Source organism: Solea senegalensis, linkage group LG11, assembly GCF_019176455.1.
Source record: "Solea senegalensis isolate Sse05_10M linkage group LG11, IFAPA_SoseM_1, whole genome shotgun sequence".
Taxonomy (NCBI): domain Eukaryota; kingdom Metazoa; phylum Chordata; class Actinopteri; order Pleuronectiformes; family Soleidae; genus Solea; species Solea senegalensis.
Window position 1 is genome coordinate 513,688 of NC_058031.1, and position 71,934 is coordinate 585,621.

Genomic DNA, 71,934 nt, shown 5'->3' on the forward strand with positions numbered 1-71,934 from the left:
CCGAGAAAGTGTAGATCCTGTTTCCTGTATTCAAACCGAGTAGCTCGCCATCTACTGGAATCTGCCGGAAGTCGTTGGAATCGTCCACAGGCATCTTTTCACGCCAACTAAAACACCTGACCTGTATTTAAAAACAAGCTTTTAGTCTTTGTTGTTGTCATTTATCATATGACTTTCTCTCTTCTGTATTCATCTCAAGTTTCTCTTCTGTTATACAACATTTTACCAGATTATAACATCAATTAAAGTACTGCTAAATGCAGTTACTATGAAAATGACTCTCTAGTAGTTCAACTTCAAAATTCTCAAATGAAATGACTGTAGAATTATTTGATTCTAACAGAATATATTCCTAGCACATTCTAATGCAACACAAATAAACCAACAAAATCAGTATTAAACTGTTTCATCTTAACCAATATCAAGGAAGACAACATAAACATTTCATATTACACACTACACCAATAAACGTGAGTGGAAGCAACACGACCTTTAACAAACACATTTAGCAGCAACAGTAAACTTATCAAAATGGTATCAAAACACTGCTTAACAAATGATTTTGTAATGAAATAATAATATAATTCCACACATCAATACATTCAGAGTAAAACACAGCATGTTACTCTGAGGCTTGCTCTCTAAACACAGACAACATAGAACAAATAGCTGCAAAAACAAAACAAAACAAGCCTGCAGACACATTTAATGTGCTTATGGTGCTTCAGCGGTTTAAATAAACACTCAACATGTAACAAAGAAATGAACATCAAACACAACAGTGTTAATAATAACCAGAAATATCTCACCGAGTCTCGAGCCGCACTCGCAACAAAGCGTCCTAATTATGTTTGCTGTTAGCAAACACACACTAAGACCATGTACACACCTGCTTTAGTGAAATTAAATTCATGTTTCCATCTTTTCTGAGGAAAACTGGACTTCAATGTTTCACTCCTCGTGTACGAGACAAAAGAGGAAGTAAGATTTCCCGCGACTCGCCATCTAATTGGCTGTGGAATGACGTATTTTTACCTGTTTGGTCAGCTGCTGCAATACGGGAGATGCTGCCTTCAAGTGCACCTGGGAATTTTCAGCATTTGACTGAATGAAGTGAAATAATTATTAATAATTATTAACTTTCTTCATCAATGGACATGTTAGGTAACCTGGGGGTTACATGTAGCATAAAACACTTATAGAACTGATATAGAAAAGTTATATATGTCTATATATATATATATATATATATATATATATATATATATATATATATATATATATTTACTATATGAGAACAACTTGTCCTTTTTAAAAATGCAAATGAGGAAGTTTTTTTTTATTTTCAAGGCGGCTTTACTTTTCACTTCACTTTTTTAAACTCATGTTTGTTCTCCTGCACTTAAATTTCAGATTTTATTCTAAACACACATAAGTATCATACTGAATTGTTTTTGAGCAGGAGTAAGCATGAAATTGCATGGGCTAAGCGGCTGTTTGTTTGTTTGTTTTACTTTGCATAAGACAAAATAAAATGAGTCCGATAACAAGTGACCTTTAAAGCAGAGAGAGACAAATAATCTTTCACCATAAAGGAAAATAACACACCTATTGTATCTGAGTGAAAGTTAGAATCCTCATTTCATTCATGTTGAAGCTCTGAAGCTCCAGCATGTCAGTTATGAGTCGTTATTTCTGTTATTTCTGATGGTGTGTTGTTGTTACTGCTGCTGTGAGACCACCATCAAACATTCTTCCTGGTTTCTCCTGAAGCCAAACAGGGAATTAGAATATACTGGAGAGCCACTAGGGGGCGAATCCACTGCTTGCAGAAAGAACTCAACTGAACTATGGGAAAACAAGCTTCTACTCCTCACTTGATTCATAACGTCAGTGATCATGATCTCAGTTACTAGTTTGGGGTTTTCTTCAGTTGCACTTGATGTAAATTGGATACATTTTGTTTTGCATTTAGAGGAAAATAGGTGATAAAATACGAGTGTGGTGAACATCTGGCACTGATCGCAGGTGACATCTATCGTTATTTTCAGAAACTGTTGAACAGTGCAGCAAATAAAAGGTTTAAAAGTATCAGTATCAGTATGTGTGTGTGTGTGTTTTTGGTGTTTGGGAGTGAAGGAGCAAACATTTAAATGTCAGTTGTGCTGAGGATGGAAAATCAGGATCATTCAAAACATTTTCAGCAAATTCTTCTTTATTTTACAAGCAATATATTTAACATTGTATCTGATGACATCACTTTCAAAGACGTTTAAAACAGTTTTTATATCAAAGAAACTGGTTTAGGTTATTTTAATATTATAAGATAGTGTGAGGTGTGAAGGTTACAGACACACACGTGTGTATTACACGTCCACATTTGCAGCTCCATCAGTCAGTGAGTGTCAGTCGGTGCTGATGTGGCCTGAGGGCATCCGTGCGTTAAGTTACCTCTGCACGTGGTCAGTCATGGTGCCTGCTTTGTGGTCGGGCTCTGTTCGGTTTGTGTCTGTAACTTGACAGTGCTGTGTGTGTGTGTGTGTGTGTGTGTGTGTGTGTGTGTGTGTGTGTGTGTGTGTGTGTGTTGTTGTGTGCAGCAGACAGACGCAGAGGGCAACGCCGCATGGTTCAGTCCAGGAATGTGTGATGTGGTTAGGCTGTACAATAGAGCCGACTCCCTGACAGTGGTCAATGGGACGGGTGTCGTCCCCCCCTGCAACCCCCCATACCCTGACCACCCCCCACACAACACACACACACACACAACACCACAGGTGTCAGGTCATTTTAACCCCATCACCGCCGCACACACACACACACACACACGTATGATAACACTTTACAACCACATATTTAGATCAGTTCATTGTTAACTAATCATAGTTAATACCCAGTTCTTGGAACTGATGAGTAATCATCGATTGAGTAATCATTCACTAACGATGATCTATGTTTCATGTCATCTGGTTAGTGTGTACTCGATAACCAGCTGTTAACTAATAGTTAGTCATAGAGCTGCAACTAATGATTGTTTTCATAATTGATTCAGCTGTCAGTTGTTAATCGAGCAGCAGTTTGGTCCAAAAATGTCAGAAAATGGTCAAAAATGGTGAATTTAATGCTCTTAAATGTCTTATTTTGTTTTAAGGATTTATTTGTGATATGAAACCAGAAAATACCAGAAAATAAACACGTTTTCAAATCTGAAAACCTGTTTTAATAATGAAAAAAAAACAATGAATGGATGATCGAGTACTTGACAGTTGTCTAGTAATCGATTACTCGGTCATTATGTGATCGATTAGCAAATGATCAATGGTTTTCATCGGTGTAACAATAATCATTGATGAAGGACTACCTACTTTGTGGCTCTGTGGTAGAGCCTGGAAGGTTGTGGGTTTGATTCCTGGCTACATACTGACGTGTCCTTGGGCAGGACGCTTAACCCTCATCTTTCTCTTGGCGTGTGAAAGAAATGTGGTACTGTGTGAATGGGTGAATGTGTGGTGTAGTGAGGTGGTGAAGCGGCTCGAGTTGATCATCAAGACTAGAAAAGCTGAAGCGCTTTATAAACACAGGGTCAGGGTTAACACACACACACACACACACACTCATGTGTTCACACCTTCAGTAAACACAGTATCTCTGTGTAAACATAAGCAAAAATGAGACGCAGCTAATAAAAGTGAGCAAAGCAGATTCCAGCGTGTTTACTTAGCGTGTCTTAACTCACTGACCCACACACACACACACACACACACACACACACAGAGGATGTGGACCACTGTGTGTGTGTGTGTGTGTGTGTGTGTGACAGAATGCACACACACACACACACACACGCCCACATGTGTTTATGGTGTTCATGTCACGTGACTCGACGCTAGGAAACGCGGCTGACATCGCCGTCCGGCGTCGTGTCCGTTCAACCTTGGACTTTGCCGGTGTGTTAGCGAGCAGGGGTCGCAGGGGTCAGCGCGGGTAAATAAGTGAAAGCAGAGATGAAGGCGGTGTGGGTGTGGGTGGGGGTGTGGGTGTGGGTGGGGGGTGGAGTTCAGCCTGGTCTCTCTGTCAGAAACACAAGGTAAGAGCACAGGCTGTGGTTGATTTTGTCCAACAACTGCAGGTCAGAGTATGTGGTCCGGTGCAGTTTTCAGTTACACCACATGGTTTGATGTTGTGTTGTTGTTGTTGTCAGGAATTCTGGGTGACAGGTGGGGCTGTGTGTGTGTGTGTGTGTGTGTGTGTGTGTGTGTGTGTGTGTGTGTGTGTGTGTGTGTGTTTTGTGTGTGTGTGTGTGTGTTTTCTAAAGCAGCAGCCTCATCCAGTTTCATAACAAGTACATACATGTATATATACACACACACACACACACACACACACACACACACACAAAGCTGCATCTGTGCACGGCACTGTCATGTGAAGACACACACACACACACACATGATGATGGATGAGGCTGTGTAATTACACTCACCTTCACATGCGTTTGTACCGACAAAGGAACTGTGCTGTGAGAATCATCACTCACTCACTCACTCACTCACTCACTCACAGGGAAAACTCTTGTTCTGTTGCCGTCCCGTCCGTCAGACTTGTCGTCCGGCTCCCCCTAGTGAGCTCACAGGGAAATGTGTGTTAGAGGTTTGGATTTTGAAAATGACATATTTATGTTTGTGTTTGTTGAGTTCTGCTTGTACCTCTCTTAAAAACTCAGGTTCAGGTTTGGTTTATAGTCCTGATTGTGGGCTGTTTATGATTCTTCAAAACTGCCTTAAATCCTCTTTGAAACCTTTTTGAGTCCTGGGTTTGAAACCCAGATTCATGCATTCATCTCCCATTATGATATCTGACTCCAGATGTGAAAGAAATGCAGAATTTTATAGAATTATTATTAAACAGTGTATTTGTAACTCTTACTGATCTGAAGGGACCGTTGGCCCCCGGGAATCTTCACATTATCAAATCTGGCCCCGCTTTAAGCAGTGACCAGATGGAGCCACTGAAAATCTTGAAAACTACACAAGTTCTATTTTGCTACTTAAATCTATGGCACAGAGTTCAGGAGTCGCTCACCTTCCTGATGTTAAATTTAATGTTGATATTTATCTGATATGCAGTTATGTCTGTTTGAGCGTTGCTGCATAAATACAGTATGTACACAGAAACATGTTACATACAGTACAATATACAAATATACATGTCTTTATTGTCAAAACACATTATTATTTTCCTGATGAATTACAAAAACCACAGTGGATTGATGATTGACTTTTAACCCTTGTGCTGTTTTCCTCACAGAACAGTGAAGATGCAGAGCAGTATTTCCTACTCACCGCCAACCATAGCTGTTGGGACTGGGTGAGGAGGAGAGAACCGGAGAGAGAGAAGGAAAGGAGAGGCTGAAGAGAGAGAGAGACAGAAAGTGCAGACACAAAAGAAGGGAAGAGTTTTAAAAGGTAAAAAAAAGAAGCCTTTTCATCCTTTGTCTTGTTGCAACACGTTTGAAAACAGAGTTAAAGCACATGTGCTCTATGTCATTCCAGATTTCCTGCTGAACCATTGGATCGGCCTGTGAAAGTCCCCTGTTGTCAAACACCCTGAAACTGTCCACGTTGAGCAGGCGAGGCAAGTGAGGGGGGGGGCAACAAGTAAGATTTAATGGCAGCGGCACTCTAGGGCTGCCATGGCAGCTGCTGCCGCTGATGCCTCACACCGTTTTACCGCACTGACGCCGGAGGAAGAGGGACGACGGACTGCCGCCAAGCTGTTTGGGAGCGCTGTCCAGCTGCCACGGACGGAGAGAGAGCGAGACAGGGGGAAAGAGAGAGACAGGGAGCGGGACGGGCAGGGGGACGAGGTCGGGAGCGAGTGTTTGGTGTGCGGGGCTCTGTTCGCCTCGCAGGAGAAGCTGCAGGTCCACGCCCTGAGTCACACCGGAGAGAAACCCTTCCACTGCTCACATCCACACTGTCTCAAGGCCTTCAGCTCCAAATACAAACTGTTCAGGTAGAACGTCTTCATCTCATCACATCCTTAGAATCCGCCCTAGTGCCTCGTTCTTTCTGGTCAAAAACCCGTTCAATCCCAGGTTTAAATGGATTTCTCATTAGTGGGAATGTGTTTCATCAACATTCACTTCCCAGGTGAACACGTTCATGTCTTATTCATCTGAGATGCTTTAGTCTTCCAGCCGTTAGCATAGCCAGTAGAATATTGTTCTCAAACTGAGTCTTACAAGAAAGTCACTGCGCAGGTGCTAAAGTGAGAGTAAAAGTTACTCAGATTGACGAGTCGTACAAAGACAGTACACTGAACAACTTTTTTACGAAAGACCGAAGTAGAAGATGCAACATTTTACCTACATAAATATCGTCACTGAGACTTGATGCTTCGAGGACGTTCTTTCCTGATTCGGTGTGTAGATACAGTTACCTACAAGCTAGTGTGAGTCAGTCGTACTTGACTCATGTCCACATGTGATGTCACTGAGGACTGAGGTGTTAATACCAGGTCAGATTTGGGACTTCACCTTAAGCCCATCAACAAATACATTTGTTTAGAATCCAGTAGAGGAAGTAATCCCACATTTTTTTTATTCAGACTTAAGCCTAGGAAATAGCAGTTAGCCACCAGGGGGTGAGGTCTTTGAACTTCCAGTTTCAAAAAATGACAATGTTGTTCAAATCACAAAATCTCATGGGAGTTTGTTTAACAGAAGAGAACATTTCCATTTTTCTACACTGAGAGGAAGTCACGCCTCACACCGTATTGTCTTCTCAACAAAACCACAAAGAGACAGAGGGATGTCACTTCTCCTCAAACAATCCAATATTTCACTTTCTCTTTCCTGTGATTCTTTGCAGGCATATGGCCACGCATTCTCCACAGAAGACCCATCAGTGCTCATTCTGTGAGAAAATGTTCCACCGCAAAGACCACCTGAAAAACCACCTGCAGACCCATGACCCTAACAAGGAGGCCTTCAAGTGTGAGGAGTGTGGGAAGCACTACAACACCAAGCTGGGTTACAAGCGCCACATGGCCATGCACTCCGCTACGGCGGGGGATCTCACCTGTAAAGTCTGCATGCAGAGCTACGAGAGTACGCCGGTTCTCCTGGAGCACCTCAAGAGCCACTCTGGGAAATCTTCAGGAGGCACCAAGGAGAAGAAACACCCGTGTGACCACTGTGACCGTCGTTTCTACACCAGGAAGGATGTGAGACGGCACATGGTGGTCCACACGGGCCGGAAGGACTTCCTGTGCCAGTACTGTGCTCAGCGCTTTGGCCGGAAGGACCACCTGACACGCCACGTGAAGAAGAGCCACTCGCAAGAGCTGCTGAAGATCAAGACGGAGCCACCAGACATGTTAGGTCTTTTAGCTTCTGGGTCACCACCCTGCTCTGTGAAGGAGGAGCTCAGTCCCATGATGTGTGGCATGGGTCCCAACAAAGATCCCATGATTGGCAAACCGTTCCCAAGTGGAGCTCCCTTTCCAATGGGCATGTACAACCCCCACCATCTCCAGGCGATGTCCAACACTGGGGTAGGTCACCCACACCCGTCCCTGATGCCCAGCCCCTTGTCTGCAGCTATGGGCATGGGCTGTCACATGGAATCCCCTGGATCTCTTCATCCACACTCCCACCACCACCACCACCATCACCACCATCATCATCATCACCATTCCCCTCCACTTCCCCCCCACCACCAGTCTCCGGGTCCCCAGCAGCAGCACCAGCCCCAGCCAGCCCCCAAATACCAGCTGGGATCTACCTCATACCTGCTGGACAAGCCCTTGAAAATGGAGATGGAGAGCTTCCTCATGGATCTGCAGAGTGGCTTGCCAGGTCCAGTTCCCTCTATAGAGCCCCACGCTGCTGCCTCGCCCCCCAAGGACGGACTGGAGCCCACCTCGGGCCTGACAGACGAGCTTTGCGGGGATCCACTCCTGTCCAAGAGTCCCGCCGTGATCGCAGAGTCTCTGTGTGCTGCTAACATGGACTTCTCCCACTTGCTGGGGTTCCTGCCCCTCAACCTGCCCCCCTACAGTGCCCCCATGAGCACGGGAGGGCTGGTGATGGGCTACACCTCATCTGCGACCTCCTCCTCCTCGTCCTCTTCCTCCTCCTCATCTCTGCATGCTGTCGAGCCCCACGCCGCTGCAGTCGCTGCGGCAGCAGCTGCTGTACCTCTTACCTCTTTGCAACCGCAACCTCAGGAGCAGCAGAGCTCCGGCGGGGGTCTGGGCCTCGGATCCTTGCACCCACTTGCCCCAGTGTTCAGCTCCAGCCTTAGTACCACCACTCTGCCTCGCTTCCACCAGGCCTTCCAGTGAAAGAGAGCGCGGCGCTGCCCAGGCCAGGACGGTCTGCCACGACAGCCTCAGCTCCACTCAGACTCAGAGGCTTTTTCAGGCGTTGGCTCTTCACTGAGCCTCATTAAAAAGTAGGAGAATTCAAATAAAAATAAAAACACACTCACACACACACACACAAGCACAGAAGCCTTTAAAGAAAGTCCACAAAAGCTTTTGATTGAGGAAGTTAAACCCCTTAAAGCAAAAAAAGGAAAATGTAAGAAACCAAGATGATGCAGCTTTTATTTGGGCTCCTCCCCCCCCGCCCCCCATATCCCATAGTTATAACGATATATTAACCCTTCTTTAAAAAATATATCCCTCTTCAACCCCGTATTTAGTTGTATAGAGGGCAGCATCAGTAGGCCAAAAGGCGTGGTACTGCATACTTTATAATATAAGGAAAAAAAAAGTCAAAGACAATTTTTTTTTTAAGTAAAGATTGTCTGTCTTGTTGTGACCCAGAAAAAAATATAGTTTGAAGTGGATATTTTTGTTTTACTTTCCTTCTTCTTTTTTTTCCCCCAAATGTAAGAACATGGTAGAATGTGTCTCATCTTGAGTTTGGAACCAGCCACTCTAATCTAATAACTCTAACAACTGTCATACAGAAAATATGTGTGGAGAGAAGAGAGACACACAGAGCGAGAGATTACGGAAGGAAGGACCAGAGATTAGAGATTAAGTCAAGAATTGAGAAGCGTAGCTCTAAAAATAATCCTCCAGGCGAGAGCAACACAAGTGAGCCGTGCCTCTAAAGAAGAACCACAACTCAGTTCAGTGGAAATGCCAGTTATTTTCCTTTAGCTGTTGCTGCTATGCTCCTAGAGTCGGGTCAGTCTCAGTGGAAATAGAATAAACTAACATTTTGCCAAACGTAAAAACCAGTCACACACATTTTTAAAAGAAAAAGAAAGAAATGTGAAAGTGTGTGACGATGTATCTTTAGAAAGACTTTAAATACTTGTTTTCCTCAAAAGAAGCACTTTTTTCTTCGAGCAGAAGGCACTTCACCTTTAGGAATCTCATCGTGAAAAGTTTTCAACATCACCCACAATCCGCCCGCCTATCACCCGCCTATCGCCCGCCTATCACTTAATCTTCACTTACTTCCGCAGTGCAGCCGTCACTCAGCGGCCGCTCGTCTAAAAACAGGCTTTATTTTTGAAAATAAACACATTCATTAAGAGAAGAAAAAAAGAAAAGAAAAAAAAGATCACGGTAATGGTGAACCCTGACATATGTGAATGAGGCAAGAGCGAGAATTACAGTGACGGAAATGAGGAAAAAAAAGACAAAATGTGTTACAGAATGTTATTGCAGTGTACGAAAATATCTCAAAAATGAATATTATAATTGCTTTTATCTCAGTAAGGTGTATTTTAGGTAGACGTATTAAAACTAAGTGATGATGTGTGTTTTTTTCATGATGTCTGGCAGGTTTACATTTGTGTGTATCTTGCGATTTTTTTTTGTTTCTTTTGATCAAATGGATGAAGTATTAGCTTTTTCCCTTAAGCTTTCTCTGTCATATCCAACCCTTTTACCTTTACATGTACTTGAGTTAGTATAGTGGGATCAGAACTGTGGACGGGAAATATCTATAGACGGCTGTTAGTGGCTTAATAATCGAGTAGGATTTGAACTAGGAACCTTTTTATTTTGTTGGATTTTGTTGTAGGGGATTCTGACACAGACGACCGTCACATGGATTTACGACTGTTGGTCTTTATCCAGTTGAATATGTAGACCCGTGTGTGCTGTGATGATAATCCCAGCTGATTTTTGATCACAGTTTAGAGCCTTTGTAATAATAATGATAATAATAATAATAATAATAATAATGATAATAATGATAATAATGATAATAATGATAACAATTCACCACCAGCCTCTAAAAACCTGAGCCCAAAGTTAACCGAAGCCTTAAAGTGAATTCAATGATCCAATGTTCTGTCTGTGGCTCGACAATAGACCGGGTATAACAAGTGGACGCAGTCAGGTTTGCAGGCTGAGTCCAACCAGGAAGAAACAATTTATTGAATATCCATAAGGGGGCGACACTGCTGGTTGCAAAAAAGACTCAAGTCACAGTTAATGGCCTTAATCGTCACTTTCAGATCATTTTCAATAGAATATGATGTCAATTGTGTATATTATGTTTCTATTTATGGCAAATATGAGTGTGATTGACAGCTAGTAGTGTCCAATAGGAGCTTGGATGCCAGTGACGTTGTCTTCTGGTTAAAAATTTAAGCCCAAGAAGTATGACAAAAGTAGCAATTAGCCACCAGGGGGCGACACCGCTGGTTGCAAAAAGCCCTTTGTTTGCATAGACGTCTATGGGAAAATGAGCTTCTAATTCTTGTTTCATTTATCGAGCCAGTAAACCTTTTCGAGGGAAATTTGATCTGTCAAAGCTGTCAATCTCATATGATTGACAGCTGGTTGCCAGTGACGTCTGTGGACTTCGGCTTTAACAACCGCTCATGGCGTCAGTCAAATTACAAATCTTGGGTTTGTTTTGTAACCGGAAAACTCTGTCATCTTTTATCTAAAGTCTGACACATGTAGCTTATCCGTAGACGGAATATAAAAAAATGGACGTAGTCTTCTGGTTTAAGAAGTGAAACCCAAGAAATAGGACAGAAGTAGTATTTAGTCACCAGGGGGCGACTCCACTGGTGACTAAATACAAAAATAACTTTGTTTCCAAAGAGGTCTATGGGAAAAATGAGCTTCATTATCAATTTATAACATTTTCCAGAGAAGTTAATGGTCTCAGTCACTAGTTTCTTCTCTTCTTCAAACTATAATAGTGTAGATTTTGTAAATGATGTTCCCGTATAAAGAAAAACTAAATAGGAACACTTACGAGTGAACACTATACACAGTTGACTACCAATAGGAGCCTGGTTCCCACTGACGTCTGTGAACGTCCGTCAAATCTCAAGGCTTCATATTGGGAGTTTATTTTGCAACTGGCCCAAGACGTATTTTTTGACGTCATTTGATTTATAACGTCAGTAAACTGTTGTAGTTCATGGTCATCATCAGTTTCTGGTCTTCTTCAATGGAACATGATGTCAAATTTGTATTTATCTTCCCATTTAGAGGGAAAAAGACGACAGTTCCAAAACTGAACAAACCTGAAAGGTAGTTTCTTTATAACTCAAAGTTTACGTCCATTTTTCATACACGGTCTATGGGTATGACCATCAAACGTGGCGCGTCTATGACCTCACACTTTGCCGTCATCGTGCCACAGACACGCCCACTTGTACCATGAAATGTGGATTGAAAATGAACAAAGAAAAGAAATAAAAGAATAAAACAGGAAACACATAAAATAGTAATAATAAAACAAATAAAACGACGTATTGCTGCTTTTAGCCACGGTTGCTGATGGACGACGACTGTAGACCACTAGAACATTTCAAACTTTCTTTTTTCTTTTTGCAAGACGGACAGCGAGCTGAAAACATGCACACACAGAACCGACAAAGTGTTCATCAGCGCCGGCCTCAGCCTCACCTCACCTCACTCCCTGTACTCCCTCCTCGCCCCTCCTCCTCCTCCTCCTCCTCCTCCTCCTTTTCTCTCAGCTGCTTTGTAGAGTCAAAGGAAAAGGGTCTGAAAATACGGCGATACCTGGAAGAAGAAGAACGCAGTCACTGAAATCCCGGGCTTTGACATTCAAAGTGCAGCGGGGAAAACGCGCGACTGCAAGACTTGGGGGGTATCGCTCATAGTCATATATAATAGTTTTTTGTTTGTTGTCATATGATATATTATTTTCTGTTTGTTTAAAACAGGACCTCGAAAAACAACACAACACATCACCTCATTTTTATTTTTTTTTTCTTACCAAAACCTCGGGAGAAGAAACTCATAATTTTGCACAATTGCTTGTTACAGAAAGCTTGTATACTGTAGGACATATATATATATATATATATACAGTATATATACATATATATATACATATATATACATACACAAAAAGAAAAGAAAAAAACCCAATGATGAGAATTCAGATTCAGAATCAACTGATGATGAAAAAAAAAAAAGTTTCCCCAGCAGTTTGACTGTTAATCCACACATCCATCGCTGAAATCCTAGATTTTATTATCCCAAGTTTTGAACTAATTTGAAACGTCTTAGTCTCCCCCTCTGGAAGGTCATTATTTTGATAGTGACACTTAAATAAAACGATCAAATTTGCCATTGATCCTAAAAGAATGAGCTGTCAGCACCTTTTTCCTGATACTTTTTGCGATATATAAAAATAACGCAAAAAATCAAATTTGATCGTTTATTAAAGAGCTTAAAAAAAAGTGAGTTCATTTAAAAATAAATAAATAAATAAATAATCCTCCTGGCTTGAGCCAGATTTGTAGCAATCAAATTGAGCGTTATATATTTTTGTAACAAATACTCATTTAATAATGTTTAAAAAAATAGAGCGCGAGAGAAAGTAAAAGCGTAAAAAAAGGAAGAGTTGTTGGCATGTGTGAAGTTTGTCCTCCCTGGGTTTCTGTGAGCTAATCTGAATTCTAGCACTTTCAACCTTTAAAAAAAGAGAGTATTTTTTTTTCTTTTTGAAAATTTCAGCTTCTATGTTCATATGTTTTTTAATTTTTGTATTGATCCTGTACTTTTATGTGCCATTAGTTTGATGTGTAGACTTTATCAACCTTTGTTGTATTTCTCTTCTCTGAAAGAATAACAGTATTTTTGATAGACCTTTCACTAATATCCTCCTTCATAAGAACCCCCGACCCTTTTCTCCTTTGAAACCTTTTTCTTCTCTTTTGTTTTGCCTTCTTTCTCGTAACTCTGCAGCCGAGTGTGTGTGAAAGCAAACAGCGAGGGACGTCAGGTCAGCGTTAAAGACGCGACCTGTGTGACCCCTGTGTAACTGACAGAGAAAAAACTCAACATATACACTAATAAGTTAAGATTGACCCCCGAAATACAAGCACTTAACGCCAAACTGCGACACAGTCACTGGACTGGCGACTTCCTGCTGTCATGACTCAAACGATCACAGCTAGGGTTTGTCGTTGGAAAGAAATAAAATGTAAAAAGAATTTACGTTTTTACAACATGAATGTTGTAAAAACACAAGTTTCCACCACTGAGTCACCGACAGTTCATACACAATCTGTTAGCAAATATACATCTTTTATATACGTATATATATATATATATCTATACATATACGTATTTGTGTCACCAATGTTTCTACAGAAGCCTGGACAGACAAACGTAGAAAAAATGATATGTTTATGGTTTGCGAAGGCCACCGTAGTTCCTAGATGCAATCTGCAGTTTCACCATTAGATGTCACTAACTCTCAAACACTAAATTCAGTGGCTGAATTTATCTTATGAATTTGAGTTAGTATTAAAACTTTTAGATTGAAGTAAATTGACTTCCTGACAATTTCTGACTTCATGTGTCGCGACATCATCGTTTTCCTTTGACTGACGAAGGCGTTTAGGTTTAAAGTTTGCTTTTCTGGCAGTAATGGGCTTCCGTATGCTGAGCGAAACACAAACAAGCTGATACCAAATCAACGCGACACAGAAACAACCACCGCTCGCGCTGTTCTGGTCCACGACTCGGCTGCAGATCCATTACCTCGACCTGCACCTACTAGGGATGCACTTATCCTCACCTTCTCCTCTTTACTAGTAGGTGCAGAACATTAAAAAAAACATAATAATTAAGGGAATTTGTTCATCAGTTTAAGTTTAAGCTTATTTGATTTTAATATTGCTCTCCCGCCCTCTTTTTTCTTTTTTGTTTTGCTTTTAGTAAAAACTTGGGTACTGTCTGACGCAGGCAACATCCCACATGTAGTTTTATATCATTTCAGCATAATGTAAGTCTTGCATTCCAACCTCTTTGTGTATCTCGTTTTAGCGACATAGCCCTTTATTTTTTATCTGACTTGCGATTGCAGCCACGTCTGGAAGACGAACAAGGTGGTTCAAAAAAAAGAAAAAAAAAAGAAAGGTGAACGATAGAATATTTGCATTCACTTACACTATTTTATATAGCATGGAGTTTATCAACTACAGGGAGAATTCTATAAATACTGCAGAGGAAGAAAAGACAGAAAGTAAGTTACATATCTCACATGCAATCAGTTGCTGCAATGTAAAAGTGACAGATTTGTATATTGGTTGATCCAAAGAGATGATGAACACAACAACACAACTATTGACTTATTGTACAGTACAGTGTATCTTTGAGTTGTCATGTGTTATGTTGAGATGATTAAAAGTCAAACCAGCGGTTTCATATTCTCTTTGTATTTATTTCTCATTTATTTCACAAAATGTCTCCTTTCGTCATTATTCAATATTATTCAGAAATTTGTGAAGTTATGGGGAGAAATGCAGGTACATTTACATATTTTAGTTAGTTTAGTTATTTTTGTGGCCTGTTTGAAGTTCATCAAAGGCATAAGAGGTGGCGGGAAAAATTAATATACATTATACACATTTATTTTGTAATTATACACTCTCACTAAAGCTGTTGAGTGAGTATATCACAATATATGACTGATGAATACTGTGGAATATTGTGACATAAATATTGTGAAAATATCGTAATGTGACTTAAATATTATGAAAATATCGTATTGTGACTTAAATATTGTGAAAATATCGTATTGTGACTTAAATATTGTAATAATATTGTATTGTGACCTAAACATCGCAATAATATCGTATTGTGACTTAAATATTATGAAAATATCGTATTGTGACTTAAATATTGTAATAAAATTGTATTGTGACCTAAATATCGCGATAATATCGTATCGTGACTTAAATATTGTGAAAATATCGTATTGTGACTTAAGTATTGTGAAAATATCGTATTGTGACTTAAATATTATGATACATTTACATATTTTAGTTAGTTTAGTTATTTTTGTGGCCTGTTTGAAGTTCATCAAAGGCATAAGAGGTGGCGGGAAAAATTGATATACATTATACACATTTATTTTGTAATTATACACTCTCACTAAAGCTGTTGAGTGAGTATATCACAATATATGACTGATGAATACTGTGAAATATTGTGACATAAATATTGTGAAAATATCGTAATGTGACTTAAATATTATGAAAATATCGTAATGAGACTTAAATATTATGAAAATATAATATTGTGACTTAAATATTATGAAAATATCGTAATGAGACTTAAATATTATGAAAATATCGTAATGAGACTTAAATATTATGAAAATATCATATTGTGACTTAAATATTATGAAAATATAATGTGACTTAAATATTGGGAAAATATCATGACTTAAATATTATGTGAGACTTAAATATTATGAAAATATCATATTGTGACTTAAATATTATGAAAATATCATATTGTGACTTAAATATTATGAGAATATCGTATTGTGACTTAAATATTGGGAAAATATCATATTGTGACTTAAATATTATGAAAATATCGTAATGTGACTTAAATATTATGAAAATATCGTATTGTGACTTAAATATTGTAATGATATTGTATTGTGACCTCAATATCGCGATAATATCGTATCGTGACTTAAATATTGTGAAAATATCGTATTGTGACTTAAATATTGTGAAAATATCGTATTGTGACTTAAATATTATGAAAATATCGTATTGTGACTTAAACATTGTGAAAATATCGTATTGTGTATTAAATATTGTAATAATATTGTATTGGGGCCGAAATATCACGATGATATCGCATTGTGACTTAAATACTGTGAAAATATCGTATTGTGACTTAATCGTGATAATATTGTGTCGTGACTTAAATATGATGATATAGTTTCGTCTCTGGCGATTCCCATCGCTCCTCGGCGCCCCCTTTATTAGGTACAGTAGATGTCACAAATTCGTACGGACTGGACGTTTACATTTTTGTAATTAAGACTTTCTGAATGAAAACTATCCTGAATTTGAGATTATATTTTAAACACCAAATCATCATGAATACAAGATCATACAAATGAGGTGAACGCATAAGAATGTATATGGCCTTTTGTCATATCTGGTCCAAGGCTGTTTAATAATCATGCTCTTTAATCAACATCTTGATTTGTCTCACCTACCAAGTGATTTAAATATTCTCTAGTAAAGGTGCAGTTCACACTTATTTCAGAGAGAAACCTTTAGTTTACGAAACCACTTCAATTCATGAAATCAGAGCAAAAAAAGAAAGAAATCAGTTCAACACATTTCCCATGTTCCCCGGTGTACACCCACTCTCCAACTGAGGCTCACATGCTCACATGGTGGGAGTTTATAAATGTTAAGCTCCTCCCACGATGCTATTCATTATCTCATTCAATCTTCATTTATGACACAATCTAACAATAAACACATATATACGTCATGATAGAAGCAACACTTGCAAAAGTACTGTAAATAATCTTTAAACAATACACATTAATGAGTCATCACCCCCGTGACACACGCAGACTTGGTATCTTCCACCGTCATCACACCTGTGTGTAATTGTTGACGCTTCCATATAAGGAGGCTCTCATGGTTTCCTCTGTTTCCACGGACAAGCTGGTGCTTTTTGTCATTTACGATACTAAAGTTGTGACTGGAGATATGTTGTGTTGTTTATTATGGGATGGGTTCTCACTATTGCAGCTGGGAGGCCACTGTGAGAGACTGTCTTCTTCTCCATCTGCTGCCCATAATCAGTGTCTTTGTCACATGTGTGTGTGTGTGTGTGTGTGAATGCAATGAATTCCAGTCATTTTGGTGCATCTTTGTTTTATAAATCTCGAGTAAAACCCAAAATAAATATCCTGCAACGCATGTGTGGGTTCTGACCCAGGAATGGCTACTTTAGAATGTGGTCCCAGAACATCTCAGGACTGTGTCTAAACCCTCACACTGGACCAGCATCTGGATTATGTCTTAAAGAGCTGCACACACATAGCTGAGTGTCAAGACTGCCCTAATTATAGTACCGCACCGAGCAGACCTGTAATTACATCAGCTGGGCTCGCTCACACACGCACACACACACACCTCACACACACACACACACACACACACACGCACACTACGGGATGCCAACTGTGCCATAATTCAAGAATAGAAATTCTCGTGGTTTTGTTGGATTTTCTTAGAAGGAACACGGAGAGGTGGTCAAAGCGATTTGAGGGTGTCGAGACACCACATCATGCACTTCATCATGTGATCATATCCTGCCAGACACCTGACATTTAACAGAAATTAACACCTTCACACACACACACACAGGTTTGCACTGCTATTCTTCTGTGGACACTGCAATGATTTACATTCATTTGGACAGCTTAAAAAAAAAAAAATAGATATAATCCCTTAAACTTAAACTAATAAAAATGTACATCTTAGCTGTAAACTAAGCCAGTTCCCCAGAAATCAGGTTCTGCCTCATTTGGACCAGGTTTTAGTCTCTATGAGGACTACTGGTCCAGACAAGGTCAGTGTTTCTAAAAGCTTCCACACTCCTCACTTGTAAACCAACAAAATCTCATCATTCCGATTGGAATTTCGAATTACGGTAATGACATGGGCGCGCACACACGCATCCAGGACTATGGACTATGCTGACATGCATAGTCCATAGTCCTTTCCCCCTCGCTGTCCACGATTCGTCTCATTTTCCTGGGACTTTCGTGTCCATTATTCTTGGTCTGGAAACACAGCAGTAACAAAACCGGAAATACGTCACGTTTACGTGGATCAGACACGTGAGGCCACCAAACCGGGAAGCCATGACTGATCGACTTCAATCTGATCTGAGGCTTTTATTCTGATGACTTGTGTCCGTACAAACATACAACTACAGTTCATAGCAGAAACTACCAAATACAATAGTCCTAATCCTCTTGAGTGACTAACTCCAACCTTAAAACAAGTTAGCGACGTGTCGCCGCGTAAAAAAACAAAATATCTTCCCCATGTTCAACTTTTCATCACTTTATTGTTTTATCATTGTACAGTTTTGTGATCAGACATTCTGTAAAAGCAGAAACAGAAACATGTTCCTTTCAGAGTCACCACGAGCGTCATGCTATTGGCTACAACGATGACAGGAGAGAGAGCACGAGAGAGAGAGGGAGGGAGGGAGAGAGAGAGAGAGAGGGAGGGAGAGAGCGCCACGAACAGCGAAAACGCAAACAAATACAAAGCCGTTGTTTTCTTCTATTTACACTGTAAACTTCCTCCATCGTACGCACACACACACACACACGTACGACAACTCGGGCTCCACTTTAAAGTCCGTCTGTAAAAAAAGATTAAAAAAATCCTGGCATGTGCACACTTTGACAGCAGAGGAGGATGAGGAGGAGGATGATGATGAGGAGGAGGAGGATGAGGATGAGGATGAGGATGAGGAGGAGGAGGAGGAGGAGGAGGAGGAGGGAGCGCCTTTGCTTGCGACAGCAGCTCGAGTGTGAGTTCAGTGACTGTGATATAACACAGAGGGTAACGTGGTGCAGAGATTGTTTCTGGTGGAATGGGAAGTAAAGTGGAGCAAATGGAGAATATATTAAATGATTCATTCATTCATTCATTCATTCTGCTTAAACCCCTGTAGAATGGAGGTTGATCGGCACCTGTTTTCTTTATAGAGCCACACATTCACTCTCGCTTTCATTTTTTGTGCAAAAATGACCACCACTGTCATTATATATCATCATCATGGTAAGTGTATACATGAAGGGCTGCTTTACCTATAGATTCTTTGCATCTTAGATTCTAATTTATTTGTATCGTGGGAGTGAAAAAAACTGTTGAAATGAAGTCTTTAAAAATCTTTTTGCCTGTCGTTAACTTCTCTGATCACTGTTTAAATACTTGACATCATTATTATCTAGTAAAACAGGAATTATAAATACACAGAGCGTCATGTCTCTACAAAGGGTTAATTTGAGGGTTAAATAAGAAAAGTACTGAAACTTCTTGCAGACGAGGTCCAGTAGGTAACATTTGGGAGGGTTTAAATCGAATAATCTACTTAGAAGTGCGTTCATTCTAGTGTATAACTACTTTAAAATAAGAATAGTTTGGTTTTTGTAGCTTTAGTTTAAGCCTCTTGTATGTACATTAGCAAAGGGCCTTGTTTTACAGACTGTGCCACCAAAAAACGACTGGATCATGCTTTTCAGACAAAAACCACCACAGTTCCCTTCTGAACTTGGTAAAGAGATAAGTTTGTTAAAGTCTGCAGCTTCACCATCATACAGCGCTAGCACGACTCGGTCAGAGCGTCGTCAGAGTCACGAGCGCGACGTCCGACACAAGAATCAGACCAAACAATGCTGAAGTGCAGATCTGATTAAAAGACTTAAAAATACTGAAAACGTGTTAATCTCCCAGCGTTTGGCAAAGGAAATGTCTAAAATGTTAATATTTAACAGGAATCTGGAGTATTTCGAGACTGCACTGCTGAAAGTCAGCGACCACGAACGTCCACGAGCGACCGGGAGCGACTATGAGCGACCGGGAGCGACCACGAGCAACCGGGAGCGACCACGAGCGACCGTGAACCCAATCACGACCCGTTCAGCCGTCACAGCAGTTTGGAGCGTAGCAGAGGAACGACAGGAGCGGTCGATTAGCTTAGCATAAAGACTGAAAACCCCCTAGAACAGATTCATTCATTAAAGCTGCCATCAGTGAAATAGTCAAGCTAAGTGTCAGTCACAGTAAATCCAGGATCCCACAACACTTCAATCTCACCAATCAGGAGCCAAGACTCCACAAAGAGGCGGTCCTCTGTACTTGTGAGGTCATGGTGCGTTCCATGTACATCGGAAGTCGGGGGTCAGAATTTGGGAGTAACAGCAGCTCCGAGTCGACCGCGTTCCAATTGATAAATTGGAAAAAAAAAAACATGGACTTAAACGTATCTCAGGAAAGCTGCGATTTCCCTTCCATTCAAATAATAATAATAATAATGATAATAATAATAATAATAATAAAAAAAAAGAGTAGCACAGAAATAAGACAGAAGTGTAATTATCACTAAAAGTAGCAGCGTTTGGTTGAGGGTTCCACAACTTCTTTGAGGTCCTGTTGAGGCAGCGCCGCCCTCAACTCAAAATTCCAACTTCCGACTACAACTGGAATGCACCATTAGGCTGGCCATCAGTGAATCATTAGGTGACAGGGTGAGGGATCGCTAACAGCAGCAACAGAGCAAAAGACAAGATCACTGATGGCAGCTTTAACTTTGGAGCAGGGGTCTCAATCTCTGATGTGGGGGCCGCATGAAGTTCAAGTCTGGCCGGGGGGGGGCTCAAAATATAATGGCGATATTCCATCACGACATAGCAACAACAGCTGTTGATAATATTTTGCATCATTTCAAAATAAAAGTGTTTGCTTTGATAGGGAATGACAGTTCAAAATAAAAGACACCAAAAACGAGTTTAACTCGTCTGAATTCGAGGCACAGGTCAGTGGATTTTTGTTACTTTAGAACAGCGCTGGTTTGTCTTCATGCTAAGCTAAGCTAAAGTAATTATTAGCAGCCAGTGACACAAGGTTTCTCAGAGTAAATTAAGAACCTCTTAACATATATTATGGTTTATAGGGCTGAAACAATTCCTCGATTAATCGATTACTAAATGAACGACAACTATTTTGAGTGTGGATTAATCAGTTTGCGTGTTTTTTAAGTAATTAAAACAAGTGTTCTGATTTTTATCTTCTGGTTTCTTTGCTCCATAGAACAAAGAAATCATTCAAATTGAATAATTTGAGGTTTTTGGACAAAACCAGACATTTGAGAACATCATTGTTTCCAGGTTTGACATTTTCTGATATTTTATGGACCAAACCATTACCCGATTATTAGTTAGTTAGTTGCAGCCCTATTGGTTTATTTAGCGTCAGTAAAATAGATGTTTGCCCTTTAAGTTGTGAACACCACCAGCTTAACAAGTCACATTTGTTTTTATTCTAAAACCATTTTTAAGAAGAAAAATACCTTGATGCAAAACAAAAGGTTGTAATCCATGAAAACATCCACTTTATAAATGTATCGAGAACACTGGATTACAATTCAATGCTCATGTCACGACACTCGAGCTCTGGGAAAACGCTCTCTACCCCTCCTGGTATCACTCTTTTCTTTCTTTCTTTCTTTCTTTCTTTCTTTCTTCACATTATACACAAACTGTATCATACATCAGACTCAAACTCAAACAAACTCGTGATATTTCCCTCAAACAGAAACGGTCTCTCCTTTTTTAACTGCATAGTTCAGCAGACGCGCCGCGCTGCTAAGGCTACACTGACGCCACAGTTTGACGAGTTGTTACTGGAAATGCTCCAAAAACACATCAAATTAAAGCAAAAGGAAAGTGTTGACTGAAGCTTTTTCCTTTTCTCCGGCTGCTTCGGGGGCAAAGGGCTCGTGGTACCGTTCTGAATCATTTAGGAGAAATGGAGCGATGTTTCCGCTTTAATAAGAAGACCCATTGTTTTAGAGGAAGAAGCTAATGTTTTGATTACAGCGGCGGTTAACATGGTCATTACCAGGAAACTCAAGTAAAAATAATAGAACATTTAATTTATCCTTACTCGTGGTACAATGTAAAAGCATCATTTCCATCCGTACTCGTTAAACACAGTAAAGTTAACACCATAACCACAGTTAGACGCTCCAATCCTTCCCCGATCTCAAGTCTCTGACATGAAAGTAGAAAAAGCAAAAAAAAAAACCAACTGATTTTACGTAAAAGAAAATTAGCAGAGAATGATTTCCCAGGAGTTGACAGAAAGAACGGAATTAAAATAAAAACCTAGATAAGTTAAAGAGTCAAAAAGAGACAAAAAAAAAAGGTGCAGAAACTGTCTTCTCACAAGCTTTGGCCCACTGTGTTTGTGTGCAAGGTGAAACAGCAGAAGACATAAACTGTCCCATCAGAGCAGGACTCCCTCCGAGTCTCTGTCCTGGAGGAAGAGGAAGGGGGGACAGGGAGAAGCGAGGGAGAGTGAGAGAGAGAGACAAACAGCCGGTTCAGCTCTGCCACTTGCTGTTCTTCTCTGTAACGCCAGTGGGTGGGGCTGTTGTGCCATTTAAAAACACCCCTCTTGTTCCCTCGACACACAAGTCAGTGCTTGCTGGACATGAATAAAAAAAATATATATAAAAAAAAAAAAACTGACAAAAAAACCCCCAGCAGCGATTGTGACGTCTCAGTCGATCTTAACTGCAGCATAGATTTTCCTGATGAACATGTAGGCGGCGTAGAAGCCGATCGTGCCCGTTAACAACCAGAAGGACAGAACCATCAGGGCCGTGTAGCCGAAGTACAAGAGCGAGGGGATGAACTCCACGATGTCCAGCTGGTGAGGAACAGAGCAGGAGGAAGTCACTTTCTCTCTTTCTGTTCACTTCAGTTCCATGTCAAACACTGCTTTTCTTTTTTTTTTTACCTTGTTGATGAAGTAGAAGACGGCGTAAATGAGGACGTAGAATGCTGAGCCTCCTGAAACCAGGAAAGTCCTCCACCACCACCGGTAATCCTGAGACAGCACAGGTGTGTGTGTGTGTGTGTGTGTGTGTAAGACAAGCACAGTAAAAGATAATAATGTTAGCAGATAAATCCACCACAGTCCTGAACCCTTAACTGAGAATATTTGGAATGTGCTGGGGAAGACTCTCCCATCACATAACAAGCTTCTCCCTCTGTCGTGTCACCACACAGCAGACGATCTGCATTTTAGATTTGAGACGGATGCTCTTCCTGACTCTCATATTTACCTGGGCTTGAAATAAATGCTGTGATATTGCATCAGGTCATCAAAACAAAGCCACGGCAAATATATGTCCTTACCACGCTGAAGTCAATCAAACAAAACATTCTGAGAGAGTCTTAGTCAGGGAATATATTCTAGTATGCACCAGAAAAAAGGCACGTTTCCGTTAAAACGTCTGTTGTGATGCGTAGCGTGGGTGGGACAACACTACGTAGTACGTACATGAAAGGGGCGTGGCTTAGCAACTGAAATAGGCGTGTAGGCTCAGAGAGAAGCAGTCGGCTTTATTAAATAGCGCTCGCAAGGCAACGTAAAGATAATATATAATATACTAATATAAAAATATACCGGTATAACTCTTATGGGTATATTGCCCAGCCCCACCCACAAGGTGTCATGACTGTGGCGGCTTCTCCATCCAACTGTAGTAAAAAGAAACACATTCTGTACATAAAAAATACAAAAGAACATTCAGGGTTCCCACACCTTGGATGATATCAAATTTAAGGACTTTCCAGGACTAACTTGTACGAGAGAATCTTCACCCACTTTTATTGATTTCTTGCACAAAAGTCAAGCACTTTCAATGAACCAAACGTTCAAGGATTTCAAGGATTACGTTTACCATCCAATAGAGTCAGGTTAAAGGTCGGCTACAGTTGATCTTACCTCTGCACAGAGCTGGAAATAAACCATGACGATGCTGATCTGAGAGCAGGAAACCACCAGGATGATGAAAACCAGGAAGAGGAAGCCAAAGAGGTAATAGAACTGATTCTCCCAGATGGCCTGTAGGGGGCGACACCCACACAAGTTTCAGTGAATGTGAGGACAAAGCAACCAACTTTCTATTGCTTATTTGAAAGTGACCTCAACTTTGTGGATGATGTGACTGTAATTATCCAGGGTGTAGCAGAGTCTTGACATTCATATTTATGCAGCTGACACAGTTAGGAAAGTTAAACAATGACCAAAGATGAGCAACAACAGCTACAACTGACCGAGCAGTCAATTAAGTCCGACTGTGGTGTTTTCCACGAAATCCAACAGACCGAAAGTGGCTGCTCCAGTTTGTTGGCTTCTACCAGAAGCTTTAACTACCACGGTGGCCGGCCAGTCTACAGTTACATTATTCACTCACCGACAATGAAACTAATCATTAAATCTAACTGTTTTTGCCCAAAAAGAAACCTAACCATTGTGGGAAAAACGCCTGTACCTAATCTGTGTGTGCAACGGTGTTGCAAAATCCTTGTCGCGGTAAACCGTGACACCAGTGACGAAACCACATAAACACTCACCACCAATTACTCGTCCTGAAAAATAATTAAACGTCTCTCGGTATTAAGACACTGACACATAAGAAACACACACAATAATACAATTGAAAGAAGCGCTGACGTAGTTGTACTCACACTGAAAATGAAGAAGAGCTCGATGAACATGGCACCAAATGGCAGGATCCCAGCCATCAGGATTCTAGTGGAAACAAACATTTATACTGGAACAATTAGAGCACGTCTCAATTTAAAAAGTTGAAACCACACACAAGTTTCAAGTTTCAACACTTACCCTACAAACTTGTTCATGTACCAGCGCTGCTCTGGAACTTGCCGCGGGATCTGATTGGTGCGCACCGGGTTATCGTACGGCTGTTTGCGGAAGCCAAAGTAGTAACCCAAGTAGACCAAAGGCATGGAGATGCCGAACCACATGCACAGCAGGGCCAGCATTGTGGTGAAGGGAACCTGGGGTGGAGCAAGAGCAGAGAGGAGGATGAAGGACAATGTTTTAATGCCATTGAACTGAATATGAAGTCAAAAGAAAACCTAATGTAGAACAAATAAGAAAACACCAATCGCACCTTAAAATCCATGTTTTAATGTGAGCAAAATGTCTGTGTATCTAGTTGAGTTCACATGAAATTTTATGAAGATGATTGTCATAAATTGTGTGCGATCTAGTTCATTTTATGAATCATTTATTGGAGGCACTACATCTTCAAGATGTCTTTCATACCAAATGCTTCCGCCATGTTAAGTTCTTGAACACTATTCACACTGAAGCTATGATCTCTATTTTATAGTGTTTTTAAACAGCTTGTGAAGCCAAAGACAAGTTTCCATATTGGCGTATAAAGATTGTTACTATTAATGATAATAGTAACACTAATATTAATTAATTGCTTGTACAGTGAATGCATAAACAACAGACATTACTGAGACTCACTGCTCCAGATGAATGTTCTCCCCAGATGAAACAGTTGAGGATGAAGCAAATTCCAAACACCACTGCAGGATACAAAGTTGCTGTCTGCAGAGGAGAAGGACACAGGAAAAGCTCAGCTGTTCTGTTTACAAGGACACTGATGACGCCATGAAAATGCTCATTTATTCATTTAGACATAAAATGTGGACCAAAACAAACATTGGGTCAAAATGCACCACTACTATGTTAATGTCTGCCTTTCACACTACTCTACGGTTTCCAAGCACCTAAAGCTGGGAGATCATCACATTTGCTTTTTATTATCTTATATTTAGTTCAGTTATATTAGGTATTTTACATTATGATTATTGGGAGAGGAAGTCGATCATTAAATTTAGTAGCAACTTACACAAAATGCTCCTTTCCTCCATCGATGGCCCTTCAGTGTGCGGTACAGTCTGCCAGCAAAGTAACCACCAAACACACTGAAGGAAACACACAGACAGAAAAGTGTTATACAGTTTGAGAAATGCATGATTTGGATTCTTCGTCATGGTGATGTGAAAGCTGAATGTGGTTCTTACCCCATGAACATGAAAAGAAAGCAAGCCGTCGTCATCAAGGCTCCTCTACTGGACGGAGACAACATGCCCAACATGGCAACAACTATGATACACACGGGAAAACAGCAGTTTTAATATTTCACCGGTTAAATAAACTAATAACTTTATTTTATCTTCCAATGAATAAGATATGAGAAACTAAGTCAATCCACTGAAGTTAATGTTGTTGTGTTTCTACTAAATTCATTAACCAGCAGTTCTTGTGCCATTTAAAAGGAGTTGTAGTCAAAATCAATCATCATTGCAGCTCTAGGATCACAGCTAGCCCAGTCTATAACGTCAATTGTATTCTCAGATTCCTCTATAGAAGATCTGCTGATGGCTGCGGGGCATCCCTGTCAGGACAGTGGAGCTCTATCATCACATTTATCTCAAGCAATAAATATCACACTTTTGCTAGACTGACTGATTTCTGTATTAAACAATTCCAGTCCAACGTTCCTCAGATTTGATGTTAATCCACTAAAACCAAATCATAACTGAATCGTGAGGCACTTTTTCAAACCTCGCTGTCAACATCTGCCAAAGAACCAGTGATGAAAAGTCAAAACTCACAGATGACAATGAGGATCATGCAGAAGAGCTGGATCCCTGAGCCCAACAGCGAGCTGAGGATCATGGGATACTGCGGTGGCCTGAAGACGTCACCGTGGACATTCTTCCACCCTGACTCCTCCATGGTGTCCTCCTGGTTAGGGAGGAGAAAATGAGGTTTTCACAAATCTGAGGATAATTATGCAGATCATTTCTGATCTATTGATAGATTACATTTATTGTCCAAGCATTGTGGGTATTTTCTTACTATGTCGTCTTCTCTGTTGTAGTTAGCAATGTCCTTCCTCAGGGTCCTGATGATGATCATACTCAGAATACCTGAGAGAACAAGAAAAAAAGTGAGTGAGCAGTTAAGACAGGAAACTCAACAATTCATATAACTTCATCTTCAAATCATGTGCAACTGCACAGATTATAAACATCAAAACAAATTTGCTGACACCTGCACAGGCTTTGCAGCATTTGTTCTCACACATTCCTTGGCTCCTCTGCGTCTCCTACAGCAGTGAGCTTGTTACAATTACACTATGTAAATACAAGATACTTATAGTAGCTATAATGTCAGTAGGGCTGTAATCAACCAAAGACATTCTTGGTCGGACACAAAACACAAAAACATTTCCAATATACCTGGAATTGTATTCCATTCATAGAGCACATCTCAGTGCTGTATCTGCTCAAGCTTAATAATAATAATTTTAAGAAAAAACACTGCGTTTAATAAACATATTGCTCTGTCTTGGAAACTGAGACTACAGTACCTTGTCTTAAAGCCTGTATCTGCCACGGCGACAGCGCTGTGGTGGGAACTGTCACTCAAACCCATGAAGTCAGGACACACTGAGTGCCAGTGTTTATGCCGCAGAGTGGCATAAACACTGCAGCCTACCCCTGCTATATACTATACTACGTTGGTATCAGCGCGATATCAACTGTTGAGGAATATTTAGATGATTTGTCTCTGTGCATGTCCTCACACAGAGCCACACTGAACATCGGATATGATCATGTACTCAAACGGACGGGGCAACATAACGAAGACAAGTTAGCTTAGCGTTTTTTATATGATATGTTTCTAGTCGAGCTGTGATATGAAAACTGTTACTTTGAATTTGACTTTTTTATCGCCATCTATGTTTGTAAAATGCTGCCACACTGTGACGTCTGTGGCATGGATGTTAGAGGACGACTGACTGTAGCTCAACATGAAATAAAACCACCGGACGTTCTTTAATCTTTCTGTCTCCTGTGGGTTGGGCTAATCCAAAATACTGAAAACAAGGGTGTTCTCTGAAGACACGCTGTTACCTTGTGGGTAAAAAAAGTCGACCAATCAGAATTTGAGTCCAACCAGAACATATCGACTGATTAATCGGCCAGTCGACCGGGACTTTACAGCCCTAGATGTCAGATCACATTTCTCTGTAATTTAATGGAATGTTACAGCTTACAAGAATTGTTATGTAATTTGTTTTACAAATGACAATGTCTCAGTGATCAGACCCAACCCTGGACACAAAACTGACTCCCGTTACTTAATCAACTGCGTTTACTTAGACATACACTACATGAGAGTTGAGGTGAGCAGGATTTGTCAAATAGTGGACGTACCAGACAGGAAGAAGACGACCACCACAGAGTTGATGATGGAGAACCAATGAATCTGGACGTCACTCATGGTCAGGTACGTGTCCCATCGAGACGCCCACTTCACTTCACTCTCCTGCTCAGAGAAAATGAGACGTTCGGTGGTCCCGTCACTACATGACTACGTCTCTATTTTCCTCTATGCAGGAGGTAGTTGGGCCAAGTAAAAAGGTTAAAACATATTCAATAAAACGTAGCGCTGCAGGATTGCTGGAAAAATTGTTGAGTTTCATCTGCACTTGCTCTGATCTGCCCTGTGGAAGCAGAGGCTGCTCGAGAGGGAGAATAATGAAACAGCATGACAGTGTGAAAATGCTCAGTGATTCAAAGCTTCAAACTGTTTTCCCGAAGGGGACAAATGAAGTATCTACCCAACTATCCTCCTGTGATGCTGTAAACAGAGCCCAGATGAGGTGTAGAGGTTGAGTTTTCTCTCTCTCAGACCAAGGGATTAAAGAATTACTGATCAATAACAAAACCCCTGCCTACTGAACCTGTCAGTCTATCTTTGTAGACATTCATATTCATTCTTGGGAATTGAGTGTGAGGACAAATCAAAAATAAAATGTCTCCAGCCACAGCTGTCACCAGTGCTGACACACACACACACACTAAACTATTCCAATGTAAAAGATGTTGCATGTCACTGACCTCCCAGTGGACAGAGTAGGTGAAGAGAACCTCGTTCTCTTTGGTTGGGTCAATCTCCTGGGGGGCGGAGCCACTGGCCTCAGGCAGGGTGCAAGTCTTATCGCTTTGCACTGCTTTAAGATCTGGGGATAAACAATGATGGGTGTTTACAAGAAGTCATTGATACTTTACTGGTTACAGATTTGCGTCTATCTTCTCAGGTTTGGTTGAATCAACACAGACCAGAGATGTAACACAAACTATGAGTAGGATGACACCTACCCTCCACTTTGACACTTTGGGGAACGACCTCAAATCGCACAACCCTGTAGTCATGAAGCTCCCCCTCTTCCAGCTTCTCCCTGTGGAAGTACAGGATGAAGGACAGGTGGTTGTGCAGATAAAACTGTGAGGGAAGAAAAGAGAAGAAACATTTGTTTTTGAAACACTTGAGTTTTTTTTCTTTTTAATGAAAACTATCTGTGTCACTGTGTTTCTGCCACACATAATTATGATACAGGTATAGGTGATCAGCTCAAGGACTGCAGATAAATCGGCATATGAATAAAAACGTAACATGACCACACTCACTGTACTTAACTACAGAAAATACAACTGATGAGAAATGGTGAAAAGATTGAAACACTGATAAGAGACAATCCGAAAGAGAACAAGGGCATCAGGTTTTCTAAGATAGGTAGTTCCTTTCAAGCCTGAAAAAAATTTACTGTATTATAATTAAATATACAAATTTCAAAGTTAAACTCTGTAATTCAATTACTTCAGCAATATTTAATAAAAGTTAGCCTTTCAAATTCTTGTGTTGGAGAGGTAAGTGATCAGGTCAAAATCTGATTTATATACAGCAGAGTCCTCTAATGGCACATTTCCGCCGGCTCTCCTCGCCTCGGCACGGCACGGCACGGCACGATTAGGTTGCATCTCCACCACGTTTTTAGGATTGTTAAGTAGTTTTAACTTATCTACAATTCGGCACTGTTCGGCTTGATTTCTGTCCACATGTTTCCGGACTTCAGCTTTCTACTCCACAGACTACAGCGGCAGTGGTCTGTGATGCCACTCGCGATCGCTGGCGCTGTCCCTAAATACACCCCTCCACTGTTAAATATAGAGGATTCCCTGGTAGTTGTTGGAGATGAACCCACGTTTTTAGGATTGTTAAGTAGTTTTAAGTGATCTACAGTTCGGCGCTGATCAGCTTGATTTGTATGTGGGATGTCTCTTCCTGTTACGGGACTCTGGCCAGTCAGCGGCCGGCAGTCTGATCAATCATTGCATAGTACCTACTCAGCACGCTTGGAACCTTGCCTGAGCAGGTACTAAAAATAGTACGTGGTACCAGGTACTAGGCTGGTGGAAACGCTACTTAAACTGTGCCGTGGCGAAGCAAGTAGAGCCGGTGGAAATGCGCCATAATACCCAGCTTTTAATCCAGTCTCACTCAATTCTCAAGAGAAGTACAGAATAAAGAAGAAGAAAAAAATAGACAAACAATGCAAAAAGGTGACATGCATAACATGGCTCTAAAACTATGATGATGATGATTTGCTTCACATCTACCTTGTTGCTGTCAACAAATCCAAGTCTATAGCCATGTTCAAACTGGATATCTTTCGCCACGTCCTTCTTCTGCTCCTCCTCTGCTCCTGCCTCTCGGTTGGGGTAAAACTCCAGCCTGGTAGCAACTGGCAGATTATCTGCAATGCTGAGTCACAGTGAGGTGTTCAAGTTAGGTGTTAGCTTACATGATTAACATTTTAAAACTACAATATAGGTTTTAAAGTTTATGTCGTGGAGCTCACACAGAAAAAATGATACGTTCTCCCCCTCCACTATGAGCAGAGTCTAGCCACTAAACTTAACATCTTTAAAAGTGTAAACTTATAGTTTTAAAAATGTATGCTCACAGGTGAACATAATACTCCTCCTGGATTCGCTCGGCAACCAGCTTGCTTTCATCTATGCTCAGAGTTTTCTTGCTGCACATCATCTCACATTTCTTGTTTTTGTTCATCTCAACAGTGTACTGCGTATTCACAATACGATCCCCACGCAGCACCTCACCTACAAGAGAGAATCATAAAAGCATTCTTTAGAATATGTGTATGACAGCACCTTTTTTTAGTGCAACATGTTAACATAACACTGTTTTTCCTTTACAGGATCAGATCGTATTAAGAAATAATTGCAGAGGAACTTCTCAGATGTCTGCTGCAATCCACTCACCCAGATTCTCCCCTTTGTAGACAACAGAGTCTGGCTTACAGAAAGGGAGGGAGTAGTATTCATAAGGAAGCTGGGTGCGGGAACTGGTCAGCTTGACTGCCTGAAAAACAAATCATCGGATTGACTGGCTTGCTCAGAGAGTGACATGCAAAGCTTCAATCACAACATTGTGGTCCAAGGCTGTGTTCAGACCTGGTAGTAACATCTGTCCTCCATCAGTTCATTTACATGACATTAGAAAATGACATTTAAAATACATGTAAAAGTATTAGTCCAACTGAAGTTGTACTAAATCGATAGAGATAGGTGTCAGATGCGTAATTGAGCTACTAGTGCATGTATACCTTCAGCAGGACCAGAGTCAGTTTAGAGTGGCCTGGGTTGCTCCGAACATGTGCCACAGAAGAAATGTGAAATTCAGGCCAGTACATATTTTTGACTATTTTATCTTTTAAAGTTCATGGATCATCTTAAAATGCCCCCCCAGAGAAGTGGAGGTGGACACACTTCCTTCAATAAATATACTAGTGCTTGTACACTGGGACAAGGGCAGTAATACAATTGAATGGCGTAGTTAAGCTACAACTGTAGCTCAACTTAAGCTATCTGCACGCAAGTGGATTACTGAGTACTTTCCCATGCAGAGTCAAGTATGACTGTTCACACCTGGCATTAAAATGCATCCTGAAAGCATCTGTTGTATCCACCCTTTATCCAAATACACGGCAACATCATAACCGTTTGCAAGAAGAATATACGTTTTAATTCTTCTGACTGCACAGACGTTTGTGTGTGTGTGTGTGTGTGTGCAAGCATCAATGAGAGAGCACTGATTAGTGTAAAAAAGAAAGAAAAAGAAACTGTCAAGGATCAGACAAGGTCAGTTGAGGAGGTGGGCTCTAATGTGGCTAAGGTTTTTGGGTGCTCCCAATCCCTCAGATATCTTGTGATGTAAGGCAACCACACAAGAACATTATCATAAAGTTCCTGGCAATCTGTAAAAATCACAGAATCACCGAAGTTTGGTCTTACCTTAATATCTACTGTGTCACCGTCGCGGAAGTCCCGGGGAGCGACTCCGGGAACATAGAAAGGCCGGACCACAGGCAACAAGGCCAACAGCAGCAAGGCCCACCACGTCTCCTGTAACACAGACGCCGCTAAATATCTAACACACACACTTCACAAATATACATTTGGTAGAGTAAACTAAAAAAGTTTAAGAATGGAATCACTGTATGGGCAAAAAGGCTTTATAAATGTATCAATATCATCATGTCACATGAAACACAGTAGTTCAGATCAGTAGTTCTCAAACTTTTTATACCAAGTACCACCTGACAAAATATTGAGCTCTCAGAGTAACACCATTATTGTCAAACAATTACCCGACATGTTTTAATTGCAACAGAAGTGTCATCAGGGACAGGTGCTTCAATACCAAGTCAATGCCAAAGCAGAGCAACAGCAGTAACATGTCCATCATTTACCTTTGGTGCAGATTAAAAGCAAATCAAGGATCAGGATATGAGTATCCCAATTCTGTACGCATAATTCAGGATATGGAGATTAGTTTGAGGACTTTATGTCAACAAATTGTCACCATAAACATGTTAAAGCTGCCGTTTGCAAATTGCTTAGTCTAGTGTAACAGCATAAGACCCGAGCATACTACGGTCAATACCATACAGTCTATGAAAACACAACGCCAGCTTATTAATATTTGTGAGTAGGGCTGGGTATATCAATGGCAATAAGGGCTGTCATGACATTACAATAGTAACCTTTGTACCAATATCAAGGAAAATACTTGGAAAAAAGGTTAATACATCAAGATTCCACTGGGCAAAAATAGTGAACAATTAAGAGATATATTTGATGTGCTACTCAACTTCATGACCACCACAAGACATATCTCATCCTTGGCCTTTCCTTGATCATTTGCCTTGTATATAAAATACTTGGAAAAAAGGACTACATCAATATCAACTGTTTGACAACCATATGAAAAATATGAAAAACAGTTTATATACATTTTTGTAACACTGTGCTCACACTGTACATTTGTGTGAAACGTTTTTTTTTTTATTCATCTTTCACTCAGGAGCGAATATTCATTTTTTATTACCTGAGTTTTAGTGTAGCCAGCTAGCATTGTATATTTTCTATCACTATTTGCCTAGGTGACAGGAAACTACCACTTGCAGACTGACTAATACAGTGAGAAAGAGTGTGTAGCAGCATTACATTTTAGAATTCAAACTCATGATACCATATTTGTAGTGCCATGAGCTTTGCAGATTGCATACTTTCTGCCCTGCAAATGTGTTTCCTGTCACATCAAAAATAATCTATGACAAATCATGTTTGTGAAGAACAAAATGAAAGCACAACAATGGCTCCAAGCCTTTTCCTTATATGAAATGTGGTAAACTCAGCTTTTGATGTAATCTAAACAACTGTGATGTCAGTAATTTATTATGGGGCTGGGCCATATACCGGTAGTAAGAGTTATATTGGTATATTTTTGAAAGAGATATGTAGTTGAGACAATATCACCATACCAGTTTATTATATATTATTTTTATGTTGCCTTGCAAACGCTATTTTATAAGGCCAACTGCTTCTCCCTGAGCACACAAGCCTAGTTCAGCTGCGCCCATGCTACGCATCACAACAAATATTTGTTGTGAAAACATGGCAGAAACGGTGCAGGTGGAGAGTGAGCAGTTAGTGGCTAAGAAAGAGAATAATGCTTCTGTTATTTGGAGGTATTTCGGGTTTCAATTTACAGACATAGAGCAAAGCGACATGATTTGCAAAACGTACATGAAAAAGGTTATGACAAAGGGTGGAAACACTACAAGTTTCTTCTGCCAACTGCTGTATGAAGAGAGTGTGCAACTACGTGGTGGTGCTGTGGCCAAGGGTTCCCAGTCACCGTCTGTCTCTCTCCCGGTGAGGTGAGGCATGCACTACAGTGTACATTTTTGTTATTTGCAGAGATATGCCTGCCTATTAGATCAGAATATAGGCTTATGTAGGCCTGCAGCTCATTATATTTCTCTGTTTTCTATGTAATACTGTGAAGCTGTAGGATTTATATTCTGTATTTAACCCAATTGTCTGGTAATCAATCAATAAATAGATAAATAAATGAGGAGGCTACACATAATTCTGGACAAATCACAGACATGATTAACGGCAGTGACTGAATATTCCTCACTGTGGTATTGTTTGTTTTTAAATAGCAAAACATGCGCTGAAGCAGATGATTAAGTGTTACTGTGTGAGGCAATCTGCTAAGACTCCTGCTCCAGGTCCTGACCTATGGACACAGAAGAACCTACAGGTTCCACTGGTTCTTGTTCCTTCTGCAACACAGTATCTGTGGTCCAGAGTGATGACAGTGACCAAGAACAAAGCAGTCACATGACATCCGTGCCCATGTTTGCCAAAGGGCATGTGGGGAACCTATCTCCTCCGTTAGAGCCTTTTATATCATCAGCCAAGTCAGCTTCACACATAATAGTGATACAGGGGCTGAGAATTACTATCTGGAAAGAAAACTCACAAAGTAGCAGCAAAGCATGGAGACATGGGAGTACATGTACATCTAATTACAGTAAATGTAATTCGTTTGACCAGTACACATCACATTATGTCAACATTACAATGTCCCCTTTTTACAGGTATCCCATTAAAGACACTTCACCAAACATTAACCCTTTATAAGCGCTATTAGTGATAAAGTACACTTCCCCCATCCCCAATAGTAGCATACCAATGTCTCAGATTCCACATTTTATTACTGGAAAAGCACAAGTATGGCGAGTCTTTCATATGCAATGTTTCACTTGGGAATAATCTTCTATTATCCTTCAACACGACGCTAAACTATGACAATGTGACACAACGCACGACGATCAAACAGAGCACATTTTACTACAGACGCTTGATTTATGGTCGGACCCAGAAGGAAGTTAGCAAGTGTCGCTACTTACTTCAACGACAGTCATGGTTTCTAAAAACAAAACGTCACAGTTTAACGACAAAACACAAATATGAGGTGTTTGTACGATAATCCACTCATGTCGTTCAGATGTGTTGCAACACTTTCTTCTCGTCCCCGACAACAACCTGACGACTGATACCGCTGCTAACAGCTAACGTGGAGCCAAAGTTCGACTAGCCGGTTTCTGCTGACAGTACCGGGAATGACAGCACAAAAGTACAAACGTGGCCACCCGTATTCCGTCGGAACACTTTCATAAACCAGAGCAGTGACGGGGGAAACTGTTTAGAACCCACTGACAAGTAAGCTAGGTGACGTGAGCTAACTTAGCTAACTCCCAACAACCACTTAGCCAGCTCGTCAACATTAATAGAGCAGCGATTTCCAGCAAGTCCACCCCATAATTAACGTTTCACTGTCAGCGAGAGGACGTGGCGGACATCTGCGCTGCCACATTCACAGCGCTGCGTGTGCGTCAATGTGAGAAAACGTTTAAAAAACGAGGTGTAGTTCGAGAAAAACGCTCGCTTTTTTACTCACCATAGCCGCGGCCGCCATTTTGAATACGTGTCATTAGTGACGTCGCGGAAGGTGTTGGGTTATCGAGTATTTCATTTTCGGATGAAAGCCTATTGTCATTATTATTATCATTCGTTCAGTTACATATTACCCACAATGCGGTCTCTGTTATACATTTAAAATAATACATTTCATATTTATTATGAATTAGCTTATTAATGTGTGTGTGTGAGAGAGAGAGACAGTTACATTTCAAACAAAATCCCCAGATTCGTTGGTTTTCGAATAGCTGGAACAATTACTCAATTAATCGATTATCATTATTATTGTTACTGTTATTATTATCATATCACTATTATTATTATTGATAATAATAACAATTCATTATCAACTATTTTGATAATCGGTTTGAAGCTTTTTTTTTACAATATTCTTTCATGTGCATATTGCTCCACATAAACAAAGAAATCATTATTTGCACATTTGAACTTTTCCAATATATGTAATTAATGTATCCACTTTTATGTTTAAGTGCACCCAGGAGTGAAAAACAGTTCATTCAAATACATATTAATGAGTCCATGCACAAATTGCATATTTCTTAGTCATCGCATGTGCAACTTTAAATTATCTTATTGAACAAAAGCTCAATATTTGTTTTAAAATCATTTATTTGAAAAGAAGTCTAAAAGTAAATCAGAGTCTAATCAAGCACAAAGATAAACACTGACAAAGAAAATATAGGTAACCTTAATGAATATATGTACTGCACTGGGCATTCATTCAATATTGTCACGCCTCAGTTCTTTGAATTCATTATTTTTCCATATCTTCAACACATTATCGTTTAAGCAGTGTGTGACTGTGCAATAACTCTTATAACTCTTATATTTACAATATGCTGAAAACAAAAGCGTAGAAACAAAATAACATGGTTATTATTCATGAGTTCAACAAAACAATCACTCATTAGCTCAACATACAATGATGTTCATTGCAGTGGTAAGTGCACAAATACACAAATAAGACCAGAACATGTGAAATGTGTGTCACATCATAATCTCTCTATTATGACATTTGATGGGTGAGGAGAATCAGCAAGCATTATTAGTTAATGTCAATTAAATTGAGCTAACATGACACGTATGCTGTCTTTGTAACACCAATTTTAGTTGTACATTTGGAAATAAACATGTTTAGATAATATTTTAATTGTGCAATCAATTATAATGGAGGAAAGCCATTGTCTCATGTTGACTTCCATACATATGATCCACTCAGTGCTGTCATGCTTCAGGAAGTAAAATAGTAACAATAACAACAACAATAATAATAATAATATTAATAATTATAATAATGAAGTTAATAAACCTCAGTAAAGGGCCCTCCCCCCAGGCCCCCCTTACTTGGGTCCCCAAAGTACCTTGAAATGCCCCTGAATTCCCAAATCCTAAATCCTTGTATTTCCCTATGTGCATTAGTCTCTGTATACAGAATCATTTGTAAATGTTTAGTCTGAAAGAAACAACCCCTATGAAAGGCACATTCAAGGAGTAATGCTGAAACAAGAACAATCTATATAATATAATATAAATTAAAGATATAAGGATAATCAGCAATTTGTCTTGCACTTTGTGAAGTCCACCGAACTCTGTACATTTAACAGTCTATAGGTACTTTTTTACAGTTGAACAGGTTTATGGGTATTTTGACCTCCTGAGTCTACAGAGCTCCAGACGTCATGTCATGTGACTGTGTGTTTACACAGCCATGTTGGCAAGAAAAGCCTCTACACACACGAACAGCGCCAGTGCAGAGTTCACTGTGCACGTTGAATCTGATGTATACCTGATATAACTGAGCCTTGTCGTGACTCCTTTCATGTACACAGCTGGAACAGACACAATACCTGCAGTACTTCATAAGAAACATTGGATTCTGTATCGATATGAAGTCCTTTGCCTGTGGATTCACATCTCTCCATCATCTATGCTCACTTTGAGCACATCTTATGGCTGTGATCCAGCGTCGCCGCCCCTCAGGACCTTTGGTGTTCCAGTGAAAGGGAACTTGCTTGTGGAACAATCTGCCACCTTCACTTTTTATGAACACAAGCGGTGAACAGTTGCCTGGCACATTGCCTGGTATTGCTTATGGATCAATAGATTTAAAAAAATGCGCGCCTTGTATCCATCTGTTGTGTAACTGGATTGATGTCAGCTACTGGAACTCTATGTTATGAAGACAGGTCTTCAAAGGTGTTGTAATGCTATTGACTGAACAGAAATGGTATGGCGGGCGACGGCAGAGCAAAGGAGCAGGTTCTGTTGGCACAGGAGTGGATTGCCTGGGTCCTTAGCCAAAACAAACACAGCCAGTGACCCTTCCTTTTACTAAAATAAGAAAACAAATGTACAATATTAAAGATAAACACAAAGTGTGAAAGGATTCACAACTTCACGACTGTCAAAATAAACTTAGTACATTTAAAGATGAAAGAAAAGAAAATTCCCACATGGAGCTGGAGTCAATAAAAGCACCTCAATCACAGAGGCGTCTGACCCGGGAGTGGATGCTGATTGTATCTGTTTACATTACAGACAGAAGCCAAGTGCTGGTGGATTATCTGCCTCAACCAGTTGGGGCGAGAATCCCAAAGATTATAGCTGTAACACATACAGTATGCACCCATCTACAGGATTCATAAAGACTGATTCAAGGTCTTTTCTGAAAAACAAAACAAAAAAAACAAAAAACAAAACATCCACTCCACCTAATGAAGTCGTATCAACTGATGACCGAACCTTTACAGAACATCAACACTTACAGTATTGACTGTGTTGCACACCATACCCAAGTATGAGGTAGGACTGTGGTATCACAATATTGACAAATAATGATACATCTTTCTTTGCTTATTCTTTTGGTAAAATTACAAGCTATATTTAATTACAAAAATGTTAGATTTAAAGAGCCCAATGGAAACATCTTTAGGGTGAGCCCTAGTTTAGGGTCAGTGACCTTGCACAATGTTTAAAATTGTTTTCTTTAGATTGAAAAGTCAATCAGAATAATTTATACAGGGTTCCCACACCTTGGTAGAAAATTCAAGGATGTTTCAAGCACTTTCCAGGACCAAAACACTGAATGTGCTGACACAGCTTGAGCATCCACTTTTATTGATTTGCAGCACGCTCAGCATCTGGACGAGTGATTGTCCTTGGGATCTTGGTCGAAGTCAGTCTTTGTCATTCTCTTTGGTGAGACAGAGATCTTGGAATTTTCATTTCCCAGACATCATGCCATTTGCTCTCTCTTGCGTAACGTTACTCACTCATTGTTCTGCATGGAATCCCAATTACGACTCGACGTTTGATCTGCGTCGGCCTCGTCTACGTACACCGAGCGATGCAGGCCACGAAACAGCAGTTGCGTCATAACAAACAAGGGAAACATTGACCTAAATATCAAATGAACTTTCAAGGATTTCAAGGACCTGTGGGAACCCGGTTTATAATATGGGAAATTATACACTATCCTGCTGTGTGCTTTAACTGTATTTGGGTTGGTTACTTCACCTAGCCGCTGGTGGCTTGGAGTAGCTTTTTCAATTAGCCACCATAAGATACAATGACCACGTGTGTATGATTGACAAGCAGAAAGAGAGACTGCAGCTCCTGCATGTAAAAGATTGCACTTGCTACTAATGATGACGAAAACAATACTGTCACAGGAGACGTGGCGTCTCATGGCTGCTGCTGGTACTGGCTCTCTGTGGCTGTGTAGAAATCTCCCAGGACGCTCTGCAGGTAGTCAAAGGTGGGACGGTCCTCCGGCTTGTTCTTCCAACACTCCAGCATGATGTCATAGAGTTCCCGGGGCCAGTTTTCCAAGCGCTGCATTCGGCTTCCCTTCTCCAGGAACCGGATCACCTCTGGGTTGGTCATCCCTGGTAAGACAAGACAACATCTTAATGTAAAGACAGATAAACAAATTATGGAGTCACTACAGTTTTTATTACTATGATATGTCATTTTTTTGTTATCACAGTCACATTGTGTCTAATTTAATGAATTAGGGCTGCAATGATAAATCGATTATTAATCGATCACTAAATTAATCAATTACTTAATTTATGAATCAGTTTGAGGTTGTTTTTTTTAAATAATTATAAAAAATGGATGAAATTAATCAAAAGATTAAGCAATTTTGAAAATGATTGCTCACATTGCTGTGCAAAGGTTATGTAATGGATAACGGGACAAAATGGTTGTTCACACACTGCACCTGTTAGGTCCTTGCTTCAGAGACATTCCTGAAAAAAAAGCATGTCTGTATGAAAGCTGGTGTGAATGACTGACGTACCTGGGTATGGTGTGCGTCCATAGCTGATAATCTCAGTCAATAAGACGCCAAAGGACCAGACATCAGATTTGATGGTGAAGGAGCCGTAGTTGATGGCCTCTGGTGCTGTCCATTTGATGGGAAATTTGGCTCCTATTTTTTTTTTTCACACACATTAAATATTAAACATTAAAAATGTAAAGAGTTAAACAAAATGTGACTTTTTTTTTTCAACATCTACTAAAAAAGCAAGCATACAGAATCCCTGAACAAAGTGCAGATTATTTTGTGTCCTAACATTTGAAAAACTGACTCATCATTGGGATTAAACACGTAACACACTTTGTGAATGTTAGACTCAACAGCTGTCCTTCCATTTACTTCCATCAGGGGGCGCATTTCGATAAAGGACACGCACTTAAGCCTTAATCTAGTAACTACAGAAGTTACAGTCTGTTCCAACCTAAGAGTAAATCCCAGACAAGAAAACACTGCACACAGTTTTAAACGAGAGATTATGAAATGTACCAAAGTAGGATCAAGAAGAAACGTCTTTAGAAAAGTTGCTGTTTGATGATCATTGTCTGATAAAGTCACTCTCAGCTTCATGTTACTATTTTTGCCACCGACAGAGCATTTCCCCCTGAACTGAAACAGTAACTGTTCCCATTTCTTCTGTGTCTTAAACACTTCTGCTGACGGTGCCTGGCTCAGCCATGAGAACTGTGTGTGTGTGTGTGTGTGTGTGTGAGAATACCTTCTCTGGCTGTGTACTCGTTGTCTTCGATGATCCGAGCGAGGCCAAAGTCAGCTATTTTGCACACTAATGCTTTGCTGACCAGGATGTTGGCTGCCCTCAGGTCTCTGTGGATGTAGTTCCTCTGCTCGATGTAGGCCATGCCCTCTGCAGTCTACACACACAAAGTCAGTGTGTGAGAGCCAAAACAAGCATTTCTTTACTAAAGACAAACACTCCCCATGCTCTCATGTACTATGGGCATTTTGGGAGTGGAAACAAAACGGTGCTGCTCTTATGTGCAAGTTTGGTTGAAATGAAGTGGTAAAAAAGTTAAAGTGTGACAACCATCCATCCATTTTCTACCACAGGGTCACACCCGGGACAGCAGAGCCGACATCAGGAGATCACGAGGGTATTTTATCGGTGATGTGTCTTGAAAATGCAGCATCTTCTTTAAGTTGCTATGTTTCACCCAACACTGATATAATCAGACATGCGTGAGGATTCAGTCACACCGTGTACCATCTCCTTTGTGATAAGACCAACCTGTCAAACTTATCTCAAACTCACTCACGGCAGGACTGAATTAAATCAGGCGGCTCTAACCTTCTTCCTCTTCCTTCCCCTCTCTGTTCTTTGTATTTAAATGTGAGCATGATAACTCCCTCACTGTCACACTCGTTAATGGGTTCTCATTTTGAAATAGTTGAAATAAACGGGCAGTGTCTGTGGAGGCTGATTGTTGTGGACATGTTGATGCTGATGGCAAAGAAAATAAGTGAATCTCTCTCAAAGCAATGACTCGAATGTGAGGATCCGTTCTGACGAGCTGACGTGCGGAATGAAGGAGTGAGGAATGAAGGGGTGAAAGTAATTCTCACCTGAGCAGAGAAGTCGATGAGCTTGGGGAGAGTGATGCGGTTTCCTTCATCGCTCTTTAAGAAGTCTAATAAACTACCTGCAGACAGTGAGTGATGGACATGGATGTTAAATACTTTGATTTCTTTTGTTCTGTAATTAAGACACACACACACACACACACACACCCTTCTCCATGAACTCAGTGATGATGTAGATGGGCTCCTCCTTGGTGACCACAGCATGCAGTCGGACCAGTTTGTCGTGCTGAATCGACTTCATCAGGTTTGCCTCAGCCATGAAAGCCTCCACAGACATGCTGCCAGGCTTCATGGTCTTCACTGCAACTTTGGTGTGCTTATTGTACGTCGCTGAAAACAAGAGAGCAACGGGCGAATTAGAGAATGAGTTCCAAACCTCCCGTAAGCCTCCGAAACTGGAGTCTACAAACTCACCCATCCAGACTTCTCCAAACTGGCCTGCACCAAGTCTCCTGTCCAGTTTGAGAGAAGATCGAGGGATTTCCCAGGCGTCTTTCTCCCATGGTTTCTCAGGTTTGGGACTCAGACATGCGTTGGTCAGGGTTTGGCAGAGACCATCTCCCTGCTCTGCAATCAGCGGAAAACAGAAGAATCATTGAATCCAAGAACAGGATTGGTTTCACATGCTGTAAATTAGAACCCATTTGTAAGATTTATAATTTGCACGTTTGTTTGTCTTTTTACAGGACACATAGCGGAGTAGCGGCTAGCACTGTTGCCTCACAACAAGAAGGTTGCCTGATTGAATCCCAATTCAACTGAGGGCCTTTCTGTGTGTTTGCATCGTCTCCTGTCCACAGTTCAAAAACATGCAGAGGTCAACTGGATACAATAATCTGACCCTGCGATGGACTTATCTTATTATGAGTTGGGATAAAGCGTTAAGACACAGAACACAACCTTCAAATGTCATCAGCATGTTAATCTTAGACAACCAAAAACCTAGTTTGTGAGGTAACGTGACCTTTGACCCATCAAAGACATGCATGTGTAACTGCAACATAGCAGACCATACTGGTTCCCAACTGTAGGGGGAACCCCAGAGCAAATCCTGCACTGTGTCTGAACTCACTCTTGTAATGGCTGACCAGCTCCTGCAGGGTGCTGAAGGTGATGCGGGGTGAAATGTAGAATCCTCCGTTGTCCAGAGTTCGGATCTTATAATGTTTGACTGATCCGCCGGCCTGGGCGTCCTGGTCCCTCACGGACAGAGAATAGCTGCCTGTGGTAAAGGAGAGAGAAAGAAAGAAAGAAAGAAAGAGAAAGTGAAGTTTCAGCACCAACGTAACCAAAGTTACGTTGTTTTTCAGGTGGAATCTCTGCTTTCAGTAGTTCTTTGTAGCTTCAGGCCTCACTCACCCACGGTGGTCTCACTGTCTCGGATCATGAAGGATCCTACTTTGTTCCCTGGGGCCAGCAGCTGCCGCTCGGCATCTTTCCTGCTCACGCCCTTAAAGAACCACCTTAAAAACAGGAAACGCATGAGTTAGTATGGAATATAATAGTGTTTCTTCTTGTTTAATGTCAGATGGCACCCACTATGATGCATTACTGCCTCCTTTAACCTTACACTACCTTAACTTTAACACACCTCGAGAAGTTCTTGCTGATTTATGGGGCTTTTATGATTATGATTGTGATTGTGATATTTGATGTTTGTTGTACTTTGTTTGTTTGTAACTGTGATGTTTATAAGCAAAATTTCTATTTGCTGGTAATCATCAGCACGGAGAGGTTGAACCATTTCTCCTCCCTTCTGAAGAAAATACACTGATGCCATCGTCACAAATCACAAATTGCACAAAAAGGATCCGGCAACAGATGTGACGCAACAAATCATATTGCCTGAGCCCGGGTATCCCCCCTGCCCCGCTTCCCATGATAGATGAATCATTTCTTGCTCTTTGGTACTTTTTATACTGATCGAAAATATCAAAAATGTAAATAATGTTTAATAATCTTGTTTGATGTTGCCCGCTAGACCAAAACCCCATCCTTCTGTAGAACCACCATTATTGCCAAAGCCAATACTTTTATATTATCGTACATAAGATGAGACAAGATAAAGGTTTTTTTTCTTCTTAAATGTGAATATTTTCAATAATTTCAGTTTGTGTAAAACCAGACATTTGACATCATCATTATACCTCATTTCAACATGTAATGGACCAGACAACTTATCAATTATGTTGAATTATGTAACATTAACATATACGGGGGTGAAATGTTATGTAGTGCATATACATTCACTTGTGTGTGAACTTACTCCTCCAACTCCAGCGTGTCTTTGGCTACATAATTACTGGGGATGTAGCCTTCCTGACCTGTGCTGACTAACATCGCTCTCCACCACTCTCCCATTCTGCACAGACAGAGAGACAGACAGGGAGACAGACAGACACACAGAGAGGAAGAAGAGGAGAAATGTGATAAACCAAACAATGAGGAGAGAATCTTTCCCTCTGCTGATCTTCCACTTACTCCTCCAAGATCTTGAGCTTATCTCCCTTCTTGAAGCCAAGGTCTCCATCGTGAATGGCCTCGTAGTCGAACAGTGCCATGGCTATACTCTCTCCTAATGCAAGGAGGGCAAGACAGAAAGTGTGAGTTTGTGTGTGTGTGTGTGTGTGTGTGTGTGTGTGTGTGAGTTTGTGTGTGTGTGTGTGTGTTGCCCTGCACTTTGACTTCCTTGTACAGTACGAGTGCTAATAATAGCAGTCCAGAGTGAGAGGTTATCGCTCTGTAGTTTCACATGTTGCTGTTGAAGCGGGGCTAGCTCATCTGTGGGGCTGCCCGACACGTGTCCCTGACATGTGAAGAAACTTCAACTGAACTTTCTTGAGAGACGCCTTTGACAACTTTCCACTGCACTTTTCATATTTGCAGTTTTGTCAGTTTTACCCAGCACACAGAGTTCATTAAACCTGCATGTGTGTGGCTTTGAGTCATGTGATAACTGTTGCCAATGCCAGTGCAGGCGAGGGTGCAGTTGACCACATAGAAGAAGAAAAAAATAGTTATGATTGGTTAATTCCAATTCCAAATGATATATGATGAAGTGACTTTAACTTTGTTAACATTTAAAACATCTTAAGTTGATCTTTTTCAGCCTAAAACTCAGGAAACATCAGAGGCTTGAGGTCGGTTGAGCTCAGTTACAGTAAATAATGTGGTGTTGGCTCATTTCAACACTCTAACAAAGGCATAAAGGCAGACTCACAACTCACCGTATGAATTGGACAGAGTTTTGTTCTGAAAAGAGAGAAGGACAGAGACATGTGGTGGTCAGAGAAGACAGTTCTATCAACACTGTATGAGAATATGAACATATTCACTATTGTAAAAGCTACAATAAACAATATTTCTGAATAAACTTTATTCATTTTGGGTTAGGGCCAGGTCCAACACACGTGTGCATGTCCACATCATGTCAGTTTCATCATCCGCCCATTTACGTGATGGTCTGCACGACACCCCCACAAGGACCAATGAAAAGATTGAAAACTAGGGATTGACAGATGTTGCTTTTTTTAAGCCAATATCAATATTATTACTAGTTATTGGACTGATAACACATCATGTTCCATCCAAAATAATTCTATTAAATGATGTGTAAAGTGCATTCTTATGAGCTAAGTGCAAGAAATAATGGCCCAAACTTCAGCAGTGAGAGATTTCACGTCGCGGTCAGCTGTTGGAGAGCAATGGCCTACAGGGGGCGACAGCAGCAGAGCTCACTGTGTAATGTATTATGCAATTACTTCATAAAATCGGTGATCATTAAAATAAAAGGCCGTCCAATAATCTGCACAAATCTCCAGAAACCACAGAAACTTGCTTGAGATCACACGAGGAAGACGAGCAGCACTCAAACGAATACAAGTGGAAATGGAATGTGACACACGCTTGATGCGGTTATGTGTGACAGCGCCCTGATAGCGAGAGAAAAATGCCACCGTTCACGTTTGGTCTGATCCAATTTTGACATAAAAGTGACAATGAATGAGCCATTATGGGACTAAAGCCTCAGTCGTGAGCTCTGTTTACAGCATTCACAGCATTCACATTAACATCATAACTCTGCCTAAATGGCTTTGGACCCCATTGTAAAAGAGAAATTGTGAACGAATGAATAAATTCTACTTTCTTCACTGGAGTGTGAACGAATGCTCAAAGCTGAGGTGTCCTGCAATGGCCTGACGTTTTCTATGAATCTGTGACCAAACAAGAAAGCAAATAAAGACGTTTCTTTTTGTTCATATTTTGACATTTACTTTTCACAGTAAGTCCAAAAACAGGAGGGAGGGAGGAAGGAAGGAAGGAAGAACTCGGTCATATCAGCAGTAAAAATCAGGCCGTGGCCGATGGTTTGCAGTGAGTTTTAAACGTGAGACACGAGGCTGAAAGGACACATGCAGCCCAGGAAGAAACCATAAAGAAATGAAAGTAGTGACTGGACATTGACGAACAGTATTTCAGGTGTTGCTTAATTCTGGACGTTTGATTAGAAGTGGCCTGTTTCAATGTGCTGGTTCTGCTTCTGTCACTTCCTCTTTGTTCACTGAGGGTAGACGAGGTGTTGGCGTCAGCACACAGGAAACAGTAGCCGGGGGAACCGCACTTCAGATGCAGCAGCAATTTAACCCACTGACATCAAACTGTGGTGCATGCAGCGTCATGACTGAAGCCAGTCAATCTCTGTGTCTGTCTTGGACGCAGGTGCACCCAGAGCCGGATGAAATAAATGGACTATACTAGGCAGACTGTATTTTCTGGGCCCCCCTCCATCGATGTTATTTATGAATTGAAATGTGAAACTTACCAAAGTTACTAATAAAAGTTTGAAACTTTGAACTGTGAACTCGATCTGATTTTAAACATTTTACAGACTTTTTGCTCAGGTGTGTTTCTAGAGTTGGTGAAAATGAATGTGCGACACTGTACGTAGCCTCTGTACGTACTGTATGTTTAAACATTTACATTTAAAGGGTTAAATGCAATTTTTTGATTTAATTAAAAGCAATGATACACTTATATACATACATATATATATATATATATATATAATATAAACATGTGGACTTGTGGATAGAATATTCAATTTCTGTCTTTAAACCGTGTGAACCTGACGTGGGTGGATTTTCTTTTCACTTCTTTTTTTTAGGGCGTTTTAAGTGTTTGTGAAGCAACATGCTGTTTATCGGTAACACTTACATTACAGTACAGTTACAACACGGCAACAGTGTCAACCATATTACACCATTTCATTTTCTTGGTAACCACAGGTGAAATTATGAAGTTATGATAATTATTATAACATTTGTGAATCTAAATGTGTTATTTATCGATTTCAAAGCTATTACTATACTATTACCAGAGTCAAACAAACAACTTTTTAAATAAAGCAGTATTTCCCATGATCATGACTGCTAAATGACTGCTCAGTGTTCTGTTACTTACAGCTCTGTTTGCTGAGCTCCCTGTGGTGGGGTCTTTGACGTAGTGGGCCGCCTGCGCTCGGTTCTGCTGCTCATCTCTATCCGTGTCTTTGCTGTGAATCTCGTGCTCCTTCTTTGAGCCCACACAGCCCATGGTGCCTCCTGCAGGACAACAGCGACAGTTAAAGGGACAGTGTGGTTTACTTAACACAAACTTCACTTTTCTGCATCAAAAGGTTATAATGCCACTGACAGGGGTGTCAAACCTGTGGCCCCCAGTCGATGTCCTGTGGCCCTACGCTTCGTAATAATAATAATAAGAAGAAGAATGCATTCGGTTATATTTATCCCATTATTCAATTTATTTAGTGTATATAGTGTTTTAATCATGGTTTTCTTGTCATCATGTATATATCATGTATGTGTGTATATATACACATATATGTATATATACATATACGTATATACGTATACATATATATGTATATAATGTAAGTGGTCAATACTGAAATAACACATCAAACTAAAATAGCAAGAACGTATTCTCACGTCTCTTCAGCTGAAATCTATTCTCAGTCAGTTAATGATAATAATAATTACAGATTCAGGTTCACTAACCTAAATTGCTATGGCAACAGCTTTGGTGCTCAGACAAACATAAACAAGTCACGTACACGTCAAAGCATCATCGATCGATTATTATTAGATTTATAAGTGACAAGTCAATAACTGCTATTTATTGAATACAATAGGATTTGAATGCTTAATAATGACCTCATGTCTTCCTCTTCCTCTAACTGACTATAAATATAATCAAAACACAAATATAAAAGAAAACAAGTTTAAAAAGGACTTCTTCAGTCGTTTATATTTACTCTGCAATTATTCTGCAAACACATTTTTATAGACACACGATATGCAGATACTTTGCCAATAAATCAGCCTTTAATAAAAAGTACATATTTATTATTAATTCATTGTTTATCTCTCTGTGTGTTTTCCTCAGATTTAGCTTCTTATCAAACATTTATTAATCCTACAGTGTTTAGATTATATAGATTCTGACTTGTTTTCCACACACAACAGAGACGTGGCACCTCCATAAATGTCTCTACAAATGGGCAGAGACGGTGTCAAAATGGAATATCACATGATGGCGTTAGATATTGATGGTCACGGGGGGGAAGGGTGACCGAAACAAAGACACCTTATAGCTGCTTATGTAATCTCTCCATCATTCCTGATCATTACAGCCATCAAGATATTCCAAGAATGAGCTCCTGGGGACTATAAAATAATATTAGAACACAAATTCCTCTTTTTTGTGTCTGTACTATTTAGTGAATACGCAAATGTGTGTGTGTGTGTGTGTGTGCAGTTTGAGTGAGAACAAAGAGGGAACTGTGTTTACAGACCGTCTGTGTTTTATACCACATGTTTGTTCACATAGTTACAGAGAACAGATGATAATTATACTTTGAATCATATCTCTCAGCTCAGATCATCACAAACAAACAAACAAACAAACAAACAAAGTCGATGATTTTTGAGACCAAACTCTGTCTTTACCATCAGTGCAATGGAAAATGTTTCATTTCAACATTGAGACACAGGAAGTTCCTGAGGTCAAAGCTGGTGGTGTTACTGTAGCTCTTTGCTTCCTTTTTCTTCTCTGGTGCTCGACCATGTTCCTCTTTAGATGTCTAATCAAAGAAGCTCAGGTTTCCCTCTCTATTTAAATCCCTGTCCACTCTTCAGCAAAGACAAGACACAAGAAAACCTGAGGGTGACGGTGGTGCAGCTGTCTGTCGCCTGCTTTCCGTTAGAAGGTTTTATTTTCCCCTGCCGTTAACGAATATTAGGAGCTTGTCTAATGAAAACCGTGTGTACTTATACAGTATAAATACACGCGGTTTTGTGTACTGCCTTTCTTTTAAACAAAAACAAAAGAGCAAAGAGCAATGTAGCGACCGAGCTAATGTCACCTCCTTGTCCACACCGGCCATGACATTAGCGGCGATTAGCTAACATTAGCAAGCTAGCGTCAACTACTAAGTAACAAAGTATAGTAACAAGTAACAAGTAACAAGTAACAAGTAAAGTATGTTGCTTTCCATTTACAGCGGAGGTTGAAAGTCAGAACTGGGACTTTTTTGAAATAAAAAAAATAAAACAAAACAAAACAAAACATGGACACAAATGTATCTCAGGCTAGCCATTGTTAGCAACACCAGTAAATAAACCTGGCTTTACAAGGTATTTAGTGCATAAAAGCAGCGTAGCAACATGTCCACAGGTAGAAATTGAACGTGCACAGCTGTTTTTTACTGTGACACAAATAACACAGAAGTGTGTTTTAAATATATATATATAGACATATATATACATATATAGACATATATATATATATATGTATTTAACTACTGGGAAATTTGAACTTCCGTCCACAACTGTACTGTAACTATAAGTCTGAGTCCTGGTTCACCAGTGTCAGCATCACACATGACACACACACACAGTTCCCAGCAAAAACAGAGAGAGAAATGATTATTTTGCATAATTATATTCCGACAACTTTAAAGAAAGAAAAAAAAAAGAATGATGACAGAGATTTAATGCCGACTGCAGCATGTTTGTTCCCTGCTTCTTGAGGATGTGAAAACATGAATGTGTGAGAAATGATTTGTTGATAATGATATTGACCTTCTACCAGCACAATGAAGCAGATATGAGCCGATACAATACTCAATATCAGGGAATTCCAGAATCTGATGCTTCACAAGATGTAAATCAAATGAAGCAACAGTGTTTCAGCTGAATACTGTCATACTGTAGTTCTGAAAGTGTATCGTGATGTCGGTATCAGACACTAAATACCTAAAACTGACACATGTTATAGTTTCAGTGTCCAGGCTGAAACTGAAGTCAGTGTGAACCAAGCGTTGCACATGGTTTCAGCACAAAGTCCCATTGAGATGCTGCTGTGACTGGACTGTCTTTCTTCAGTGATGGAGCTGAGCCACAGGTGCTCACACCTCACACCTCCAGCAGTGAAGTTCTCATGTGTCTTCAGTCTTACAGTGAAGTGGCATTACACAGGATTTTCTAGAACGGTAAGAACGGTAGTTTTATGTCAACGTCAGCAGGTTTCCTGACGCTCCTTCTTGAGCATGTGAAAAATATGAATTTGTGAGAAATGATGATGATGTTTGTTCCTCTTGATGTGACTCAAAATGAGGCGTGTTAATGTTGTCCATGCTGTGTGCTGTCGGGAGTCTCTGGAGTCACTTTTTTACCACAATGACGTCACGTTGTATCGTTACCAACTCTGTTTCTATTAAATCTGAATATTCAGTCCTGTTAAAGAACCGATCAGGTCACACATGCTGCTCCTGAGCTTCAGTGTGCAGATATTTATACGCACATTACACAGTTGATAAAGGGTTATTTCACACTCTTTTGTTTTTTGCTTTCTGGCAATCAGGAAGTGCATGCAGCCACAGTTAAACTTAAATGGAGCCAACAGCTCTTGAAAAGCTCTAATGCTGGTGATAGATGCAAATCTGTACAGGTTTATGTAACATAATGTGTCTTATACATTTAGGAATAAACAACGGGCTTTAGTGCTGGTGTATGGAGTTACCATATCACCTGATTAAAACTACCACCTGGATGAACCAGTGTCTACACAGACACGATTAAAACCACGACGTAATGTCACAGCAGTTTAACGAGGAGATTGTTAGGGTCTCTATTTTCATCATGTGGTAGAACATGATGACACCCTATGAGAGATATTTACATCAGCACGTCTTCAGGTTAGAATCCCCCTGAGTACGTCGACGCGCACTCTTGAATTGATCGGCCTGAGAATTCCTGGGAAAATGTCCTTGCAATTCTCACCAAAAAGTCCATTAGTTTGATCAAGTTTCCATGTCTTTGTACATGTTACATGTAACAGTCAACATTTGACTTGCCTGCTGTTTGCAAACTACTAGCAGCATTTCAGTTTCATACAGAGAATGCAGAACAACATGATATATATATATCTCTGTGTGTCTATATATATATATATATATGTACTTCATAAATACTGCTCAGACTACAGGCTCTTCTCTCAAACTGGACACACTGAGGCTTGAATGACGTAAAGGCTCAGTTCACAAAGATCAGAGTCAGTAACAAAATGCAAATGAATACTGGAAACACCTGCTGGTGCAGTCAAATCTTCAGGACAAAGCGGCCACAGTTTCAGCTTCGGCTCATATGGACAACCGGGGCCCGAACCCGTGTCTTCTCGCTGCACGGCAAGAGTGCTAACCACTATACCACCGTGTGACCTGTGAGCAATTTATAAATAAGTTAAATTGAGATATCATAGACTTAAGCTAGAAACTACAGTGTGAGCCTTTTGATAAGAGACTAACATCTGCATTTCTTTGTGTCCCTGCTGGCGACACACTTTAAAGGTGCAATGTGTAGAATTTAGGAGAATTTTTTAGAGAATTTAAATTGATAAAATACACTAAGTTCTTTCCATCTTTATCCTTCCAATTTGTTCTTCTTCTTCTTCAGATGTGAGTTGTGTTTGCTGCTGAACTGAGCGTGCACCTGTGATGAACCACCCAGACCATTTTCTTCACTATTTTAATTATTTACACATTTTTTTTCCCACAAATGCAGTGTGTGGATATTTTCTAACATTTTATATTAAAATGAAATGTTATTTCCTATCACAGGAAGGTGATTTTTAGTCCAGTAAGTGAGACACACCCGGTCAGCCAAGCATGAACGCTTCTCCTCTCAGAAAGAAAAGTTCACAGTTCAACTAAAATAAAACATAACCGTGTTCTCATCGTGTGTGTGTGTGTGTGGATTATTAACTTCTATCAAGAATAAAGTAATTCTCCCTGAGGCAATTCACGAGCAACAACTTCCAAATCTCTAAGCAACTACTGTTATTGATTAACCTATTATATACAAATCCACATTATTCCAATTATAAAACTACCCGTCCATTTGTTTCTATGCCAGTTTTATAGTTTATAATAGCAATATAATGGTTAATACACTGATGATGATGCACTGTGAAACTAACACACACGTGTTGGCACAGATTATCTTCCGAGGACACTGACTTACTTCCTGTGGACAGCACTGAACCAAACCTAACTGCTACCAGTAACCACATGTCTCATCATAATTGACACCTTGCCTCAAACCTTAACCAGAGCCTCACAGACGAGGATCTGTCTCATTAGGACAGCCTGGTCCTAATGAGACAGATCATCCTGGACAGACAATCACAAAATGGTGCACGCTTCCTTCCTGTGGTTTATAACTTGTTGGTTTTTTTTGTCTCTCACAAAATTGTATGGACAAGCAGAGCCTTTATCAGGTCCTGTGAGTGCGCGCACACACACACACACACGCACACACACACACACAGTTTCCTCTTTGACATCCTTGGACACTTTTCTTCACCATGTCCTCACAGGATGCTCCACTTACCGCTCTCTGTTTAACCGGTCACTCCGACTCTTCCTTTCTGCGGCTGCTGCGTGTGATCTTCGAGGTTTGGATGACTGTGTGCCAAGAATATGTCCTCATGTCCCTCATGTGTCTCTCATCCTCTTCACTCCGCGTCTCTCTGTGCAGATGTGGAGCGAGCGGCGCAGCGCAGCGCACTGGAGGCGCAGGAGGAAGCTGGTGCTGAGCGCGCGTGTGACTGACAGAGGAAAGAGGAACAAACTCACACCAATAGCACTCTTGGTTTCACTCACACAGACCACCCCCAACCCACACGCGCACACACACACACACGCACACGCCACACACACACACACGCACACGCACACACACACAGCTGCTGGGAGAGTAGAAAACTACCAGATTAATGACAAGTGCAGAGACATCATGCTCAGGGACAACTGTCCAACACACACACACAAGCAATGCTACCACTACTTCAGCCACTACTACAATAACAACAACAATAATAACAACAACACTACTACAATAACAACAACAATAATAACAAAAACAATAATAACAACAACAACAACAACAACAATAATAACAACAATAGTAATAATGTTAATAATAATAATAACAACAACAATAGTAATAATAATAATACCAATAATAATAACAACAACAACAACAATAATAATAATAATAATAACAATGACAATGTCTTCTTCTTGGTTTTGATTCTCAATGTTTAAAGTTAATTCTAAAACTTGCAATTCAAAAGTGTATATATTCATTTTCACTGACCTCATGGCACAAACTTTACAGCCCATCAGAGGGTCACGACCCCCCACTTGAAAACCACTGAACTCAAGAAAGCACTCAGAGAATGCTAACATCTGTCGCCACCAACAATCAAATCATGAAACGTCATCGTTCAATTCGATTAATTCATTAATTGAATATTTTGACATTTAACGACGATGCAAATGTCATGTTATTAAAAATGTTAAATGTTAAAACCTGTTATAAATAAAGGTTAGATAAAGCCCGTGGCCAAGTGGAAAGGGAACTTGACTTGTCGCCGGTTCAAATCCCCACCCGGCCAAAAGAGGGCTGGGGTACCCCTGAGCAAGGTACCTAACAACAATGCTCCCCAGGCACTACTCAGTGTGGCAGCCCACTGCTCCTTATTCTAGGATGGGTCAAATGCAGAGGAATACTTTCCCTAAGGGGATTAATAAAATTCAATTCTTACACTGATACACAAACATCATTTAAATACGTGATCCATCATGAGGTTGTGTCCATGGGCGGACGTGACTCATTTCCATAGTGTGTAGGGCGTGTATTCAAATGAGACTATCATGACAGCTATCATGGAAGGCAGGCAGTGTGTGTGTGTGTGTGTGTGTGTGTGTGTGTGTGTGTGTGTGTGTGTGTGTGTGTGTGTGTGTGTGTGTGTGTGTGTGTGTGTGTGTGTGTGCAAATGCGTGTGTGTGTGTGTGTGTGTGTGTGTGTGTGTGTGTGTGTGTGTGTGTGTGTGTGCGTGTGTGTGTGCGTGTGCGCCTCTTCCGCTCTAATCCTTAATCAACCGTCGGGATTAGAAAACGAGCTTCACTCTGAAACTCTGCGAAGGCTGTGGTTGATGATGAAGATGAAGAGCTGAGGATGAGAGAGAGAGAGGAACGAGATCAGAGGAACAAAGACGAGGAAGGTCGAGTGCAAATGTTTACAAGTGTGTGTGCGTGTGTGTGTGTGTGTGCGTGTGTGTGTGTGTGTGTGTGTGTGTGTGTGTGGCGTGTGTGTGTGTGTGTGTGTGTGTGTGTGTGTGTGCGTGTGTGTGTGTGGACACAATGTCTCTTTCACTCAGACACCTTAGTGGTGCATTTTATTCAAACTTCAGGAGGAAATGACTTTGTTATTAACCACAGATCTGAGTGTATTGTAATTATGAACAGCTGGTGTGACTCACACACAGTGACCTGTACTCATAATCTTTATTTCACCATTAAAGGTTTTAGCCATATTTAGCAGACTGGAGACACATTCAGTGGATTTGTGTCACTTAGATTAATCCAGATGAAGGATTTCTAACACCAGCACAAAGTCACAAAGTGACTCATCAGAGCTCACTGTGAGAGGCAGCTGTCAATCAACATCAATGACTCTGTCTATGGGCTTTGGTACAGGAGATTGAGTGGTTAGAATAAAACCTTTTATTTGTCTGTGTATTTGCTGCTGCACCTGAGCTTTAACTTTCTCAATGGCCTTGATTTAAATCAACATTTCTTTTATTCTATTATTGGATAGTGTGTTTCATTTCTTCTTTTGCTGCGTGACAGTTATATTTGTTCCTATCATGATTGTAATTTCCCATATTGTTCTGCTGCTTTGTGGCCAGGTCTCTCGGGTTAAAGAGATTTTAATCTCAATGAATCTTTACCTGCAGGTTTAACCCTTAGTGCTTACGAGGCACGGATCTATGCCGCAGGTGGACCCATGGTGAATTGCTGTGGGAAGAATACACAACTCCTTATATGGACATTGTGTGGGTGTGTTTTTATAGGTCACACAATCAGTCAAAGGTCTGAATCATTTTATATCACATTTTGAGTCGTGATATAAAGTCGCAATAATTAGAGAGTTTTTTCTTTTCTTTGTGAAAGTGAACTTTGAACTGTGACGTCATTTTAAACATTTACAGCACTTTTTGCTCAGGTGTGTTTATGTAGTTGGTGAAAATGAATGTTTTGCCTAGATAATAAAAAAAGAATACAAAGACACTCTACAGTATATTGCACATTCTTACAGCCTCTGTATCTACTGTATGTTTAAACATAGTAATAGAAAAGAAGCAGCTGAAATGCTCTGTGTTCTAAGGATTAAATAAAGGATGAACTGTGTATGTGGATGTTAAAAGTGCCAAATGTCACCCCAAAAACCTGAGGACTGCGTTATTTTACAAATGTTGACATGATGTTTGAAGCCAGTTGGTAAAAGCTTAGTATATATATATCTAATATATTAATATATAACATATAATATATATATATAAGTCCCAAAACTCTTCCAGGCTGAACTCACCACAGAGGCGACTGATTTAATCAGTGAATGATGTTTGCTTTCCCGTTACAGTGACGATATCACATCACATGACAACACCACAGACTTTTCCATGGTCTTTACATCACAACACCACGGTTTTTCTACCATGTCCCAAGCGACGTGTTTCAGACACACTGGGTTACTTCTGTTTCCCAGAACACTCATCAGAGCTGTGTGTGTGTGTGTGTGTGTGTGTGTGCGCGTGTGTGTGTGTGTGTGTGTGCGTGTGCGTGTGTGTGTGTGGTAAATGTGCACGAAACATAAAGCAACAACCACGGGAGCAACATTCAACAATGGACATTTATTTCAGCATCAGACGAAGTGCATGCACACACACACACACACACACACGCACACACACAGCAGTGTGTACACATCTGATACAAGCACACATGACGTTCAGCTTATAAACAGTCACAGGGAGTGGGCTAACATTAACCCGTCACTAAATGGACTTAAATGAAATAAAGAGACAGTTGGAATCAATATAACTTCACACATATTAGCATTTGTCAACACACACACACACACACACACACACACACACACACACGGGAGTAAAAAGTGCAACATTTTAAGGAGGAAATAAAGGAAAATTTCAGGAAGGAAAATGTTCGATTTTAAGTAAACATTGGCTGATTCTGCAGGTTAATTGGGGCATTTTCATAAAAAAATAAAATAAAAAATGAATATACATTGTTATACACTCAGACAAAATGGACCTTACAGTGCTGCATCATCAACGGACCGGTTACATAACCGACTTCATGACCCGCCTCCATTTTTTTCTCTTTTCTCCAGCTTATCACGAGCCGCCACAGCTGTGAGTGGAAAGTTAACGCTTGCAAAATGTGTGCATTCTGAAAAAAAAAGGGGAAGAGGAACATGCTTCGCTCTCTCTCTGCCTCCTTTTTTTAGGTCACTTAAGAGAGAAAGGGTGAGACCATGAGTGAGGGTGAGGGGTGGAGGCATAAAATAGCCGCGCAGTGACAGGGAGTGCCGGGAAAGTAAGATAACTATAAATACTACAGTAGTAGTATAGATCCGTGTATGATGAGTGCGGATTGAGGCGTTTGTGGAACAATAATTGATTTGAAATGTGAGGTCAAGTTAGTTGTTGGTCTTGAAATGTCCCGTTCTTTCAGAACAATGATGATAGTGCTGTGAAGACGTTTTAACAAACCAATATCAGAGTTCAAATTTCAACCTTAAAACACATTTGACTGCAAAATATACAAAATCGCAGTCCATCATACTGTCTGAAGTAATTACCATGAGGTCCAACAGAGGGCGCTGCTTGGGCTTACGTCTACTTTAACATTCCAGTGATGTTACATCATTTTTCATGGGACACATAATCCTAACAAGAACACCAAAGAGAATCGTTCTGGAGCCAAGAGTCAGGAACTTATGGCCCTTTTCCACTCTTGTCCCCGGTCGCCTCGACTCGCCACAGTAGGGTTTAGGTTGGTTTTCCACTATAAAAAAGTACCTACTCAACATGGGCGGAGTCATCACTGCATGAAACTGCGGTGACTTTGTTTTACACACACACACACACACAAATGAGTGACTAGTGACTTGTAAAGCGGTTGTTTTCAGTGTAAGTGAATCATTAGAATCAGTTCATGAAAGCTATTTGTTCAGTAAGTCCTCCATGACCGGAGCACAGACTCCGTCTGACACGGTTTCTCTGCCAAACGTTGGAGATTAACGCACGTTTGTAGGCTTGTTTAGTCTAAGTCTGAGTGTGATCTACAGTTCACCATTGTTCTGGCGACATCACACATCGTATCGCCTCAGCTCGCTTGGAACCTCGTCAGAGCAGGTACTAAATGCTATTCTCGTGGACATGCACAATAACCGTGCTGTGCCTGGTGGAAACATGCCATTATTAAAGCTTAGTAATTGTCATTCGTGTCCATAAACCAGCACGTACCCTTCTCTATCGTCCACTCAACTGTAAAGGTGACATGAATAAACTAAATTGCAAATAACTTGCACATTTTGTCCTAACTCTTCACAAACACGGCGTATTTAGGCAAATTAAAGGGAAGAAACTGCTTGAGTTGAACAAAAGGCAGAAAGAAAAAAAGGAAATAATGCTTGGTTTAGAAGATGGAACTTTACCACTTCAGGTGGATCAGGACACATTTTAGGATGACTGTGAAGCAGTTTGAAGATTTGCAGAAGGTCCCGTTTGTCCATCAACAGTCCCAGCTGTGTGCCTTTGTTCATTTGGACATTATTTTATCTGGTCATTTTGTCAGTAACAAACGTTCTGATCGCTCAAACGTAAAAGCATCTCTCACCCCTGACAAAACAAAAGCTGTGTGATGTGCGAAGGCCTTAAAAGGGACCGTAACTTGGACATAAATGGACATTTCTCATAGACTTAAATATACAAACTTCCACTGCAGGAAGCCCCCACATGGCCATTCAAGAGAATACAGGATTCAGATGCTTTATCTTCGGCTCTAATCTACTGCCCAGGGGACCATGAGTGTTCGTATATACAGTCTATGCTTCTAACTTATTTATATATCTATTCTTTTTTGTCTCAAATTTTCAAATGACACAAAAGTGCAGTTCAATACTGAAATATCCCAGTTCACTTTTACTGATTACCATTAAAGCTCCTATATGTGACATTCCAATATAATAAAGACATTATTAATATATATGAGATTGTTTTAGGCCAACAGGGGGCACTGTGCTCCACAGATTCAGTGGCAGAAGCTGTGAGAAGCTAATAGACTACAAATGCTCCTCATCATCATAACCTCATTTGCATTAGTTTACATCTGCTCTCCTTCCTTTCGACACTCGTTCAGGCTGATGAGCGGACGTCGGCGCACACTGAGCCGCAGACGAGGGCAAAAACCCTGTCAATTAAAACTGCATTTCATTGTAAATCTGCGAGAAACAAATGATTCTTATTTACACTCGACCAAATGACGACATGCACTGTGAAATGAAATGTTCCTGCTGCTGATTTGACGGATCGATATACATTTTCCTCTGTGGAGCTTTTCAGCATCGTCTACGTCAGAGATTTTGTAAAACTCCCTGTAATTTCCCGTTTGTAACCCGTATTCATTTTATAAAGGTGATTTGACACGACTGTGTTTCTCAGGTGCTTTGCAGCATGTGACACTGCCCCCAAGTGGCAAGAATGATGATGACCCAATGCAGGTTTTAGTGAGTTCACCAGGTCAACGTGATATCAGCCTCTTCTGCTGTGGCTCGTCGCTGCCGTTGTTTTCATGCTGAATGTCTGTGAGGAAGAAAAGGACATTGTTTAAAAGGCTTGTGTTTGGTGAGGACGAAGCACAGAGAAAACCACACCCAAGATGAGACAACAAGGAGGCAGAAAAGGGGAAGGAAGACACACAAAGAGCAGAAATGTGAACTGATGCCTACTGTCTGTGTCCGAGTCTCGGTCGGTTTCTGTCTCCACAGACGCCCTCTTCCTCTTGCCGCCTTGGCTGCTTTCTTGGCCCGACACGCTTGTCTGGTCGTCACGCTCCTCGGAGCTGCTTCCTGTCTCGGCTGCTGGTGTTGATGACTGAAGTGGCAGAGGAAACTTAGATACCCGTACCACACACAGTTCACATTACACAGCTCTACTTGGTCTGGTACCAGGAACGTCGTTTTCTATCACTTCATAGTTCCTCCTCAACGTGGGCAGGTCTGCCGTGACACAAACTAGTGACGTGTAAAGTTGTTTTTGGTGTAACTGAATCATTAGAATCAGTTGATTCTAGATTTGTTCAAAGAATCGTTCAGTAGGTCCTGGATGACCGGAGCACACACTCCGTCTGAAATACCACTGAACGGGTCGTGATTGGGCTCATGATCGCCGGCTTTCAGCAGTGCTGTCGCTAAACACACCAGACTCCTGGGTTAAATATTGAGATTTTAGACATTTCCTTTGCTAAATGTTGGAGATGAACACATGTTTTCAGGATTGTTTAAGTCCGTGTAACTGATCTACACTTCGGGAATGTTCGGACGTCGCGCTCATGACTCTTCAGTCTGTTGACGTCACATTTCAGTATTGGCCAGAGCAGGTACTAAAAAAATAAACACGAGTTGAGCCGAGTCGTGCCAGAACTGCACAATAGAAAAGCAAAGTAATAAAAAGTAATAGAAAGTAATATAATAATAATATATACTGTGTATATATATATATAATATATAGTAATAACAGATTCATGGACGCGTGTCCTCACCCTGCCGTTTGATGATGAGGATTCTTCCTTCTGCAGAGCAGAGTTCAGCGTCTCCAGCACTACCACTGCTCCAGAAACAAACTCAGTGTTATTTACCTGAGCACAGTGGAAACGCAGATACCAGCGTACACGGGCGCATGTTCAAACTCTTTACCTGGACGTAATGATATGGTGAGGACGGGCACCCTCTTTTCTCCGCTTTGCTCCATCTTTGCGTTCACCTCCTCCTTTTGCTCCTGATCGTCGATGACCTGTGGTGATGAGATTACGCTTAATCCTGTTCCCATGCACAGTTAAGTTTCGGTGTGGTTGTAGCCTGACCACGGACCATTGTAAAGACGGTAAACTGAAAAGAACTGATTTGCTCGTCACTAGTTTGTGTGTTCGTATAAAACAACGATCGCGGCAGTTAGCTGTGCTACAACTGTACTTTGGACAAGTGCCAGTAGCCTTGGGGTGGGAACTGCAGAGCAGGAACAGAACCTCGGTCAGTTTGGGTCTGATTATATCAGTGGTTCTCAATTATTTTCTGTCATGTCCCCCCTAGAGGACAGACATCTTTTCTCCCCCGAATCGAAATACTTCTGAGAACCTGACAACATTTATTTATTTATCTGTATAAACAACTGTATGAGTTGTCCCGCCCTGCCTCCCATGCCCCGTCCCACTATTTGAGAAGTACTGGATTTTGCAGTTGCAGTATTTAAATTCCCAACTGTATCATCTGGATTTCTTTTTAGAAATGCGATCTTGTAAAGTTGCACTTGGACTAACACGTTTACTGGGTTCTCGACGGTGTGATGGCTAAAGGCGGGTGACATTATAGAGGTGTAATTACAATGCTGCAATGTGATCAGAATCTCATACCATCCCATGCCTAAGGATACTGGAGTTTGGGATATCAGGATCAATATTGGACATGTGCACTGGGTTTGACAGACAGACAGACAGACGACTTTATTGATCCCTTTGGGAGGTTCCCTCGGGGAAATGAACATGTTTTTTGTAATTCACCTTGTGGTTCTGATCACCGGTGGGATGATTTTCCAGGTGTTTGACAGGTGATGTCGAGGAGCATGACGGCAGGGAGACCGGTGAAGGCGATGATGCGACCATGTGAGCGGGAGGATCGGTTGATTTGTCGGGGCTCATCTGGACTCTGTCTCCACCTTGAAAGGGTGAATCAGTTCTCGGGGTTTGGCTAGATTTAGATTTCCCACGATCTGATAGGTCCAGAGGACCCTCACATGTCTCTTGAAGCTCTTCCCCAGAGGAGACACTCTCAGGCTTGGGTGGCTGGCTTTCCTGTTTCTCCTGGGGCTTGATTTGACTCTCGTGGTGCTCTGGAAGATTCCTGAAGCGGAACACCACAGTGGGCTCCTTTGCTGTGGACTGAGGAGAGCTGCTTTTGGGCCAGGGAGACCCAAAAGCAGCCTGCCTTCTAGAGCTGGCATGTTGGCTCGTTGGGATAAGGTTGGGAAAGCGTGGAATATTTTGTTTTGACGGAGGTTGCATGACTTGGTTTGTGCCTGCTGTCGCCAAATTAACCCAGTCAGTGGATTCAGATAAGGCCCAGGGGAAACTAATGGGACTACCTCGAATTGGTTGAGGACGGCAGGGGACAGGAGTGTGGAGCACATGTCTACCAAGGTTGAGTCCACTGGTCGAGGAGGAAGAATTCCTTGCTTGAGGTCCGTTGGAAGATCGTTGGTCCAGTCCATTAATACCATGAGCTCTAGGTTAGAAAAAACAGAGGTCAGACAGGGAGAGGTCACATTTTCATATAGGTTATTAGTCACATAGTGTTAGAACAGACTTTTTCATTTTGCCATGACCCTGGGACACTGACTTGCTTTGAAACATTTGAACTCTTATTTGTCTGTTTCAACTCCCATTATCCCATTTTTCTTTTAGGCCTGGAATCCAGTATACTGTATGGTTTTGGGCTGTCACAGACTAAAGATTACCAACATGAAACTATTTGGCTGTGGATCCTAAACATGGCCTTATATTTTACCATAAGAAAGATTCTTACAACCAAAGGAAATCCTGGAAAAATGCCCAATCAGCCAATAAAGATGCATCATGAAATGACTCATCAATGGTCCCATTGATTGTCCAAACACCACGGAGGTGAAACTGGTCCACATTCTCTTCCTAAACCACGGCTCTCCATTCCCTGGTCTGACCTCAACATTCTGGCTTTCTCTGTTCTGGGTCATCAGTAAACTTGTGGATTTACCTGCCGGAGTAAACGTGTGCACAACTTTCCAAAGCACACGTTGATCTACTCCGTTTCAAAAGCACAACGTGCAGATAAATGATGTTGTTATGTTTGTACAAACATGTCCAATTTGACAAGACGCCAGGTTTGTGTGCAGTTTGAAACTGAAGGCTGGATCTCATCGCTCTCTGTGTAGCTTATACTTTACACCCACATGACAGCCCATCTGCTATCTATGTCCACCTGGCTCACCTTCTCTCTCCAACACGGGTTGCACTGTGTTCTGTCCTCCAAGATGGTGACGAGAGAGATGACAGTGAAATCGGCTTATATGACTCCTGGGAGATTGGAGAAAAACAGAAGGTGGCTATTTACACATCATTTTACTTACTGTTCAGATTAGTAACCATCACTCTGTTTCCACAACTGCAGACAGGAGTTTAGTTTGTCTCGTGTAAATTGGTTCAAAGCCTCCAGCTGAAGGCAACTCTCTGGATTGAGGATCTCTGTATTGACTTTGATTTTTATTGCTGGTTTTAAATGTGTTTATGTGATCGGGTAAATCTCCAGACTCCAGCCAGAGTAACGAGATCCTGGATGTTCCCAGATTAAGGCGATTGATTCTTCCGTGGCTGCATTGTCATGTTTCAGACCCCAGAATCCTTTAAGTCTCTACTGAACATACACCTCTTCTCCTTAGTGTTCAATTTAGGATAAGCTGCCTTCTTCTAGCGCCCTGCTTCTCTCTTGTCCGTTGTTTGCTTTATGAATGGTTTTACCTGTTTCTGCGTGTGTCTATTTAAATGTTCCCACAGAGTGAGTTTTTTGTTTCAAATATGATTATTGGCAAACCAATCACTTAACAGAGAAATGTAACAGTCGACAAACATGTTTCCTTTGTTTTTTTACAGGTGGTAAGAAAAAGTAATCTTCTTAACAGAAAAGACTAATGGCAAAAAACAATAGCAAGTAAACAAAGAGAGCTCTGCATCGACAAAGCAGGTGAAACAAAAAGGACAAAACAAACAAAAAACAGCAACAGTACATACCATTCCAATAATTGCTTTGGCCATGGACTCACATTTCTCACACAAAGGAGAGACTTCAGGAAACATTTTATGCAGCCTCGTTTTGGAGTAATGTAGTCTGTGCAATATTTTAAATTGAATCGAACAGTGTCGGGCGTTTATAGAACAGTCATGGATGTACTCTCCTCCCACAAATTGGGAGTTATTGGGGCTCCAAACTCTTTTTCCCACTCCCCGTTTATCCTGTCCATCTTGGGAAGGCACAGGTTTTGTAGTATCTCATATAGTTGCGAGACTATGTAGCGTGGGTTGGGGAATCGGATCAAATAAGATCTCTAGCTTGTCTGGGTTTGCCTTCTTGAAATTAGGGAGGTGTGTTCTGACATAATTCCTAATCTGAAGATATCTGAAAAACTGATTCCTCTGTAAATTAAACCTTTCTTGGAGTTGCTGGAAAGAGGCAAAAGTCCCTTCTATGTATAGATTACCAACAATACAAATTCCCAGTTGTTTCCAGATGGAAAAGGCCTCATCCAAAGCTGAGGGAGTGAAAGAGGGGTTTGTAGTCATAGGTAGCAGAGATTCCTTAGTTGTTTCCAAATCTTAATTAAAGCATAAATGACAGGGTTATGTTTAAAACAAGATCTATTAACTGGGACGGGAGATAGTACAACAGCTCTAATAGAATAAGGTAGGCAGTCTTCCCGTTCCATCTCTAGCCCATCATAGAGTATTGGGTTGTCACCTAACCAATATACCATAGCGTGTAACCCAATGGCCCAGTAATATAAAATAACATTAGGCAGCGCCAGCCCCCCATTAGTTTTGTGTTTACAAAGGTGGTCCTTCTTTATCCTATGAGGTTTGTAATTCCATACAAAGGGGAGAATGATTGAGTCCAATTTAATGAAAAAAGATTTGGCAAGGTAAATAGCTAGTGACGGGTGACGAGTGACGGAGTGAGTTTTTCTGTTGCAAACTTACACAGTGGTTCCTGCTCATCCCTCTCAGCTGTCTGTGTTCGACCTCTGTAGGAAAAAAGAAACAAAAACAGTGACCCTGAGCAAGTCTGAGTGCAAAGTAGTCAACAAGCAAGCAAACAGCGTTCCGGTCCTCAGTTGCTTTTCAGCCTCACCCTCGGGTCTTTGCTCCCTCTCAGTCTTCACTCCAGCATCACTGTCTGGTGGTTGGTTGTTGGACTTGCTGGCTGCCACCATGATGAGGGCCTCAGGACCAGAGGTGGGTGAAAACTCAGGGGAGCTGTTTGATTTGACCTCTGTGAAGCTGTTTGAGGAGCGGTCACTGTGACTTCTGACACACACACACACACACACACATTAGATCAAACTCCTCTAGACTCCTCAAGTCATTGTGAAACATCAGGAAATAATGAAACATCTTAAACTCACTCCAGTGCTGCTCTTAATGACCGGATTTCTTTCTCCTCCCTGAGTCTCTTGTTCTCCTTCTTCAGGTTGGTAATCTCTGCCACTGCAAGCAAATACAAATGCAAAAGAATGGAACTCAGTGGGTGAGAACAGACATGAGACATGGTGATGGCAAGTCAGGAAGACATAAGCAGAATACCCATCTGAGAGACGCGCTGCAGGGTCTGTATCTGCGACGCTTCAAACTCCTGCTGTCTTCTGTTGGCAAACTCCTCGGTTACTGTGCACCTGTCACACAGTCCAGCTCTCAGTCTGCACCACAGAAACCCACACAACAACACAATCTGTAGAATAACAACATCACAATCTGTTTAACCCCAGCAGGGGTTTTTGGGGGTGTTGACCTTGATCTCTGGTCACTCAAATAAACAGCTTTTGTAGGCAGAATCACTAGATACTCGTTGTTTGTTGAGTTTCATTCACAGGTTATTACAATATTCAATATTTTTCAGTGAAAACTAATTTTCCTGAGAATACTCTGTATTAAGAAAAAAAAAGTCATATAAAATTAAGATTTTATATGACCACTAAACCCAAAGGTTTTTGTTGTAAAGTCTAGCATCTCCAGTCTTCTCCTGGTAATTCCCCACTATGATTTTGTCCTCTATTGTGTTTTTCTTTTATCACTGTGTTGTACATGTGTGTCTACCAGCTGACTTCTTCACATAGCCTCTAGCTAATTACCATGGTTACTATCTTCACTGTTGTTTTCTTTAACTATAACAAAGAGTGCAGCACAAACTGGCCTGAGAAGTGTTGTATGGAGCTTTGACAGTTATCACATACAGTGGATTCAAACTGGAGACGTGCTCATAGGGTTCACCGCAGGAACATTTACATTTATGACCTAAATGCTTCAGCGTGTTGTAAAGACAGATCTCAGTCATCACCGTCATGTGACAAATGTTTTCCACAGTTTTTAAAATGGCTGCTTATAGCATCAGCACAAATATGTTGTTATCGTCTAAGAAAATACGTGTACACACACTCATGCACACAAAGCAGATCATCTGCACCTGTTCTCCAGAGTCTTGATGTTTTCAGTGAGTAACCGTTGGTGTTCTTTCATCTGCTGGTTTCTGGTGAACAGTTCCTCCATTCGCTTTGTGTCACTGTTTGTCAGGAATGCACACAAAACACACACAAAACAAGGATTAGAGTCACACACGCTGTACTCTCTCAAAGACGGTCGAAGGAGGTGAGGGATTTTCCAAATCCAACAATGACGTTAGTGTGTAGACCAACACTGGTGAATGCACGAGGATCTGACCTCTCAATCTCCAATCATGTGAATGGTCAGTGACCGGGGGGGATTTCTGTCCTTTGGGGGGGCATGACAGAAAATAATAGAGAAGCACTGCCCTTTACCACCTTTTTTAATTTTTACTGCCTAACCCGGTCTTTTTTGCCCTAACCCTAACCTCAGTAACACACGTGCATATTTGAAAAATACTGCACCAGTGTAGTAAAAACCAGACTGTCGTTAAATTACGACCTATGTCTACGTTTTCAAAACCAGCGCCCAAAACGACCCATAGTTAGGTTTCAGTTGGTCGATGACTCATCAACAACAAATACCAGGAAAAGAAGTGATTTTCCTCTGAAGTGGTAAATATCATCTCACTCAAATTAACTTTAATTAATACCAGGGACCGAAAAACGGTCTTGCTCTTTTTTGCCAGTTGCTTTTTCCACTACCGCCATGGGAACACAAAACAAAGAGTTTGTGACTCAGGACCAAGACTCAGTGACTTGTTACAACAGGAGTTTCTTCACAAGCCAAACATGACATGAACATGAAGCGCAGGGCCAGATGCAGGGCCAGGTGAAGGGCCAGCTGCAGGGCCAGGTGAAGGGCCAGCTGCAGGGCCAGCTGCAGGGCCAGGTGAAGGGCCAGCTGCAGGGCCAGATGCAGGGCCAGCTGCAGGGCCAGGTGATTGGCCAGCTGCAGGGCCCGATGCAGGGCCAGGTGAAGGGCCAGATGCAGGGCCAGGTGCAGGGCAGTGCAGGGCCAGATGCCAGGGCCAGATGCAGGTGAAGGGCCAGGTGAAGGGCCAGCTGCAGGGGCTGCAGGGCCAGGCCAGGGCCAGCTGCAGGGCCAGATGCAGGGCCAGCTGCAGGGCCTGATGCAGGGCCCAGGTGAAGGGCCAGCTGCAGGGCCAGATGCAGGGCCAGGTGAAGGGCCAGGTGCAGGGCCAGGTGAAGGGCCAGGTGCAGGGCCAGGTGAAGGGCCAGCACGCCTGCCTTGTCCACAAAGACCAGAGGCCAGAGCAGCGCTTTGGCAGTGTTTGGTGAAAACTTGTTGTCAGTGATATCTAGACATGATCATGTGGATGTGCAACAGGAACTCACCAGCCTTTCTTGTTGGACAGCTCTTGGACTTTTATCTGCCAACCTAGAGGTCAAAGACAAGGTCAGTTACCTCTGCACATTGTCACTCTTTCTTCCATGTTTGGAATCACTCCCACTCACCCTCCACCTCTCGCTCGTGGGCCTCCCGCAGTTTCAGGAACAGGTCATTGAAGCACTCCATTGCTGCAGCTGTGACCTTTGAAGACAAGAGACGTGCAAGATTTTGTTTTGTGTGTCACAAGTTGAGTAGATTGCTTAAGCCAATATTCTCTTTTTACATGTTGTGAGCTTGACGGCACTTGACACAACACGCCCAGCTCTCCTATAATAATCAGACGTTGCACTTTTGACGGAGCAAAAATCAGTTAGTAAGTACGCAGGCGTTATACCCCGAGGTCTGCTGTGCTTCTGAGGACGCGCGGCACTCGTTCCTGTCAGTGCACTTTCACAACCGTCCCCGTTTCTCAAGTGTGGGAGCAGAATTTTGTTGTCGTATTGAGGTTGATTAAAAACTAGCTAGACTGGTCCTTCCAGGTTTGGGACTCGAGCCTGCAGTTAGATGGAAAACTGTTTTTTTCTTATCTGTGTGTGTGTGTGTGTGTGTGTGTGTGTGTGTGTGTGCGTCATGTGGCATCAGAGTCAGGATTAAGTAACAATATCAGATCAGACTGATTTTAAGTTTCAGTGCAAACCTGTGACTTTGTTGCCCTTTAAAACATCATGTTGTCACTTTTTCTTTTCACTCACACACACACAGGTCTGCGGAGCTATTCTTCTGAGGACACTTCATTGTCTTCCATTGATTTGGAACTGTAACCATGACCACTTCATGCTTAAGCCTCACCTTAACCTAACTACAATTTAAATCTTAGCCCTAGACTTAACCAGTTTCTCAGACATGAGGTTCTGCCTCATTAGGACCAGGTTTTGGTCTCTATGAGGACAACTAGTCCTGACAAGGTCAGTGTTTATGGCTCATGAGGTACCAAATACAAGTTCACACACACACACACCACTATTTAAACACTAATCAAATAAGTGTGTTGAATGTATATTGAGTGTTTTGATCAGTGTGAATTGGGCGCCCTTGCGACATGTTGGGATATGTCGGGCAAATGGCTGTTCAGATCACCTGAGCAGAGCAAGAAAAGACCTGTCTGTCTTTATGTGCCTACTCTGCTATCTCAACATCATTATTCTCTCTCACACACACACACACAGGAATGTGCAAGTATTCTTGTTAGGACACTTGTTAGGACACAAATCCTTATTCCTCACCTTAACCACAGTCACTTAATGTCTAATCATAATTCATATGTCGCCCTCTAAATTTAACTAGCACCTCAGAAATGAGGTTCTGCCTCATTAAGACCAGGCTTCTCGTCCCCATGAGGATTACTGGTGCTGAGGAGGGAACGAAAACATGCACGCACACACACACACACACACACACACACACACACACACACACAGGTTTGTACAGCTATTCTTTTTAGGACACTGCATTGACTTCCATTCATTGGGACAGTACAAACAAAGCATGATCCATAACCTTAACCATGACCAGTTAACCCTAACTTTAACTTAACCATATTTTACAGTGTTGTCCTAAACATAACCAATCCCCCAGAACTGAGGTTCTGCCTTATTAGGACCATGTTTTGGGTCCTAACCCATGAGGACTACTGGCCCTGACAAGGTCAGTGTTTAAGGCAGAAAAGGTCACAAATACAAGCAAACACACACATGGTTATCCTGTCTGAACCAGAATTACAGCACCAGCCTTTAAAGCCGAACCTGTCTCCTCAAACACCTCCCAACCCGGGGAGGTTTTTAATTTGATTGGCATGTTTGATTTTTATATCATAACCAGTCCAGTTCACTTGAACGCCACCTTATGCACACACACACACACACACACACACACACACACACATCGAACCCTGATCAAAGTAAACATGAAGCGTGGTTCTTCTGTGCGATGCATTTGCATTTTTAATGCCTTAACTTGACAGAACAGCTTGCAAATGTGCTGGATGTGTTATTGCTGTAGGTCTGAATACAGTATATGACACCCTGCTGTGAAAAGGTGCCCCACACACACACACACACACACACACACATGCTAAAATGACCCAGGATTATTAAGGTCTAATAATAAGGCCACCATTGTTTCCTGGATGCAAACTCATCCAGGAAGTATCCCTGCACTCATAGATACTCTGCCCACCTGTCAGCCAGTCTCGTCAGACCCTCAGGCAATTACCTCACATCCTAATCAATCGCAACTCACCTCACAAGGCCGCCGGCTGACTGTTCCACGCGCTCACTGCCTCTGCCGCTCTGACCTCAGAGATGGACCAAGTGATACAGTGACAGAGGGAAGAAAATGCATGAAAATGAAGAGAGAGTGTGTGTGAGGGAGAGCAGAATGAGGTGTGGGAGAACGCCCCACACCCTCCCCTCTCTCTCTCTCATCTCTCCACCCCAGAAAACCAGTCGGAGCAGTTGTCCCCTTAAGCAACACAAACACCGAGGCCTGGGCAAGTTCTCCCTTGATATTCCTGTTCTGCTGAAATCCCATATAACCAGTCAAACCAGTCCCATAAAGCCCTGCGGGGATAAAGGGCCTGCACTGAAAATAAACGTCTCATGCAGAGCTCTGCTGCAGCACAAAGTGAATTCAGTGTTTGAATTTGAAAGTTCTGATTACGTGACATTCAAAAATAAAACGATTTGTGTGATTTGCATAACACTTGACGAAGGAATACAGATTATGGGAAACTGTAGGTGAAGTGTGATTAAAACTCTAAAAGTCTACTTTGCAGTTAGTGCGTAGTAAGTATGTACTCCATCACTGTGTGGTGTACGTATGCAGTGTACATGTACTGCATACGTACACAGGTGTGTGTGCAAAAATGAGCCTGTAAGTCAGAGCAGGGTGTGGCAGAATGTGACTGTGATACTGGCATGTAAATTCAATGGTAAACAACAGACAATAGCAGCGGCACACTGCAAACACACACACACACACACACACACACACAGCGATGAGCGTGTGATATGAGAAGGACCATTTCCTGATTCTTGAACCAAATTCCTCCCGACTGGTCTGATCTGGCTGAGGCAGCAGCAGCGACTTCATCATCTTCATCGCCGCCCTCCTGCCACTCCCTCCTGCCACTCACCAGTGACGACGCATGACTATATACTTTTTTCGCATTAGGTCATTTTGGCGACACTTTCAGGGTAAGCAGGAGGGATTTACTGCCACTAGATGTCCCACTAACACCAGCAGGTGCTGTCAGCCACACCTTTGCCCCCTTCGTGTTTCCAACAGTGTTGTTTAAATAGTGTCTGGGTGTTGCGAAGTCCACAGGAAAGTGGCTCTTAAACACACAACCAGAAGCACAACGTCATTCAAAAAAAACAAAAGGAATCATGTTAGCTGCAGCACATTGTTAGACGTTGATCTGCGAGTGTCGAGTTGTGGGTTTTCTGCTCGTGTATCTGAGACCATTCAGCGGGAAAATATGTCTTTGCCAATTTAGAGTCTCTGGAAATCAAGGAACATCCAACGTGCTGCATCTTTGTAAAACCTACCAACAAATGACCTGACGAGTGTCATGCTTTCAAAATCTCCAGTTTCCAGTCAGTCGATGAAAGATGGATTTATTCCTGCTCTCGAGTAAACGTATAAAAAATAAATGATTTATTTGTGGGTTTGAAATTCCTTATTACAGGCAGAAAACAACAAACACTTGATCTGTGCAGAAACCACCATAGAACCTTTATTATGTTGATGTGGTGTTTTTGAATTATTGCCCAGTCAAGATTCATGTCCAGAGTTGTACATTAGCAAGAAAACAACACAACAACAACGCATGAATTACCAATAATCTCAATATTGGTCATGAGTGAAAACCTAATGTTGTGTTTACTCACATCATTTAACAGCAACATTTGAAATGCAGTCAATCATCATATATTTGTTAAGTTTTACAGCACAAAACTGTAACAATTAGGTAATAGTATAGTGGGGGAGTAGTATTATGGTAATACCATCTAATCTATATAGTAATTACCATGAATAGCTTGGTAATAACAATGGAAAACACATAGAAATCCTAATCATAGCGTTTCCAAAGATTTCGATATGAGACTATCGTGACCTAAAGCCCAATATTTATTGTGACAAGTGCACATGTCTGTTTGGTAAAAATGAATTACAACTTTCAGTCATGGTATTTAAAATAATATACACATAAATGTTGGGAAAATGGGAACGTTTTGCAAATCTGACCACCAAAAAATCTCCTGTGACCCATGTGTGGGCCCTAACCCAGTGTTTGGGAAACACTGCCTTAGTACACAGCTAATACCTGGTTATCACTATAGAAAAAAAAACTAATAAGATGATGTTACTACAGTATTACATCCAATTACAAAATGACTGTACTGTTATTACTGTTCTGTATCTGTATTAACCTGTGATACCTCCACCTGCCACCAGTGGGGGCTCCAGCTCACTCTTTTGCTTTAATCAAGTTTCAAGTCTTCTTCAATAGAACATGATGCCAATTTTGTTAATCACGTTCCCATTTATAGGAAAATATTCAATCAATTATATCAGAAGTAGAGATAATTATACGAGTAGACGTCATGTGACTGAGCAGGAGGCTGACAGCAGGTGATTCAAAACCAACATGTTGACAGTCAAACCTCAAGTGGAAGACAAATTTGTGTTAGACAATATAGTGGAGGTCAGAGGTCAGAGGAGAACGACCCGACTGGTTTACAGTAACTCAGGTGATCACTTGTTATAACCTGGTCTTTCAGAGGAGCATTTCTGAACACACCTGCTCATGAGGCTCACAAACCACTGCAACAGAACACCACACTGGACATTTAGAAGGTTTGTTGTGTCCCTAATAAAGTGGCTGTGAGTCAAACCCTCATTTATGAAACATGGTAAACACAATCAAAGTTGACCTTTGTGCTTTGACATAAAACAACACAGCAGCAGACAATA

General features: G+C 41.1%; 4 protein-coding genes across 5 annotated transcripts; 1 reads left to right on the forward strand and 3 right to left on the reverse strand.

Moving 5' to 3' along the window:
- Positions 1-5,431: 5,431 nt before the first annotated feature.
- plagl2 (pleiomorphic adenoma gene-like 2) lies at positions 5,432-8,675 on the forward strand. Its single transcript, XM_044038193.1, has 3 exons — positions 5,432-5,462; positions 5,550-6,012; positions 6,870-8,675. Exons 2-3 carry the CDS (start codon positions 5,690-5,692, stop codon positions 8,344-8,346), a joined length of 1,800 nt encoding a protein of 599 aa, XP_043894128.1. The 5' UTR covers positions 5,432-5,462; positions 5,550-5,689; the 3' UTR covers positions 8,347-8,675.
- Positions 8,676-22,583: 13,908 nt separating this feature from the next.
- Positions 22,584-35,660, reverse strand: tm9sf4 (transmembrane 9 superfamily protein member 4). The gene is made up of 18 exons (XM_044038236.1): positions 35,637-35,660; positions 32,114-32,224; positions 31,082-31,181; positions 30,763-30,919; positions 30,416-30,560; positions 29,117-29,240; positions 28,856-28,977; positions 28,169-28,280; positions 26,805-26,875; positions 26,558-26,690; positions 25,964-26,045; positions 25,789-25,864; positions 25,401-25,484; positions 24,744-24,919; positions 24,587-24,650; positions 23,841-23,960; positions 22,848-22,937; positions 22,584-22,757 (listed from the first exon to the last, which is right to left on the reverse strand). Exons 1-18 carry the CDS (start codon positions 35,652-35,654, stop codon positions 22,608-22,610), a joined length of 1,935 nt encoding a protein of 644 aa, XP_043894171.1. The 5' UTR covers positions 35,655-35,660; the 3' UTR covers positions 22,584-22,607.
- Positions 35,661-36,268: 608 nt separating this feature from the next.
- Positions 36,269-52,767, reverse strand: hck (HCK proto-oncogene, Src family tyrosine kinase). Its single transcript, XM_044038810.1, has 13 exons — positions 52,547-52,767; positions 47,058-47,197; positions 44,825-44,849; positions 44,079-44,172; positions 43,864-43,959; positions 42,957-43,060; positions 42,670-42,819; positions 42,012-42,164; positions 41,745-41,927; positions 41,580-41,656; positions 40,717-40,870; positions 39,981-40,112; positions 36,269-39,564 (listed from the first exon to the last, which is right to left on the reverse strand). The coding sequence occupies exons 2-13, from the start codon at positions 47,187-47,189 to the stop codon at positions 39,362-39,364; spliced, it is 1,503 nt and encodes a 500-aa protein (XP_043894745.1). The 5' UTR covers positions 47,190-47,197; positions 52,547-52,767; the 3' UTR covers positions 36,269-39,361.
- A 4,427-nt stretch (positions 52,768-57,194) lies between these two features.
- On the reverse strand, positions 57,195-69,383 carry rbbp8l (retinoblastoma binding protein 8-like). Of its 2 annotated transcripts, none has more exons than XM_044037413.1 (14): positions 69,196-69,383; positions 67,023-67,098; positions 66,903-66,945; positions 65,567-65,662; positions 64,690-64,778; positions 64,512-64,593; positions 64,238-64,413; positions 64,087-64,130; positions 62,327-62,412; positions 60,865-61,585; positions 60,005-60,101; positions 59,851-59,915; positions 59,039-59,183; positions 57,195-58,892 (listed from the first exon to the last, which is right to left on the reverse strand). In XM_044037413.1, exons 2-14 carry the CDS (start codon positions 67,081-67,083, stop codon positions 58,831-58,833), a joined length of 1,767 nt encoding a protein of 588 aa, XP_043893348.1. In that variant the 5' UTR covers positions 67,084-67,098; positions 69,196-69,383; the 3' UTR covers positions 57,195-58,830. The 2 variants fall into 2 exon arrangements, with proteins under 2 accessions (XP_043893348.1, XP_043893347.1); XM_044037412.1 differs by having other exon boundaries at positions 64,690-64,802; positions 69,196-69,382.
- Between the last annotated feature and the right edge of the window lie 2,551 nt (positions 69,384-71,934).

Excerpts from the sequence above, each read along its gene's own strand:
- plagl2 (XM_044038193.1), top strand. The coding sequence starts at position 5,690 with ATGGCAGCTGCTGCCGCTGATGCCTCACACCGTTTTACCGCACTGACG. Across the intron at positions 6,013-6,869 it reads TCCAAATACAAACTGTTCAG|GCATATGGCCACGCATTCTC; the intron begins GTAGAACGTCTT and ends GATTCTTTGCAG.
- tm9sf4 (XM_044038236.1), bottom strand. Across the intron at positions 25,485-25,788 it reads GGAGGAAAGGAGCATTTTGT|ACAGCAACTTTGTATCCTGC; the intron begins GTAAGTTGCTAC and ends TCTCCTCTGCAG. Across the intron at positions 24,920-25,400 it reads GAGAACATTCATCTGGAGCA|GTTCCCTTCACCACAATGCT; the intron begins GTGAGTCTCAGT and ends GCTCCACCCCAG.
- hck (XM_044038810.1), bottom strand. The coding sequence starts at position 47,189 with ATGGGCTGTGTGGGCTCAAAGAAGGAGCACGAGATTCACAGCAAAGAC. Across the intron at positions 41,928-42,011 it reads GTTTGGAGAAGTCTGGATGG|CGACGTACAATAAGCACACC; the intron begins GTGAGTTTGTAG and ends TCTTGTTTTCAG. Across the intron at positions 39,565-39,980 it reads TGGACGCACACCATACCCAG|GGATGACCAACCCAGAGGTG; the intron begins GTACGTCAGTCA and ends TTGTCTTACCAG.
- rbbp8l (XM_044037412.1), bottom strand. The coding sequence starts at position 67,083 with ATGGAGTGCTTCAATGACCTGTTCCTGAAACTGCGGGAGGCCCACGAG. Across the intron at positions 66,946-67,022 it reads CCACGAGCGAGAGGTGGAGG|GTTGGCAGATAAAAGTCCAA; the intron begins GTGAGTGGGAGT and ends TTTGACCTCTAG. Across the intron at positions 58,893-59,038 it reads CCGAGACTCGGACACAGACA|ACATTCAGCATGAAAACAAC; the intron begins GTAGGCATCAGT and ends TCTTCCTCACAG.